This window comes from Sinohyriopsis cumingii, chromosome 11, assembly GCF_028554795.1.
Source record: "Sinohyriopsis cumingii isolate HCF-2022 chromosome 11, ASM2855479v2, whole genome shotgun sequence".
In the NCBI taxonomy this organism is placed as follows: domain Eukaryota; kingdom Metazoa; phylum Mollusca; class Bivalvia; order Unionida; family Unionidae; genus Sinohyriopsis; species Sinohyriopsis cumingii.
Genome location: NC_142971.1, coordinates 20230752 through 20291999, shown reverse-complemented (window position 1 = coordinate 20291999; position 61248 = coordinate 20230752). Strand labels below are relative to the sequence as shown.

General features: G+C 37.0%; 1 protein-coding gene across 6 annotated transcripts; it reads left to right on the top strand.

Moving 5' to 3' along the window:
* Nucleotides 1–1564: 1564 nt before the first annotated feature.
* On the top strand, nucleotides 1565–55278 carry LOC149787712 (uncharacterized). 6 transcript variants are annotated; one of them, XM_089973900.1, is made up of 8 exons: nucleotides 1565–1704; nucleotides 28689–28816; nucleotides 32743–33749; nucleotides 36314–36517; nucleotides 38955–39082; nucleotides 44574–44719; nucleotides 47847–47932; nucleotides 48881–55278. In XM_089973900.1, the coding sequence occupies exons 2-8, from the start codon at nucleotides 28705–28707 to the stop codon at nucleotides 49103–49105; spliced, it is 1908 nt and encodes a 635-aa protein (XP_089830026.1). In that variant the 5' UTR covers nucleotides 1565–1704; nucleotides 28689–28704; the 3' UTR covers nucleotides 49106–55278. The 6 variants fall into 6 exon arrangements, with proteins under 6 accessions (XP_089830026.1, XP_089830029.1, XP_089830031.1 ...); XM_089973903.1 differs by having other exon boundaries at nucleotides 1567–1704; nucleotides 28689–28731; XM_089973902.1 differs by lacking the exon at nucleotides 1565–1704 and adding an exon at nucleotides 5152–5275.
* Nucleotides 55279–61248: the final 5970 nt, after the last annotated feature.

Here is a 61248-nt window from a genome sequence, read left to right as displayed (position 1 = left end):
AATCAGGCTGAACGACTTCCATCACCCCTTATTTCACCCAAATTAAATGTTGAAGTTTGTGCTGAGCATATGAATTTCGTGTTCCCTTGAAGCGACGCTTTCTTTGGAATCGACAAACATTTTTTGTGAAATAAATAGATAAATAAATAAATTTGAAAAATAATAATCATAATGATAATAAACATAGGTATAATGAGGGTTTAAAACAGTTATTGAACATAGTGCTTATGTTTTATTGTAGATATTATACATGTATAACCTATCGAGCAAGTTAAATAAATTTCTTAACGATGCTTCCATACTACCTTTATAAAGAATCTATTTCACACAAGAATTAGCGAACTGCCAAACTATGAGATTCCGATAAAACGATTTCCATTTTTCACTTACTAGATAATTGACTATTCAATTTTAAACATTTTAGATAATTGACTATTCAATTTTAAACATTATAGATAATTAACTATTCAGTTTTAAACATTATAGATCATTGACTATTCACTTTTAAATATTAAAGATAATTGACTATACAGTTTTAAACATTATCGATAATGGACTATTCACTTTTAAACATTATAGATAATTGACTGTTCACTTTTGAACATTATAGATAATTAACTATTCACTTTTAAACATTATAGATAATTAACTATTCACTTTTAAACATTATATATAATTGACTATTCACTTTTTAACATTATAGATAATTAACTATTCACTTTTAAACATTATAGAACATTGGCTATTCAGTTTTAAACATTATATATAATTGATTGTTCACTTTTAAACATTATATATAATTGACTATTCACTTTAAAACATTATATATAATTGACTATTTACTTTTAAACATTATAGATAATTAACTATTCACTTTTAAACATTATAGATAATTGACTATTCACATGACATGTTTTAAATAGGTTTGACAGTTTCAAAGTTACAATTACACTGAATATTTCTTAATTTTAAAAACAAAATATCTGGTCAGTGGAATATAAATAATGCCAATATATCAATAAGTAAATATTCATACGAATGTACATTCAAACACAGTTCCTCTTAGCAAATAAGAACCTAAAATTCTGTATAAAGTGTTGGTAAATGTGACAAATAAATAAATGAATAAACTCTATGAGGAACATAAGGTTCAGACCAGCTAATATAGGTGTCAGATAAATGATTAAAACTGCAAGAAAAATACCTGTAATCTTTGCTAAGAAGTGCAACAAAGATAGAATTTTATTAGCCGTCTATCTTAAATTCATTTGCACACTACTTTTGTTAACTGTTTTGGCTTGCTTATTCGTGTTTTCATATATTTCCTATAGTTCAGTGTTGTTATTCATATTGTATAAAATTTGTAAGGTCATAAATTGATCTAAATGTTGGCCCATAAAAGCCTACAAAAGGATTCGGATATGCCGGATATGTCGGATCTACAAAAAGCCTGTGAGTGTATCCTGATTGTATAGATTATACGGTGAAGTAGTGCGTATCTTCTCAGAAAAAGTGTTGAGAACAAGATCTCATTTATCCACTAACTCATGTAGACACAAGATAACAAGTCTGATCTTTGAACCACTCGAGTGAATAAACCGGTAAACATATTTATTTGTTAATAGCACAGACTTGAAAACACTCGCCGTTCTGTGTCGCGTCGTGAAGACCGAATCTCTAGGGTGGTCAACCACAGCATTACAGGTAAGCAAAAGTTATATAGTACACATAAAACAATATTGTTTTTCCGCGGTTTTGTCCTTGACTGTGTGATGACAGTGATGTTTTATTCTGTATGTAATAGCAGCTGTACTATTGTGTTGTTGCTATTGCTGTTGTTTCTATAGCTGTCGCTTTTCTTAGTAATGTTGTCGATGTAACCCTCATAGCAGGAAATGTTAAGCAGAAGAACTGTGTTGTGGAACTGAAATGGTTGTTGTAGTAGTAATAGTAGCAGTTTCCACAAATTCAAGTTGTTTTAAATTCATATTTTCAAGAAAAATAAACTTGCACGAGTTTTACAACTGGACCTAGTGATTAATCTAAAATGATAATAATCTCAACTACTAATGAAAATAACAGTGGATAAAAGGAAAACATTCCTGAAAGAATCTGAAAGACCCAGGGCACTAGGCATCAAAAGAAGACAACGAGTTCCTGGCAGTCCTATACAAGGACAATCAATTTCACGTTATGGTAGTGCGTGGAGATATATTTGACAATACAATTCAAAATGTATAATACAGTTGGCTTTCAATAGTGGTACAACATTTAATTGTTAAACATATTTGTAGAAACAGGTCTAAATTTCCTACCGCTGGATGTGAGACATTTTCACTACCACATACATTGCATCATAAAGAATATTCCCTCGGCCATCGAATAATTACTAAAACTTGAAAATGCTTTGATATGACTGTTAATAGTAGGTTGAGAGTTTTAAATATTTTTGCCCACATCTGATCTCAATAGAACGGTCGATAAACATTTTTCATACACTCTCGCTGCTTTACGATTTACACGAAAGCAGTTCATTGCCAATCTCTTCTGCTACTACACTGGTCAACAGTGAAATCATTACTGACTTGAAAAGGCCCTAATCTGTAGTATTTTGGTGTGCCGAACACGAATATAACCGTGAAAAATTTGTATTGGCTCTCGTTTTGAAGATATTCATATACCTCATTTTCTATGTTTCACTGTGTAAATTTCTCCAGTAGGACTGCAGCAACATCCGGAATAATGATGTAACATTGCATAATACCATCATGCTCACATCATCCACAGTTGATTGCATCATTTTCTGATGCAATGCAATACTAATGCCATGCGGCTGCTGAAGTAAGTTGACGTCAGCAGTGTACTATACATGTGTAGGCCTATTATACTAATGCCAGGCGGCTGCTGAAGCTGACGTAAGCAGTGTACTATATAAAGCCCAATCAGATAGGTTCAGCATTTAAAATATTTTAGACGTTGTGCGAGACAGTTCAAGCTACTGTTACATAAAACTTATTATTTTATCCATTTACGTACAATAAAGAACAGTAATGCCTCGAAAGTGTGTTAATACCGCGGACAATTTTTGCTATATTTGTGGGGAAGTGACATTTGCCAACCAGAAGAAAAGTATCAATTCTCAAGTGAAGAAGGCATATCATCTTTACTTCGGCTGCAAGGTTGGTGACCAAGACAAGCCTTGGGCTCCGCATATATGCTGTGCTACATGTACAACACAGCTTTCACAGTGGTTGAATTGCAAAAGGTCATCAATGCCGTTTGCAGTCCCAATGGTGTGGAGAGAGCCAAGCAACCACCTAAATGACTGTTACTTCTGCTTGGTTCCTCCTCTTTCCGGCGGAATAACGAAGCGAAAGAAGTCGAGAATAGTCTACCCAAACATTCCGTCTGCATTGAGACCAGTTCCACATGGTGAGGGACTTCCTATTCCAGAACCTCCAGCAGAATATTCTCTTGATTCATCTGACGAAGACAAAGGTGAGTCGACCTGTTCTTCTCCTGGTCCATCAGCATGCAGTGATCCAGATTTTCACTGTGGTGCATCATCAACCCCACACAGAATAACACAGGAAGAACTAAATGACCTGATTCGTGATTTGGACTTATCAAAGAACAAGGCAGAATTGCTAGGATCAAGACTCCAACAATTGAATCTTCTAGAAGAAGATGTCACAATTACTGCATATCGAAAGCGCCACCAGCAATTGGAGCCTTTCTTCAGAAAGGAAAGTAATCTGATATTCTGTTCCGATATTGAGGGCCTCATGAATGCTTTAAAAATCACTCATGACCCACAAGAATGGAGACTATTTGTGGACTCTTCGAAACTGAGTCTCAAGGCTGTGCTTTTGCACAATGGAAACATTCTTCCATCTATTCCAGTAGCGTATGCTGTCCACATGAAAGAGACATACGATAACTTAAGGCAGCTACTGAATTCCATTGAGTATAACAAGTACAGCTGGCACCTCTGTGGTGATTTGAAGGTAGTTGCCCTTTTAATGGGACTGCAGCAAGGATATACAAAATACATGTGTTTCTTATGCGAGTGGGATAGCCGAGCAAGGGAAATGCACTACATGAGGAAGGAATGGACTCACAGGCAGAATGTAGCCATTGGAGAGAAGAATATCCAACACCCAGCTCTGGTTGAGGCTCAGAAAATCTTGCTACCACCCCTTCACATCAAACTAGGTTTGATGAAGAACTTCGTGAAAGCCATTGACCCGACTTTGCCAGCATTCCGATACCTGCATGAAAAATTCCCTCGACTCAGCGAAGCAAAGATTAAAGAGGGAGTTTTTGTGGGTCCTCAGATTCGAGAGCTTTTCAAAGATGACCGGTTCAACAACTTGCTGGAAGGTGACGCGAAACAAGCATGGAATGCTTTTCGCCTAGTTTCTACAAACTTCCTCGGAAATGTTAGGGCAGAAAACTATAAGGAACTAGTAGAAGACATGTTGATGAAGTATAAGAAACTTGGCTGCAATATGTCTCTAAAGATTCACTTCCTTCATTCCCATTTTAAATTTCTTTCCTAGCAACTGTGGTATTGTTAGTGATGAACACGGCGAACGTTTTCATCAAGATATCGCAACAATGGAACAAAGATACCAGGGAAAATGGTCCACTACAATGCTGGCTGACTACTGCTGGACACTCCTCAGAGATGCTCCCGAACAGCTGTACAAGAGACAGGCGAAGAAATCTAAGATGTAGTCAATGACTTGATTTTTTATAGGTAGGCTATTACAGTTGACCTTTTACTATTCGAATGCATTTCGTTATGTAAACATTAATTTCTTGCAGATTACAAAAAAACTAGAGCCAATTTTGCAATTTGACTGTCATATTCGTGTTCAGCACCTAAAAATTGATAAGAATTGACTAATTTTATTTCAGTAACATGACTTTTGTAAAAATTTGTTGTCCAGTGAGCTATCAGCTTTGAAAGAAAAATAATTAAAAACGCATATCTTATTATCATATGACTTCTATTTAAAATCAAAAGAGCACCCCAGTCTCAATCAATAATGCCATTTTTATTCTGAAAACATGTTCTTTAGTAGATGCTGAAGAAGTTATTGATTCTTCTGGAGCAATATTGGTATATATTGTAAGTCCATACCAGACTGCGCACTGTCAGTAACACATTACATAACCGATCAGGAATGGAGAAGCACTGGGAAAAGAGGAGAGGCAATCAAGCAAATATAGCATGGATGGGGCAAATTGAAGACCAGAAATAGGGGAGGTACCTGACTAGGTTTAACAATGTGTCACAATTATTTTTACATTCATTCTGGGTCGTGTAATCTTGGGATTAGGGTCACGCTCCTAGAAACTTGCCTTAAGGTTTTCTTATTGGTTTATAGGTATTAAACACAATGATGGACATTTTTCATTCTTTGTTGAAGCATTATTAGTCTAAGATAATTCATTCGGTGATCTGCTCACTCAACCATACAGGACCTTGGGGTCCAGAATAAACGACTTTGATCGTGTTTTCGACATAAATAAATGCTTACTTATATATATATATAGCAGCAGAGGGGGCGAATCCGACAACTTTTTCGACAAATTTCGATTAAGGCCTCAAAACGACAAATAGAGCCTTCCTTCGAAATCTCACTTTTCGAACAAAAAAAAAATAAAGTCTCCGTTTGGCAAATGGAGCCTTAGCGTTTTTTGCTCGAAAACGCTATATTTCGCCACAACATCTCGTTGGTGTTTTCCCGTGGTAATCATCGGGCGTCCCGCGTCGATGTCATCGCCCCCTCTGCTGCTAAGTGGTTATTTACAATGAAAATTATTTACAACTAACCGAATATTTGGTCAAGTCCGATACGATATCGTGTCCGAGGATCATGTAAATTTATCGTTATGAATCCATGTGGGGTCGACTGAGCATGACTAAAAAAGTTTTTAAAAACATTAAAGTCCATGTCACCGCCGCACCATGTCTGCCAAATATTTCGTAGCGTGTGTGTATCGACGCCGTTGAACACAGCAAGAATATTACAGTTGTCTCTGATTACTTTTGGAATCTGAGTGTATCGTTGAGTGACATATATCACGTCAGTGTTTTTATGCCTGCCTCTGGAAAATATCCTAGCTGGGTTTTTTTGATTGTCTAACATAACATCATCGTACACGACTAGATTGTTAACGTCGCCATCAATATCATCAATACCCGGTGCATCATTGATATCCGTAATAAACTCAATAACATTTTTTTTAGCGATCGCTGATGCATTCTCGTTGAAATCTTTCAACACCTCGTAGCATCGTTGATCATCCACGCTAGGAGCAACCAAATACAACTTATCCCACTTCATCCATCTCATTATTAAATTGAGTAACAATTGCGTCTTGCCGGATCCAGATGGTCCGATGATAATCATCCGGATCGAGTTTGGTAACGCTGCAACATGCTTAACTGGTTCTCTTGTTTTAGTCGCCGAAAAATCAATTATATTCATATCTCTATACATAAATTATGGATCTATATTGTGTGAAGTGTAGAGTGCGTACTGGCACAAATGATATGACAACCGCTACAACAAGAAATAACAGATCGGCGCTTACTGGTAAGTGTGTACAATGCGGTACAAAGAAATTTAGATTTATTTCTATTAGACCCGGAGATGTTTTAAAAAAAAGCGAGGAGGTGACATCGCAGCCAAATTGGCAAAACTCCCCGGAACACCGTGGGCAAAGTATCCAGGAGAAAAGCACCTCCCAGGATATAACTACTGTGGCCCCGGAACACGATTAGATATCAGACTCGATGATCAAAATCAGCCGCGACCCGGTGAGTATCCAATAAACGCTATCGATAAGGCGTGTCATGCTCATGATGTTGCTTACTACAAAAGTAGCGATCTGCAACAGCGTCATATCGCGGATGTAAAATTAATTCACGCGCTAAATGCTATTCCTGATAAATCCGTCAAAGAAAAATTGGCCTCATGGTTGGTAAAATCGGCTATGAAAGGTAAATTAATGATTGGAAGCGGAGCTTCTCGCGCTGGTAATTGAAAACGATAGCGTTTATAATAACAACATGGAATCCATCTATTATTCTCCGAGAGGATACTGGAAGGGGAAGGCCGCAATTGGTAAGCTTGCAAGCGCTGCAAAGGTAACAAAGGCCACTGCGGCTAATTGGTTATCCAAACAGGCTATATGGCAAATCTATCTACCACCGCCTAAACAAATCAACTTCTCGCGCTTTGATGTCAGCGTACCTAATGAAGTTCATCAGGCTGATATACTATTTCTGCCGCATGACAACGGTTACAAATACGCGCTAACCGTAGTTGATGTTGCGAGTCGATACAAACAAGCGGAGCCGTTAAAAACAAAGTCAGCAACTGAAGTAGCCGCTGCGTTTGAAAGAATTTATCGAAGAGGCCCTCTGCGCTGGCCAAATCTATTACAAGTTGATCCCGGTAGTGAATTTCGCGGCGCTGTTTTATCAACGCTGAAACATCATAGCGTCGCGATACGACGAGGTCATACTGCGCTACATCGTGATCAGGCAATTGTTGAACGATTCAATCGGACTCTCGCTGAACGGTTATTTGGATATCAATACGCGAAGGAATTCATCCAAGAAAAACGATCTCGTGAATGGGTTAAAAGGTTGCCAGGCGTAATTGCAGCGTTAAATAACGAGATTACCCGAGCAATCAACATGAAGCCCAGCGACGCGATTAAATACGAGTATATACCCGGAAAATCAAAAATAGATAGCGTTTCCAAGCCGATTCTCGGCGATGTCACCGTGAGATATCTGTATGAACCAGGAGAGCTTGAAGGCGGTAAAAAAAGGGCTACTGATCCTATTTGGAGTGTTACCACACATAACATATCAACGATAACACGATCAACTGGTAGATCACCGATCTATAGACTGGATTCAACTGCTCCTCAGCGCGGATTTACACGCGAGCAACTACAAGTGATACCTAACGATACTCAATTGCCACCACGTGGTCTTAACTAGCGCCGTTGCGTCTATTGCACTCAAGACAGGTCAACCTCACATTGTTTTTGACATGACCGAGACTGTTATCGATTCTGTCCACGGTAAATTGGCGAGTGTCTTTATCCGAATAACGCCAACTCATTATACAATTGCAACTCGCGCAGTGATTATTCTGTTGTTGTCGTAGCGAGATTATTAATTCGGCATCAATATCAAAACGCCGCTGTTTTTTTTTATCCTGTTGGCGGTAACCCGAGAGTTTTCTATCAATGACGCTTGCATCGATGGTGACTTTGTCGTCACTGACCTTGTCAGCGACTCCGTCAGTGACTCCGTCAATAACAATTCTTCGAAGCTGATTTATCCTTCGTACTCTGGACACTGCAAGATAGACTAGATTCGACCATTCGATGCGATTATCAACCATCCAAACAATTGTGTCCGTGATGGTTAGTCCCTGCGAGGAATGTATTGTTGTTGCGTATCCTAGCGTCCACGGGGATTTATTAGCACGTAGCGCGTCCTCGACGACGCTGATATCAACGAGCACAATATCATTCAGCACAAGAATTTGTTTTTTTGTCCCCGACGCTGTCGGGGCTGGAATTTCAACTTCAATGTTCTGCCGCCGTGTGTCCGCGGGTCTATAACACAACGGCACTGGACGCGTTGGAAACTTTTCCTTATGCAACGTAAACAACTTCCGCTGAAGTGTGTCTCTGACTATCTTTCTACTCGCTACAATCAAATCGTTTGGTCTCCATGTTTCCCAGAATTCATTTAACGGTGTTTCCGGAATCACCTCGCGGATTATTTCACACTGAATTCTATCCGGCTGTAATCTGATTAATTTTTTAACCCCGCGCAGTTGTTCATCAAGTGCTCGGTAATCAGTATCGGTTTCTTCATAATAGTCCACAAAACCCTTTAACCAATCATGTGGACCCTCGCCGACAAATGGTGGTGGTTGACCATGGTCGCCACACATGATCACCGCTGTATTCGCGAGCACCAACCAATCAAGAAACATTTGTAAAACATCTAACGAAACAGTACATATCTCATCCCAAATGATAACCCCAGGAATAAATTTTTCACCCATTCGATCAGGAGTCCACTCACCGCCGCTGTATCGAAAAAAGCTGTGATAAGTAACGGCGTCAACATTTCGTTGTTTTATCTCTCGCGCTAGTCTATGGGTCGGTGTAAGCACGATTATACTTGCCCGCGTTCGAAATAATTCAATTGCCCGAGTCGTCTTTCCTGACCCGCCACAGCCGCTTAAATAAACTGTTTTGTGTCTACAAATTGGATCAGAACACGATGGTGCATTAGACCATTCTGATAATTTATCACCGCGTAAGTAATTATTTTCAACGGTGACATCTGCTGACGGGGAATAATCGCGTCGTATTTCGTTTTTAATTCTCCATATACCCCAACTCTCGTCCGGACTAGTAAACTCGGCTAAGTTTCCCTTATACGCTACGTCTATATAAAACGAATCAACGGCTACTCTAACCGCGGTGTCGGGAAATCTATTTATCATCGAGAATAAATTGATAGCGGCGTAACCCAGCATAGACGCCCTCAAATGTGGATATGCCGGGCTGTCTCCATCGCTGTAGGTAACAACTGTACCCAACTTTGTTCCATTGGACAAGAAAGCTGTTTTGCAGTTCACGTATCTATTTTTTGCCACTGCGTCCTTGATTACGAAATCATATTCTGCGTCATCTATAATCAGCCGTGAGCAATATCGTTTGTAGTCGCAGTTTTTTCCACCTTGTGTGAACTTACCGATTATTCTTCTACCGAGATCTTTTGCCTCGCGGTTTCGTTGGTTGAATATCCTCCTGGACCATTCGATGATATATTCCTCGTCGGCATCAATGTGTTTTCTGGACTCGTCAATTATGCTATCTAGACGCTCCGGTTCTGGTAACCAGACTTCAGTCTGCGCCCGGTATGATATAATCGCGTCACTGACAATCAACGATACAAGCATGCTACAATCAATCATATACCGTAGCAGCGCTATTGGCAGCCACTTCTTTTCAGCCATGTGTCTACCGATCCAAATATAACAACAGCGATGGAGTCCTGCCGCGAATTCAAATGATACTATGCGAGCGAATCCGGTTAAATCAAAATCAGGCAGTGGTCCATTAATAGCAACACGAGTCATTTCATGTCTGGGGTGTCCAAATCGTTTGAAGTACACAGCGGCGGATCCATACCCGAGAAAACTCGCTGGATAACAGGCAACCATATCAACGGAAATCATAGCGTCGCGGTTGTATTCAGTGTTCCATAATCCACCGTGATAATACTCCAAACAACTGGATTGTACATCCGGCAGAAATTCCTTGCGCGTTGGTCTCCACGCATTTTTCCTTGCTGCAACATGAGCTACAACCGATGGAATCGTAAAACAATTTGTTAGCAGTTGTTCATCATGCTCTTCAAATTCCATGGCGGTTTTTTTCATCCTGTTGTGAAATGCTTCAGTGCGATATAATTCACCGTTTGGTCTTACAAACTGATCAAGGGTATCCGCATCGTTTTCAGCGCTGCGAAGTAACCACACTGATACAGGGTCGTTTTTACACAAGTAGGCAATAGCATCAAATAGTTTCCTCTCCGCGAGAAAACCGTTCTCTCCCAGGAATTCTTCGGGTATATACCTTACTGTTCTATCCCGTGGAAACACTGTGATCGCGGGCGTCCATGCGTGTTCGTTATGATCAATAATTTTGATTGGGGCCCCATTTGATTTGTACTTTGATTCGTATAATACTTCGCCGGTTATCGTTGTAACGGTTATTGGAAATCTCAGCGATGTTTCTAATCTCGCTATGTCGCTGATGGTTGCTCCACGCTCTTTTACGGTTAGTTCCCACTGGTTGATTTTGCTACGTCGTAAATCAGTCAATTTGTTTCCTTGACACGCATTTGTAAAATGCTCTATTATTCGTTCTGCTACACAATTTATCCCAGTTGACTGTTTCATCGGTTTCAGTTTTCCGATATCAGGTTTCTTATTTAACGGGTATATTCCATAAACAACTGCTGTTTCAGGATACGCTCGTTCATAGTATGGTCTGTCAATTCCGGTTAACAGCCCCGGCTTGGAGTCGCGGCTGACAATGACTGTTTTCTTGTCGCTGAGAACTGGTTCAAATTTATCACGTATGATCCAATTACCTGATTCCACCCGGACAATGAATTTTACTCTGAAGAAATACCTTTTACCGTCAAGTTGTGATATTATCGTTGCTGCGCGGTTGTCGTTCATGGTAGCATCAACAACGCCATCAATTCGAAATGTTGACCAACTATGAGATGCGCCATCACGCTTGAATTCATTGATACAATCGCGTATTTTATTCAACAGGGTTCTATCGTTTATTAACGCTTTTGGTGTGTCCTTGAGGACTCTATCGAGATTGAACTTAATATTTTTCCAGGGCTTAATTGCTGCTAATCTCTCGAACTCATCCATATAATTAAAACAAGTATTTAAATGAAAGAATATAGTATAATGAATCACTGCAAATGGTTGATGATTGGGTCGACAACCCCGTGCAATAAATCATGTAGAGGCGAATTCTGCGGGTATCATTTACAAAGCGTTCGTAATGGTTCTCTTGGCCCCCTCCCGTGCTTGGTTTGTCACGTCGGTGTAAGAGGAAAATCGCAGTTGTGTATCAATTGTGGCGGAAAGCGATACAGGGAACTAAAACGCTATTATGACAAGCGAATTAAAAACGCCGTCATTGACCCCACCGCAGACTTCGTCATCAAAACCCCCCAGGACTACGTTGAAAGATTCATAATTAAACCAAATAATAAATTAGACAAGTAGTATTATTATACAAATGGACCAAGAATTTCAGCCGCATCCTGTGCTCGTCAATTACGAGGCATCTCGCGACGGCATTGTTAGAAACCGCAAACTGAAGAAGCCGGTTGGTACCGTAAGTAATCAGGGGTATCTGATGTTTGGTGCCGGAAAGAAGAAGTACCATGTTCATAGGGCGGTATTTGAGGTATTCAACGGATTAATCGAAAATGGACTTGTGATTGATCATATTAATAATAATAAGACTGATAATTCTCTTATAAACTTGCAAGCTGTCTCGCAGAGTCAAAATACCAAAAAAGGCCAAACCGGTAAATACCCAAAGAAAGCAAAATCCGTAAAGTCATTTGATACAACAACTCACGAGGAAAAAATATTTCAGTCGATGAATGAAGCCAGTAGATACTTTGACATTTGTATCGCCTCAATACGAAAAGTAGCAGAACGAGTATATCAAACAGCAATCTCAAAAAAGACCGGGCATATAATTCGATTTTCATATATAGGGCGCCCATGGCGCTGACAATAAATTGTCCATTCCGGAAGAAAACGAATTATTAAACACCTTCGGAATTGATACGCGGGTTTTTCATTTTTTTTTTATTAATATTTTTGATATTAGAAACAAGATGTTCTATAAGAATAATGAATATCGAAGACATCAATAATATATTAGCCGAGATTTCAAAATTAAAAAATCAAGGAATTGAATTATCTGATGGTCTCGACAGTGAAAAAATATTATCCGATTATGAGATTATTAACGAACAGTCGAAACGGGGGCGTTTTACCCTGGCCCGCGAGTATTTTTTTGTAAAACGATTACAACATACGATTAATGAAAACTTGTACCACAATGACGCAAATGCATTCATTGGACTATTTACTGCCGTTGAAATAATACGAAAAAAACTCGGACGTGTTTATGAACGACGCCGGGAGATTTCTAGTAAGATCAAAAACATTAGAAGGATTATAGACGGAGCCTCCGTGGAGCTCCCCGATGGTACACTCGGCGGAAAATTAGAAAATTGCGGATCAATTTACAATAATGGTAGGCGAATCACTCACTACTCGGCTAGCCAGAGAGCGGCTAGCGGCGCTTAAAAAGTTCATACCGTTACGAGACAGGGTCCGAGAACAACTTCAAACGCGGCAGCAACTACAAACCGATTTTACTGTTGGAAGCGAACAACTGTTTGCCCCGGTAACTAAAGCGACTAAGGATGTTACAGCTGCAACAGAACGAGCAATATACGGGGATATTCCTAAGGAGGGCGAACGGAAAGAGGCGCCTCTTTTTCCTGTGCTTGAAAAGATAGCAGCAGAGACAGAACAAACACAGCAACGGATAAAACAACTTTCCAGTGATATAAAAACCCAACGAGAGTATGAACGATTAGCTGATATTGATGATTCTGAACAGGGTGATGTTGGTGAACTTCAAAAAATTTCCACTCAAAAAGGAGTCTCCTTTATAGATAAACTCACTGAAGAGGCTATAGCACAAATAAAACGACCTCAATTACTGAAAATCGACGATTATAGGGATTTTGGTAATTTTGCCGCTCAAAGCTATCATTCAAGAAAAGACTTTTTAAAAGACGAGTATAAAAACAGTAATATAAAACGAGATGACTGGGTTAATTGGTTGTATAAAACGAATAAAGGGTTTGATCGCTTGAATACAAAAGAATTGGGATATAAAGAATTTAGAAGGGGAATTGATGATTATGATATACAACAACAACAAGAAATACTACAACAGCAAAAAGAAGAAGTCCAAGAAAAACGTCAAAAAAAAGCTGGTTCTAAAAAAACAAGCGGAGAGGGGTATCCAAGTGGTAGTGGTCTAGTTGAAAACGCTAGTGTTACCTGTCCTGGTAGTGTTCTCAGTGATATATCACGGCTAGAGGTACTAATCGGAGGAAAACGAGCCGGAAATAACTCTACGGAAATAATCAATGAGGCCGCTGATATTTGCAAGCGGTTATTTGCAGGTGGTATCATAGACATTAATTCATATCGAACGCTCATAGACGAACTCGTGGATAATTGATCACTGGTGATCAATCACTAATTGGAAAACTGGTGTTTTTAATAAGGATGATCATACACTACAACCATGATAAACCAGTACTCGTCTACGTGGTAAACTCGCGATTGCCTGTTTACCGCGCGTACTATGGAGATGGTCTCGGTAGCACCATTGCGGGGTTATTTACAAGAATGGCTCCAAAAGTAGCGCCGTTAGCCAAACAATTAGGAATGAAGGCTATTGATGTTATTCGTGATAAGGGTATTAGTGCCATTGGAGATGTTGCCGGAAAGGCGCTTTCTGCAGCAAAGGACAAACTAATGTCGTTGGTGAAATCCAAAAGATTTTCAAGAAAAAAACAGAAACCACCGGTGATGCCATCAACGACGGTGATGCCTGCAAATGTCAGTAAAGTAATAAATAACGCCGTGGAAGAAAAACTAGAGTCGTTGGCGGCTCAGTCATCCACCAACGCGCCCATGAACACAATAGCGGGGGAGTGGTCTTAAACAGAATTCAAAGAAAATCGCAATTGAAAACATCAACATGATAAATAATAAAATGTTTGCGCGAACCGCTGATCCTGCGTTTGATATGGATGCCCCAGTGCGCAGGGATGATTCTGTCCGTGATTATCAATATTATTCTTATTATGCAGCGCAACCCGACCTACGATCGCGAATTGAACTTCAAGTCCAAGATACCAGTAGATACTTTCTGCCATGTGAAGCGTTTATCGAAATTGAGGGAGAACTCGTGACAAATGCCGCCGATAATGCACCATACGCAGATAACGATCGTGTTCGAGTTGGCTTCGTTAACAACGGTATCATGGCGTTATTTGAGAGCGCCAGATATCTTATTGACGGGCGAGAAATTGAATCAATAGAACGCGAGGTTGATGTTGCAACGACGATAATTGGGTTAGCGAGATACTCGGACGATTATACGAGATCGACGGGCCCATCTATGATGTTTGCGAAGGACACCACCGATAACGCTGATCATCTTCAATACGTTAACGTGCTGGTGGAAAGAGATACCGCAACTAACCCACAGGCTGAAGCAAATAACCCAGACCGCAGAGCAAGACCAGACGCTAATTTCACTGTTATAAAAAGTCTTAACGATAATTACAATATGGGATTCGCAGCACGAGTAACAATGTTGCAAAGACCACGCCGACAGTTTTCATGCGCGATTCCACTCCATCACATATTTGGATTCTGCAGAAATGTCAGGAGGGTTATCTATGGGGCTAAGCATACAATCGCGCTGACGCGAAGGGGCGATGATAACAATGCAATATGGCATGCTGCTGGCGTCGCTGCCGGTAAAGTCATTTTAACTAAAATGGCATTGTGGATGCCGGTGCTGACTCCATCAGTTACCACGGAAGCACGATTGTTAGCATTTATGGAACAGGGAGGAAAATCGTTGTTGAGTTGGCTAGCGGTAACAACTGATGCTAAAGAGGATAACGTCGCCGATACGTTTACATGGCACCTGGCATCAAAACAGGGTGTTTCAGCCCCGCGTCATATTTTTATAGCGCTACAGAATAGGGAACGATTGGGCAGTCAAGAACGCAGCCATATGATATTTGATAAATTAGGAGTCAGGGATGTTTCGCTGAGAATAAACGGACAACAGGAACCATCCGAGGATATACAGCTTAATTACGGCGACAACCATGTCGCACGTGTGTATCATCGATTGCTGTCATACATGGGTCGTGATCAAAACGTCGACACTGGTTTGCAAATATCACAACTTGATTTTAAAAACCTGTATCCGATTTATTACTTTTCGCTGGAACATCTTGATTTAACGAGACAGTCCGTCGTTGATATACACTTCCGAGCTCGTATAGACCCGGGTGGTGTTAATTACAGAGCGGTTGCTGTCATTCTCAGCGATAAATCAATGCTGTTGGAAGGTGTTGGTGGACGAATGAGAATCGTTGATGCACCAGTGGAAAACATGTAATTGAAAGCACAAACACGTTTACAATAAAATGTCGTATAGTGTCGTCAGTGTAGAGTTGACTGATGGTCAAGTCAAGAAATTACGATCAAAGTCGGCTAAACAGTGCGGGGCCACAATAACGCTGAAGCCGTCACAGATGGCAGGTGGTAATCATAAGATATCGTTGACGGCGCGTCAAATAAAACATTTCAATGATGCGATGAAGAATAAAAAGGGTGTTCAGGTAGATTTCTCGGCCGCAGCGATTAAAAACATGGAAAAGACCGGCGGGATATTTCCGTTGTTAGCTGCGATTCCAGCGTTGATTGCCGCGGCCGCACCAGCAGTGGCGAAGGCGGCGGCGTTAGGAGCCGTTGGTACCGCGGCGGGAATGGCATTGAAGAAGGCAACCGGGAAAGGCTATAAAAAAAAACGATCCGTGGCCGGAAAGGGTCTAAGACTACCGGGAACCCCGTATTCATGGTACTCGGGAAAGGGTCTAAGACTACCGGGAACCGTTTATTGACTCGGGGGTCAATGACTCCTGAGTCTATGACTCCAATGTCTAATTTTGATTTAATAGACGCCGCAAACGCGCTAGCGATAAAAAACTTCAGAGGTGTTTTTATGAGGGATCAATTACCGGCGGCACCAAGGAATATTGAAACAGGCATAATTAACCTCGATGGGTCCTCCGGAGCGGGAACTCATTGGGTTGCATACGCGATTGATCCGCGCGCGATCGTCTATTTTGATTCATACGGGTTAGCCCCGCCAAACGAGTTCATGCGGTATATCCGGGCGTGTTCAGCCCGGGCGTTTTATTCCACGTTGCCAACACAGCGATTAAGCGACCCGCCGATATGTGGCCGTGAGGTATTAAACGTACTTGCGGCGATTTCATCATCGCGAAAACCACCTCATGTAGTTGTAAACGAATACACTAGTGGGGTCGTAGAGGCCCGGCGGGTTAATTAGAAACGCCGTTTTTTTTTACAATAACGATGATTGATATTTGGGGACGACCGGTTTCGGCGCTGAAGGAATCCACGGAAACGCTCGCCACCGATGACATAAAAAAACTAATCGAGGATGAAATCGCCGATACGTTGAATTTAACCAGTGTTGACCCAGGTGAAATAGTCGTATTTCAAGACCGCCAGGGTAAATTGAAATCCAGTAATGTGTCCCTGGATGATGTTTTAACACGACAGCGTGATGCCGCCGAGGACACTATCGCGTTGTATACCGGCGACGGACGACTCAAACCGGGTGAACATATATCGGCGGTAACATTAGTCAAAGACGGTTTTATAAGGTTGGATAGATCGGTGACCGAACTCGACGCGCAGGTGAAAAAATCTGCCACCGATATACAACTCACTACCGCTAGTTTTTTCGGGACCCCGACGGTAACCGAACCGAATCTTGCAACAATAAAAAATACTATTTCGGAGTTTACAACGCTGTCGGGCCAATTTTACACGTTACGAAAAAATGTTAACAGGATCGATGACAACTTTGATAAATTCTTTGGTAAAAAAAATACCAAGCTGGATGAGATTACAACAACTATAAATGATATCACTGCGTATGGACAGGAAATAAAAACAATCAAAACTGATGTTGCAGCGAACAAAAGGAGTGTAGACGTGCATGAACGGGAAATAGAAATAATCAGCGCTAATGTTGCAACGATCATAAATAATGTAGACTCGCATGGACGGAAAATAGAAACAATCAAAACTGATATTGTAGCGAACAAAAAGGGTGTGGACGCGCATACACGGGAAATAGGAACGATCAAAACTGATGTTGCAACGAGCAAAAGAAATATAGACGTGTATGGACAGGAAATAAAAACAATCAAAACTGATGTTGCATCGAACAAAAGGAATATAGACGCGCATACAGGGGAAATAGAAACAATCGAACTTGATGTTGCAGCGAACAAAAGAAATATAGACGCGCATACAGGGGAAATAGAAACGATCAAAACTGATATTGTAGCGAATAAAAAAAGTACAGACGTGCATGAACAGAGAATAGGAACGATCAAAACTGATATTGTGGCGAACAAGAATAATATAGACGCGCATGAATGGAGAATAGAAACAGTCAAAACTGATGTTGCAGCGAACAAAAAAGATGTGGACGCGCATACACGGGAAATAGATACACTCATTACTAAGGTTGCAGCGAACAAAAAAGATGTGGACGCGCATACACGGGAAATAGATACACTCATTACTAAGGTTGCAGCGAACAAAAAAGATGTGGACACGCATATACAGGAAATAGATATACTCATTACTAAGGTTGCAGCGAACAAAAAAGATGTGGACACGCATATACAGGAAATAGATATACTCATTACTAAGGTTGCAGCGATTAAAGACGGACTACCGAGAGTAGCAGAGCAATTCGAAAAAATAAAAATCCCTCATGAGAACATCATCAACACAGTATACACAATTCGGCATGGATCAATCGATTGGACTCCTACACAGAATACAGTAAATACTACCGCAACTGTTAAGGGCATTTATCGATTGACACTGGTTTCAATGATGCAGTTTAATATATTATCGTCGAGTTCATCCGGGTTTAACAATACAATATCAACAATTATAGACAAGAACGCAACTGAACAGTTTACAATTTATGCCGTTGATGGAAATTTAGCCCGGGCAAACATCACATGGTATGTGGAATTTGTAGCGAATCTAAGTAATTAAAAACACTAGCTCTTTTAGAATAAAATGACCACCAGGGTAATTGAATCAGAGGTATCACCGACGTCACATCAATATCGATTCGATACCGCAAAAGAATTCTCCGCGAACTTAAAAACGCTTTCCGAACAATACCGCGCAAAAATAAAAAAATACCGTCGTAAAATAACCGCCATCGACGCGGTCGTGTACTCGGTGTCGGGTATAGTAGCTGGTGCCGGTGTTATTTTATCCACGGTGACCACGATAGCCCCGATCGCTGTTCCAATCGCTGTCTCCGCGATGACAACAGTTGCTGGAGTCGCCAACGCAATCACTAGAAAGATATCGTGTTTTCAGAAAAAACTCGACGAATATACAGTAAAACATCAAATAGTATCCGACGCATACTCGAAATTATCCGGGTTGATCTCATTATCGATTGATAATTTGTTCGTATCCGATGTTGAATTCTCCACGATGGTCCAGTTGTATAGCTCCGCGATGTCAAAAATCGAGGATTTTCAACTGGAAGCCGGAACCACCTGGTTGTTGAAATTAGACACTAAAGACAACGAATAATAATAATGTCGCTGAACCCCGAAGGGTTTCAGTTGCTTCAACGGATCGCGGAGAACACCACTCCGGTACAAACAAATATGATATCGATAACGTCAACGAAACCCGAATTCAGTGTGAACTTCCCGTCGCCGGTTCCAGTGAAGGAAATAGCGCTGGCAAAATTGCGAATATATCACAGTTGGCCTAATATTCGAGCGGACGCATTTAATGGACAACAACCTAATAACTCGCTGGTTTTTGCACGGACAAATAAACCCGATGGGACCCCAGACTGGGAGGAGGTTACAATACCAACTGGGTCATACCAAATAGAACAAATCAATAAGGAATTTCAACGCAGGATAAAATCGATCACAGGAAAAGAATCAAAAATCGCTATTACGGTTCATGAACCGACGTTATCGTCGACGATTGAAATAAGCACACCGGGGTATATGGTTGATATTTATAACAGTTCAATAAGAACCATACTAGGATGGCCTAAGAATCCACCCGCGGACGCCCCCCCATCAACTATCCTCAGATACGATAACGGAGATGGTGGTAGGCATATTGCTCCATACAACGTAAATATTGCATCGGTGATAGCGATTAATCTAGTGTGCGATGTTATCGAAGGGAGTTACCAGGTGGATACCAAGCAATCAAATCAAGCTCAACAGGGGTATATCCTTTATTCGTTTTCACCAACAGCCCCTCCGGGATTTTTGATCATTGAGAGTCCGATTAATCCGGTCTATATGCGATGCCATGATCGGTTTTTAACGAGAATTAATTTTAGAATTACCGATCAGTCAAATAACCTAATTGACCTACAAGAGGAGGAGTTAGTGATCACTCTGTTTGTAAGATCATAGCAGCAGAGGGGGCGATGACATCGACGCGGGACGCCCGATGATTACCACGGGAAAACACCAACGAGATGTTGTGGCGAAATATAGCGTTTTCGAGCAAAAAACGCTAAGGCTCCATTTGCCAAACGGAGACTTTATTTTTTTTTTGTTCGAAAAGTGAGATTTCGAAGGAAGGCTCTATTTGTCGTTTTGAGGCCTTAATCGAAATTTGTCGAAAAAGTTGTCGGATTCGCCCCCTCTGCTGCTTATATATATATATATATATATATATATATATATATATATATATATATATATATATATATATATACGCACAAATCCGACCTTTAGGCGACAGGATCTAAATTGCAACTTTTCGACGAAATCGTTGTATACTGAATATGTGTGAGTCATGATTGTGCCTATATAGTGAACACTGTATAGAATACTGAAAAGAATATGAAAATACACGAAAAAGTGGTAAAATAAAATAAATGACAAACATACATTTTTTGTCGCCCATTTACTGTCGCCGAAAGGTAAAACGATGTACTGTCATGCATAAAACCAACCTTTGGGCGACCGGTCGCCGAATGGTTCATGTGTCGCCCAAAGGTTTAGTATTTATCTCGCTTAGGTATAATTTATATATGTCACCTAACAGTATTATATACAGTGTATTTCGCCATTACGATTACCAGCGAGACGGAAATAAAGTGATCGCATGAGTTGGACGGTCTGAATATCGGGGTTTTGCTGTCGGCATCCATAAAATACTGGCTTATGTGATCACTTCTCATAATCATGCGACTGTTTTAGTATATTTATAAAACGTGACTGGAATAACTGGCCGTAATCCGGAATAGCGTAGTGGTTTTAATTCGGACTGTATAAAGTTTTAATCTTGAAGATAGGCGTGGTTATTTAGATATAGATCGATCTATCTTAAATTCATTTGCACACTATTTTTGTTAACTGTTTTGGCTTGCTTATTCGTGTTTTCATATATTTCCTATAGTTCAGTGTTGTTATTCATATTGTATAAAATTTGTAAGGTCATAAATTGATCTAAATATTGGCCCATGACAGCCTACAAAAGGATTCGGGTCTCCCGGATATGTCGGATCTACACAAAGCCTATGAGTGTATCCTGACTGTATAGATTATGCGGTGAAGTAGTGCGTATCCTCTCAGAAAAAGTGTTGAGAACACGATCTCATTTATCCACTAACTCATGTAGACACAATAACAAGTCGGATCTTTGAACCACTCGAGTAAATAAACCGGTAAACATATTTATGGGTAATAGCACAGATTTGAAAACACTCGCCGTTCAGTGTCGCGACGTGAAGACCGAATCTCTAATTCGAATTTAGGGTGATCAACCACAGCAGTACAGGTAAGCAAAAGTACCTAAAAAAAAATACATAAAAACAATATTGTTTTTCCTCGGTCTTGTCCTTGACTGTGTGTGATGACAGTGATGTTTTATTCTGTATGTAGTAGCAGCTGTGCTATTGTGCTGTTTCTATTGCTGTTGTTGCTGTAACTGTTGCTTTTCTTAGTAATGTTGTTGATGTAACCCTCATAGCAGGAAATGTTAAGCAGAAGAACTATGTTGTTGAACATAAATGGTTGTTGTTGTAGTAAAAGTAGCAGTTTTCACAAATTCAAGTTGTTTTAAATTCATATTTTCAAGAAAAATAAACTTGCACGATTTTTACCACTGGACTTAGTGATTAATCTAAAATGACAATAATCTCAACTACTAATGAAAATAGCTGTGGATAAAAAGAAAACATTCCTGAAAGAATCTGAAAGACCCAGTGCAATAGGCATAAAAAAGAAGACAATGAGTTCCTGACAGTCCTATACAAGGACAATCAATTTCACGTTATGGTAGTGCGAGGAGATATATTTGACAATACAATTTAACCAATTCAAAATGTATAATACAACTGGCTTTCAATAGTGGTACAACATTTAATTGTTCAACATATTTGTATTTCAACATATATACATTTCCTACCGCTGGCTGTGAGAAAATTTCACGACCACATACATTGCATCATAAATAAAGAATATTCCCTCCGTCCATCGAATAATTACTAAAACTTGAAAATGCTTTGATATGACTATTAATAGTAGGCTGAGAGTTTTAAATAGTTTTGCCCACATCTGATCTCAATAGAACGGTCGATAAACATTTTTCATACACTCTCGCTGCTTTACGATTTACACGAAAGCAGTTCATTGCCAATCTCTTCTGCTACTATCAGCTTTGAAAGAAAAACAATTAAAAATGCATATCTTAGTATCGTATGACTTCTATTTAAACTCAAAAGAGCACCCCAGTCTCAATCAATAATGCCATTTTTATTCTGAAAACATGTTCTTTAGTAGATGCTGAAGAAGTTATTGATTCTTCTGGAGCAATATTGGTATATATTGTAAGTCCATTCCAGACTGCGCACTGTCAGTAACATAACACAGTACATAACTGATCAGGAATGGAGAAGCACTGGGAAAAGGGGAGAGGCAATCAAGTAAATAAAGCATGGATGGGGCAAATTGAAGACCAGAAATAGGGGCGGTACCCGACTAGGTTTAACAATGTGTCACAATTATTTCTGCATTTACAAGCAACAGCATCAACATCAACATATAATAAGTTAGATCAGAACAAAAGTTAAACGTGTTGAGGCTAGCAGGGGTGGGGTAGGGTCAGGATGATGATTGTGCTAGATATTGAAGGGTTACACAGTAAGTTTAGATGACATAGTAACATTCGAACACAGTGAACAAGATCATATTGGAGAGGCGACGAAAATTATTAAGTTACGAGGACTGCGACGATGTTTGTGACGTTTCGTAAAGATAATGAGCATTCTTTGTGACGTATTTACAATTGTTCTTAATCTCTCTTTTTTGTGATATTACACCTTTCTGAAATAGCATTTTGGTTCGAGCCTACGTTAGAAATCGAGACATAGAGGTAACTTTCCCGGCTGCCTCGACATCAACACTTTGCTCAGGTTTTGGTTAATGTTTTTCATTTGCATATATTTTCTGATCGTATATGGAATCAAACATTGGATGCAGCATCAGTTCATTCTGCGACAAACATTCTCGCTCACGATCACTGATATACAAACTTTGCGTTTATATTCTGGACCCAGATTTTCATGTGGTTATATACTCTGACCTCTAGATGGATTTGGTCATACTAGAATATCATCATTATGAAGCTAGAGCAATTCATTCTGTGTCGTGTAATCTTGGGATTAGGGTCACGCTCATAGAAACTTGCCTTAAGGTTTTCTTATTGGCCTATAGGTTTTAAACACACTGATGGACTTTGTTCATTCTTTGATGAAGCATTATTAGTCTAAGATAATTCATTCTGCGATCTGCTCACTCAACCGTACAGGACCTTGGGGACCAGAATAAACGTTTTAGAGCTCTAATTCGATCGTGTTTTCGACATAACTAAGTGTGTGTGTATATATTAAAACTTCTAACCACTTTACATCCAGAGGATTGGAAACGTTCATCTTTCCATCCTTGAGAAATAGTATAAAGATTATGATGACTATCTTTTAATTGAGGCATATATATTTCAGGGCTAACATTTTGACTTACGCACAGACACAATGAGGAACGGATATGACCGATCATCGCTCTCTTTTCTTTCCAAGTTGGTGGTGATATTACAGAATGCTTGAAATAAACCTATCATGCGCATTGTTCTCGACAAGGCGTGGGTGATATATTGAATGCATATTTGCACATGTACAGACTGAATTGTTGATATTGTCTATAAATTCATTGAGCCTAGACACCTGTCGTAAAATCTAATGCAAGATTGAATGTGACGGATCGCTTGCAGATAGGACATTGGAAGTGTGATTTCAAGGGTGACATTAAACTTAAAGGGTATTCTTTTTACATTTGAAACTGCGTTTAATTCGAGGTAGGTAAGATTCTTCACATATGCTGGATCTCAGACATTATTATACACTTAAAGACATATAAAGTTTATTCAAATAATATTGTACAGGTAAAAAAAAAAAGAAAAAAAGCACAAACAACATGGACGTGTTCTTTTCTCATAAACGATACGTTACGATATTAGCAAATCAGAAGCGCGCTACTGGGCTTATATTCCTTAAGTTATCAATGAATTTATTATGGACAGTTCTCTTGGAATGTAAAAAATGAATGCAACAATTTCATTGTAGCGTTGAATATAATGTATCTTTCTGAGTTCTGGGTTGAGTCGAACATCTATTAATGTTTTACTTGAGAGATGTAGAACTAAAAAATTTGGATGAAAGTGGAAGTTGACTATATATATCACTCAAGGTTTTGAACGTTCAACATAGTATGATTTTAAGCTGAATATCATGCCTGATTACATGATGTATTCATTTATTTTGTCCCGCTTGCATGTGAGTTCCGTTATATTGATATATTTTTGTTGCCAATCATACTAGGCTATTCATCATTTAATAGTATGTGTACTGTTATAATTGAAAGTATGGCTGATATATTTTATGTAGATTGATATGGAATTATATTTGACAAAACAGTTTCATCATATGAACTTCACGTTAGAGTTATGCTAGTTTATTTTTTTTTCTTCAATTTTCCAAATAGGTTTTTAAGTTAAGCTAGGGACGCGCTTAAGTTTAATTGCTTATCTTTGATTTGTGCATTATTTAAAATAAGATTGGTAAAGTTGTTATTATTCCTATTAAATATATTGCTATTTTGCCCGTTATTTTGTTTTACGTGAAGTTTTAGTGTAAATGCAAATATTATTAACAATCGAAAACATCTTTTAAATAATATTATCTACCAAACATAATAATAATAATGAAAAAGGTGACAAGTCTAACAACTATTGCAATAATATTTTCTAACTGCTATATATCTTTTCGCCGTGTTTTAACCTAACTTTCATTTTTTCCGGATTATTCAGGGAGACATTTGCCTCAATCTGTTTTAAACTTTTAGAGAACAAAGAAACAAAGACTTCCACTTCAGATCATATCAAATCATCAAACGACACCTTGCTGTCTTGTTGCGAGTAAATTGAAGTAATTAAACGGAAATCCGTCAAAAGTTCAAACCTATTGTAAAGCTGGCGATTTGGCAAGACTGTCGGTTTAGTTTAGGTTGATACGCTAACTTTTTGATTTCGCTTTTGAATTCAAGCAAACATAGAACATTTGAGTATAGCTTGGAGCAACAAACAAAACCCAGTTAATATGAGAGAATTGACAATGGCTGAATGTTGCCGATTAGAGTAGAGCCATTTGAAAATGTGGCATACGAATAGAACTTGGAGGTTACACAAAGTACATCTGACCTGATGATTCCTGATATACCGCTAATACAATACCATGCGGATACTCATAACTCAGCATAATCTGAAAATTGAAGAATACTGTACCAGGCGTTAGTTTCGTTTTTTTTTCTCATGCTGTTATCATAAATTTCTATGTTATTTGAAGAGAGGTGTTGTACTACCCTGGCGTTGGCGTCCGAGCATGTAAAAGTATATACCTATGTAAAGCTGTACTGCATCTCAACAAATCTTTCTTCTTGGTCTGCTCCTTTTGTAACAATTTCAGGTGGATTTCATCTTGTCAATATTTTAGAGAGGGGACTAAGGCGCCTAATATCTTAAATACACGAGCATTGATTTAATACAGTCTTTGTTTAGTCTTTGCATTTAGCCAAAGTAATTTAACTTGCATTTAGCTAAGGCTTTTGTACTTGCATTTAAACTGTTGTACGTGGAATACCACAATTTGTTTAAAGAATGCATCTTGATGAGTATTGCGCGCTCATCACAAAGATAAGTCATTATGAACTATTGTTTACCCTTTACTGTTTTAGGTTAAATTTTGCTTTACGGTTATTTCTCAGAATCTATTTATACAAGAACCATCAAACAAAAAGACTATCTGCATCTCTACTACCATACCTTACAACGAAAGAAGGTCACTGTTATCTACATTTTATACTTAACAGGTGTAGATTACTGTTTTCCGTTTAGCTCATGATCGATTAGGTATTGGACAATATTTATAAATTCTGATATAAAACAAATCCTGAAATTTGATGAGGAAAATCACATGTACATTCGTTACTGTGACCCATATATTCACTTACATGGTTTCAGTTTTGTTTTTAATGTTTCGTTTTCAAGCACTGTTTAAGCTAAAGGTATGCGGATGGGAGACGGTCTCGTTACTTGCGCATGAATTGAATTTTTAGTGCGGTACAGTTGAGCAGAGTCACCCCTACTCTCGAGATCACTGGCAAAACAACATCGTGAAGTCTCGGGACGAATCCGGATGCAGTGGATGGCAATCAGATCATACTGTCCCTGATCTGATTCCCTGCGCTATCCATACATATGTTGCCATCTACTTGCACAGTTAAGGCGAAGTTTACAGTTAATTACATTATCAGGCGTAGCCTGACTTGACCTCCGATGGTGGATCTATTGACATATTAAACAACTTCTTTGTAAAATATGATGATATTATCTAAACAGAAAACTTGAGTACTGTGTGGTAAATATAGATAAAATATTTATTTATGTCGAAATTGGCTGTATGTAAAGTGCATATTATTTTACCTGAAAATATAAAATCGTCTCTGGGTTCGGGTTGTAAGATACATACATGGTCTTTTCTTATTAGAGTTTGTGCGTGATTGCAGTTTAAGATGTGTTGGTTTTCTATAGACATTGGATATCGTAGTCTCTAACATTATGTATCGTACAAGTTTTGTTATTTCAGTAGCTTTGAACGGGCGATGAAAGTAACCTAAAACAGCCACACCATAATTTATAACATAACAGAGAAATGTGAATTTGTCTCATTTCCTTAACGTACTGTCCCGTATTCTAATGATACTTGGCAAATCTCATTATGGGTCTAAGAAATCAATTATGTAACACGTGCACTCTCTCCATGATCTTGAGATAAAAGCCAATCATAGAACATTTGCGTTTAAGGGTTTTCTTAATACAGAGCTTTCAGCATTATCATAAAAGGACTAGTCCAGTTGAGGAAATGAGAGCCCAGCTTAGGAAATTCAATGATTTGTTCATGAATGAAATATCTAAGCTGTCAAAGCCATTTTCAAATTCAGCAAAACAGAGGAGAGCATGAGAATAGGTCTTTTCTGCATGATTACTAACATCATAAAGCGATATAATTTCTTGACAAATATATCTTTTTTTTAGTGAAACCTGTCTGGAGTTTATGATCAACCCTTAGGAGAATGTTTTTTGTTCTGGTGGCAATGACTTTACTGGCAATTCGATAGTTTCTGTTCGGTAAACAGACAAGTCTCTAACTGGATAAACCAGTCAAATCCTTTTCCCGTTTCGGGAATAAAACTATTCCGTAAACGGTACAGCTTTCTTTGTTGAAAACTTCAGTTAAAGGCATCTGTGAAATAATTCTTCAAGTCGTGACAAAAGATTTTATAAATCTTGAATAAATGCCATCAGGGCCTGAATTTTATTGCTATGTATACTATTCAAAGTTGTAATGCATTCTCTAAGTGATAAGATACTTCATCTCATCCTCAGTGATTAATGGAAAGAAATCATAATTTTTTGGATAGATTGGTTGATTGCAATATATAATTTTGTATCACTCCTGTTCTTTTATCCAAAAAGGTACTTTGCTCATATATTTGTTTACTTTAATTTTCAATGTTCTTCTGACTTTGCTTTCAAAATTCTATTTCGATATCATGGTGATGTATTTACTGGATTTTCTCCCCGTTTTCTTGCTTTGCATCTTTGTGTTTGTTTTCTTCATCAAATAGGAGATTAATATTCAATTTACAGTAACAACAGCCGAATCTATCTTCAAGAAACTCCAAGTGAAATATAACTTCCGAGAGGTCAGAATAGATAGATAGTATAATTTTGCTTCCGAAAACACTATTCATTAGCCTATCGGATACAATAAAGTAATCAAGTCTACCGAATGTAGGAGGATCATTATTGAAGTGCGTTGTACTTTGAATTTCCTTTAGATGTAAATTACGCCATATATCGACAAGGCAATATTTATCTGTTAATTTGCTTAACAAGTTTCTTGTCTTTGGCTTTGGGTTTTGGGTTCATATTACCCCCCCCACACACACTTTCTGATGCACAGAAAGATTGATTCCTGTTTAAAAATCTCACCAGTAATAAATATTTCGGCACTATTTTCCCCATTAGTGTCTTTAAATCCTCATCAGTTATACATATTTCGGCACTATTTTCCCCAATGGCATGGTATATATTTTCAGAAAAGTATGTTTCTAGATCATATATGGTAAATAATGTAACAATGGGACACACACACACACACACACACACACACACACACACATATATATATATATATATATATATATATATATATATATATATATATATATATATATATATATATATATATATATATATATATATATATATATATATATATATATATAATTTCATCATATATGTTGTGGGGTCTTATCGTATAAAGAATGTATTCTTTAATCACTAGTTCTGTTTCTTACTTTACATTCGTCTGCCTGTCTGTATGTCTGTCTGTATGTATGTATGTTGCTGAGCTGTACCTCTTCTTTATACTTGAAGCGAAAAAAGAAGTACCATGCTGTCCAAAGAGAGACAGTTCCTAGTGAGTTCCTTTCTTTTTTGTACGTGTGGCGTGTTGATCCTGATCAGACGCATTTGTTGTACGGAAAGCATGCGTTTGACATCAGGTAAGTGCAAAACCACCCCAAAAATAATAGTGACACTAATGAGAGGCGGATTCAGATCTTTGTTTGACTTCAAAAGGACTATGTTCCAGGTTATGAGGGTAGGAGCTCAAACCTCCATACCTTGAGATGAAGATTAAAATGGCTGGATTAGGCTGAGGTGATCAGCTAGTTAAGCGAGAGATCTCTTACCCCACACCCCAACCAACCCCTTGTAAATCAACAAATGCTGAGTCTTGTTTTGATGTGATATTAAGAAATGTATTTATTTTGACAGAATTTGGTTTGTAAGACAGAGATTTGATTATAATAAGAAGAATATATTTTCTTCTCTCACCCATGCGACAGAAAAATCTAGCTGTTTTGCTAACCTTACTTTTCTTTTCTCGCCCATGCGACAGAGCAATCTAGCTGTTTTGCTAACCTTACTTTTCTTATCTGAGTCTAGTCATATCAGACCACCAATGTCAGTCAAGGTGTCCACGCGCTCAGAACTACTTTTAGAAAAAGAAACCCTTGTTGTCTTCTGCTGTGCCTGACGTAGTTGTTCTAAAATCAAACAACAACAACAACAACGAATATATAACAAAATCATAGTAATTTAAGGTCATTCCAACTGTGAAAACACACCATACAAAAAACATTTCGAGAGAGACAAAAACACACGCATACGATGTCGAGCACTTTGGTATTATGTTGATTCGTTCCACATAGCATTGTCAATTTTATCTTATATGCAGACCCAGCTCAGTAGATTTTCAGGTCAGCATCATTAAATGTAGCCAAAGCTACCTAACTAGTTTTAAATACTTCGTGTGAAACAAATTATATAATGTTAGCTACATTTAATGACGCTGACCTTAAAATTGACTGTGCTTCAGATAGGATAAAATTCTCAATAGTGTGTGAAAAGAACTATGACAGAAAACACTGGTCCATGCACATAGACTATAGACCTATACACTTCATAGCCTCCCAGCTCTCTTAACAACTATAGAAAACTTAGTAACAGCCAAAAATGTGTTATGTCAAACATGCTTTATTCTACTTTTGTTAAGCGTCCCCATTGTGCCTCAGTTGAGTTACAAATATACCTACAATATTTAATGAAAAATAATGCACTTGCCAGCCAGAAGGAATAATTTATTCGTCAACACATTAATCCATAAGTGAATTTCACTGTAGCATATGCCATATTTCCAAAATAGAATATTTTTCTCCAAAGAATACGTGAACTTGAAACTTTAGCACATGGTTATCCGCTAGGGTCCGTATTAGGAGGGTCTTTTATGCACGAGGGTAATTTTTCATTCAATATTAAGGACAATACATGTATGTCACAAACAGTTTGATCTCCTCCAAAGAAAAGGAGAGTTATATACTATAGTGACACAGATCACTAATTACCGTGAATAACCCAAGCATGGACACTCATGCTACATGTAACTTTTCATTATAATAATAGACTATACTACTACAACAGAGGTGTGGGCCCAGTACCGTTCCATTATTTACAATATAATTTTCTAAATTGGGACTGATGAAAATGAAACGTTTCCTTGTAATAAATATTAGCTATTTATTGTTAACATCATATAGCATCCATATATTAAACGTAATAAGACATCAATACTATGCGACTGTTTATGTTGTTACTTTTTTTGGCTTACGCACACAAATGTGTAATTCGTATGACACAGTCACGCCATAGTCCTCATTAACATATTTGTATTAATGCACCACAAGTAAATATTTGCACGTGAAATATATTGCACAAGTGAGAAGTTCTTTTTTACTTTAAAGGAAATTATTAGGTGAGAAAAAGAATCTACGTTGGGTTTTGAACCGAGGCAAGAAAATCCCAGTCGCTGGGTACATTATATGTCTCCCTCCTCGGCAAGCATTGTGAGACAAATAATGTAACCCCGCGACTCTAATTTCCTTGTTTCGGTCAAAAACCCAACATAGATTCAATATTAAACTACTTTAATACCGGATATATTTAATTGTGTTTTGTATGTGTATGTACATCGACGTGAGCGAGTGGTAGGACTGGGATCGGTTAAACTGTTACAGTAAATTAGATTTGAATGAGCACAAATCAAATCGTATTCAACAGTGCATCATACCGGTTTTTATCATTGTTGGCATGGTAGTAAAGTGAATCGCTGAAAATAACACATTTGTTTGTACTTGTTCGAGCTCACAGTGATTGTTTTCTTGTTATTGGTATACATTTTATAGAAACAATCAAACGTCACATGTCAGATTGGAAATCATACTTTTTCACCTGTGAAGACATCATGATATATTTCTCAGATGTGAAAAAAGGAATGACAAACAAACATGAAAATTATTTCACAAATTATTTTTTGATATGTTACAATCAAGTATATAATAATATTAATAATTTTAACAATGATGAAAGAAAGAGGGTGGGTGGGTGTGAATGAAATTGAAAACAATTCAAACTTGATAATATAGACCGCATATTGCAAATACTGGAATGAATTTTTGACATTTACAACTTTTGTGAACCTGGGAAAAATTACCAATAATGTAATTTTTTCGACATGACGATTAACATTTTCTGGTCTAATAAGAAACCAAAATAAAAACAGCGGGAGGTCGTGGATTCGATCCCCGGCCGAGTCATACAAAAGACTTATAATAATGGCACTAGCAGCTGCCTCGGTTAGCGCTCATCTTTAGGAGGTTAGTGTTAGAACTGTTCGTCCTAGTGTCAGGACAATGTGACTGGGTTGGACATGATGATACGTCTCTGACATGATGCCCAATGCTAGACATCGCTATAAACTGTCACACTACAGACATAGTAGCGATATATCTGAAAAGTGTTAAAACTACATTATAAATCTCTCTCACACACACACACACACACACACACACACACAGAGCAACAACTATTACACACTACATTAACCACTTTTACAAAAACAACAACACGTGCTATTAAAAAAAAGCAACAGCTACTGCCTCTGTTACTACAACAATGACACAGTTCAACTGTCTAGCATTGGAATGAGGTCACTTAGTTGATCTTATGAATCTGTGTTCAGTGCGCATATTTTTCTTACTAAAGTTTACTACTACAAGTCTCGTCAGCACGTCAGAACTTCAGTAGAAAAATATGATACAGCTTTGGTGATGTATTTGTAGCTTTCGACTCTTTAGTATGCATTTTCAGTCTCACCGAATCGAACTGACCCCCATCATTTAGATGTGGTGCAGAAATCTAGGTCAAATTGATTCACTAAGTATCCGTACAGATGCGTACTTGTTAGATTAAGTATACTGCTTGGGAATATTTGCCTGCGCCTGTAGGTCCTTCCGTGCTTATATCCATGCATCAGTATGTTCGTTAGTCTATACGTCCGCCAGAGGAAGCTATTGTGCAAGGTTGTGCGGAAAAAGATTCGACAAAGACAAATGAAATTTGATAAATTTGTTACTGTGCATAAACAGACAATCTGATTAGTTTGCCATTTTCTAGCATTTATTGTAAAATAACGTTCTGAACTATTTAGACTTGTACAATTTTAACTGCAATGGAGATATACGTGTTATACTAATACAAATTTAACTGGGTGTTTCCTTTGTTGTTTGCAAAATGCACAATACAGTAAAAGATATGTACATGCTTACTGCTATATCTACTGTACTTGGTTATTTTCTTAAATTTCGACGTTTTGCTTTATTGTTATCGGCCTTGGAGTATAAATCACAGTTGCAAATCATAAAGACCCAATGTCATCCAATTCTTTATATTTTATTATTCATTTATGCCCACATCTTTCAATCATCAAACTTGTACATTTTTTTCTTTTCTGACCCCTTTTGATAAATTGATTTCCCATTATTATCCAATTGTTTTTTATTTTTATCGATTTGGTCTTCCTATCTTGCAGATATTGTCATCGGCGGATTCTTCCTTCTTTCCGTCATAACATACGATATATCTCGCCTGTCACCTGCAGAAAGCCATACATATGCGTCGATCTGTTCTCAGTACGTCTGCTACAGGGTTATGGACTTAGCAGGGATATTCGTGCTTTGGCGTTTCAAACGTAACAACGCAGACAGCAAAGCATATCAGGCTTCTCTTCTCATGAACATTATCAATCAAAATAAAGACACGAAAATGGGAAAATATTTACGTTTAAGTGACATGAAGCATGTGGATGAATACCTCTCAAAAGTAGGATTGACTGATTACTCATTTTATGAAAGATTTTGTGAGCTTATTATCGATAATGGTGAACCAGACGTCCTATTTCCAGGCAAAACAGATTACATAGCAATGACTTCCGGTTCCACAAGCGGGAAGAGTAAAATGTTCCCGAAAAAGAGACGTTTGGCCATGAAGTTTGGATTGTATCTGACGCTATTGCAATATTTTCTCCAAAATACAAAAGGAAACAAAAATCTGAGAAGGATACAATCTGTACGTGTATACCCTACTTTTACTTATTCAAAACACAATGTCACTATCGGACCTATATCAGGTCTTACGGCAGATCGGTCACTGCGCTTTTTTCTGACTCCATTAAGAGGTGGGAAAGTAACTACAGAGACTGAAGCCTTCTATATTTCCTTGCTCTTTTCTCTGGCAGAGGAGGAATTGGGAAATATTATATTCTCCAATTCTTCAATGGCATTGAGATATTTCAAATTACTGGAGAAGAGATGGGAAGAACTACTTTCAGATCTGGAGAATCGGAATATATCAGAAAGTATACAAATACCCGAGGATATTAGATCAACATTTATTACCAGTCTTTATAGAAGAGTACGTTCTGAGAGGATGCACCAGCTGAGGAAAGAGTTCAGGAGAGGTTTCCAGAACATTATTCCGAGAATTTGGCCATCTTGCGCAAGTATATCTTGTATTTCAACAGGTGCATACAAAGTCCAGGTATGTTGCATAGAGCGTCATATTGGTTTTTGTTTCATAATGCATGACTATTTTGAAAGAGAACATACTTTTGCAAATTCATTTAAACTCTAATATTTATAACTAATATTACCTCTTTTATCACGATGCTTGCAAAAAAGTACTTGTAATTAATCAATCAAATCCACTATGTGCAGTGTAAATTGAATGCATATACAATGCAGTTGCCCCAGAGCAATGCAACATAAATTACATGTTTATTCTTTAAAATAAAGAGTGATGGTCTTAATTAAATTCACGAAAAGGCGAAATAGAAGCAGTCCTCTTTGTTATTGTTACTTGTATGTGTATGCTGCCCTTTTAGTCGCTTGCTTTAATTTAGTTCTGATAAATGATTTACAGGTTAAGATTGATATAAGTAATAAAGGTTGATATAAGTAATACAGTTTGATATAAGTAATACAGTTTGATATAAGTAATAAAGGTTGATATAAGTAATACAGTTTGATATAAGTAATAAAGGTTGATATAAGTAATACAGGTTGATATAAGTAATACAGGTTGGTATAAGTAATAAAGTTTGATATAAGTAATAAAGGTTGATATAAGTAATACAGGTTGATATAAGTAATAAAGGTTGATATAAGTAATACATGTTGATATAAGTAATACAGGTTGATATAAGTAATAAAGGTTGATTTATGTAATACAGGTTGATATAAGTAATAAAGGTTGATATAAGTAATACAAGTTGATATAAGTAATAAAGGTTGATATAAGTAATAAAGGTTGATATAAGTAATAAAGATAGAGATAAGTAATACAGATTGATATAAGTAATAAAGGTCGATATAGGTAATAAAGGTTGATATAAGTAATAAAAGTTGATATAAGCAATAAAGGAATCAAAGTTGATATAAGTAAGAAAGGTTTATATCAGTAATAAAGGTAAAAGATTGATAGTTCAACCACTTTAAAAAATGTAGAAACGACAGCTTCTTAAGGATGATCGATGCTGTTAGCACGTATACTGCACAACTCAACACGAACTGATCGTTTCCTTACCACGTCGTAGTCACGAGAATATTAGAGGATGTTACCTAGGGTTGTAGCAACATTAATAAGCATGGGTAAGATCCAACGTAAGGTAATTTAATTTCAGCTTCTGTCTGTTATCAGACAACGAAAAAACAAAAAAAAATCTTTCTCTCGATAAATTTGATAAGAATCTTCGACGATCATCAACCGGTGCATCTTTGCGGATTATTTGTCTACTCATTCGGAGATAATTGTATGGACGTTAAGTGAGGTTGTAGTGCTTCCTTTTCTATGAAAGTGCTCTCATTTTGGGACATAAATTTAACTTAGTATAGTGCGTTATTATACACGCCAGCATATACTTGTTTTGTCGGTTTTTTGTTGTTGTTGCTTAGACCGCTAATAATATAGAAATATCATTTCTTTTAATAGTGAAATACTCAAATAATTCACCAGCGGTCATCAAATACCGTCAAGACATAAAAAAACCAATCCCCTACACACACACACACACACACACACACACACACACACACGCGCGCAAACAACAAGAAAAAAAAACAATAATCAACTGATGTAAATATCGGATGTAACTGAAAATAGTATGATGGGAAGTAAATTACGTTTTCGTCCATGTGATTTGTTTTCAATCGCTTATATTCCCATAGCTCATATATAACGAGGAAATAATTATTACTACTTAATGTAAGGAACAGTTCGACTCAGTTCCTCTTAGTGCATTATCAGTGAAGTATTTCCTTCAGGTTGAGTTATCTCGCGTTACCAACTAGTGGCTCGCGTTACGATCTAGTACCCTCGCGTTACAAACTAGTGCATCGCGTTATGAACTAGTGCTTCGCGTTACGAACTAGTGCCCTCGCGTTACAAACTGGTGCTTCGCGTTACGAACTAGTGCCCTCGCGTTACAAACTGGTGCTTCGCGTTACGAACTAATGCCCTGCATGATATGTCTCTTCAAGGCGTGTAAAATTAAATAGATATACCATGACGTCAGTTAGTTCTGCTTAAATAACGTAACAGTACTCTCGAGGAAACAAATATTTCCACATTTTTATCTGACTGAATCAGGTATTGTAAAATATAGTAAGGTCTAGAGCATATTGTGATAGAGTCAACTGTCGGTGCTCGAGTGCGTGACTGTGAAATTTGAATTAGGCACTAATGTCCTGCGCTATACGCTCTACCAATGGTCTCCAAATCTGTCCACACTCACACACACTTGGTCCAATAAGTATAGCTGTTGCTGTCGGTATTAGTCCCTATATGTACGGTAGTATGATAATATACAAAATTATACCTAAGTCATTAGACTAGGGACATCACTCCATACCACTTTTCAACAGTGATAATTACTAGATGCGGCTATCAAGTTTTATCGTTTGATGGAAACTATTTCCCCTATTTCAAGGCTGACTTTTTGAAATTACAAGGACCGTTCTTTTATCATAATGAGCAAGTATGAATGTAACATCTCATAAAGAGTCCATGTTTAAGTTGATGAAATGGATATTATTATTCTTAAACAGACAGATATAATAAAAGAACGTTACCTGGGCGATGTTCCTGTGCTGTGTTTTGGACATATTGCAACGGAGACAATATATGGTCTGAATTTTGCCATGGACAGTTCCGAGGACGAATACGTCTGCATGACTCCGATTAACTTTTACGAGTTCATACATTTGGAAGACATTGAACAAGATCATCCCAGAACCTATCTAACCCACCAGGTATGCCAGATATGTTGAACTTTTCATAAGTTTTTAATGAAAAATAATGTCTGCACTCCTTGTAACTCTATATATTTACCTACGAACACATACATTTAGAAAGTGCAACATGTGACAAGGATTACAACCGGAAATACGTGTGTATTTATAAAGTTAATGGTACAGTAGCACAGTCCTGGGTAAATAGTGCCCAGAAAGTTGATATCTCCAAAAGACAAACTAATAAAGATAACGTAAGAAAGGTATCATCCTCAAATTACAAGATATTATTTTACAAATACAAATCGCACCTTTTTAAAATTCAAATACCTTCTCAGTGGATACATTATCATATATTGCATCCAGGGCAAAAACGTTTGCCTCCATTTGTAGCTTCTTACGAACTGCAGAAGGACCCTATTCAGCTTCCAAGACACCCGCAGAGGGCATTGATCAACACCAAATGCATGTCCGTCTGTATGTACGTATATATGTGTGTACTTATACATGTCTTTTGTTCATTGATACAATTGTTGACCTTGCGTATAATAATGACCTTATCCATGAGAATATGTTTATTCTTACAAATGCAATGACCAATCGTCACTCAGAGAACTCTGAACGAAGAAATTTGTCTTTTTATGTATTTGATTCCATTTTCTAATTGTAAAGCTTGCTTATAACCGCTAATGGACGATGTTAAGTTCAGGATAGCTGCCTGAGCAAAGTTTAATTCCCACATCTGTATTGGTTAGCCTTATATATATATATATATATATATATATATATATATATATATATATATATATATATATATATATATATGCACACACACACACACACACACACATATATATATATATATATATATATATATATATATATATATATATATATATATATATATATATATATATATATATATATATATATATATATATATATATATATATATATATTACTTTGTGGATGGAATTTTATTTAATAAAAATGTATTTTTTTGTTACAAAGTATGGATGAATGATCGAATATGGGGCACGAATGAAGGAATACTTTTATTTGTTTTGTTAGTACTTAAGTTCTTTTTTCTAAATGTTAAAGGATACACAGACAGAGGTTTACTTTTGGTCGTGCCTTTATAAGAATTAATTGTGATTACTTTAGTGCTTGGATTGAATAAGCATGCTCAGTGTTATGGTTCATTCAAATATAATTTTTATTGGAGAACAGCATAACACCAGCCCCGGATTAGGGCCTTCCAGGGCTCTAAGCACTGAACATATTATGGTACCTCCCCCTCCTCTAGAAAATGTGAAACGGAACAAAAATCAGTATTAAAAGTTAAAAAGGTAGAAAAATACCAGTGTTACCATCATTCCAAATAAAAAAATCGAAATAGTAATATATAATTCATTAAATTTTATCATCAACGATTAATTTGAATTTTGCCTGCTGCCCTGCTGGGCTGGTGCCCTAAGCACATGCCTAGTGTGCTAAATGGGTAATATGGCACTGACCATACTGCATCAGGAGTGGGATCAGATGCGGTTCGGGAAATAAAGTGTCTAGCGATAACTATCACGTCTGGGATGACTTTTTCAAGAAATTTTGGACAACTGTGAAACCAACTCCTCCAATACGCCTGAACACAATAGTTTTATTTGCATACTTGTAGTGTAAATATATTAAATCTTGGTAATTCTAATTCGACATTGGATTAGTCAATATTAGTAACATCAGTTAATCACAACAAAAACAACCATCAAGATGACCATCATGGTCATCATCATCACATGATGATAACGATGATTGTGATTATATATATATATATATATATATATATATATATATATATATATATATATATATATATATATATATATATATATATATATATATATATATATATATATATATATATATATATATGTATGTGTGTGTGTGTGTGTGTGTGTGTGTGTGTGTGTGTGCTAAATATCAAATTGAAAACAGTTCTTACATCATTCCAAATAGTATCTCAGAACGAAGTGTTTTGAAAAATTAATAATTATTTGCATTGGACTACCTCACGCATATTTGTCGCTTGCGTTGATACAAACATTGTATCCCTAGAAGACACTATTGTGTTAAAATAGATCACAGTAAGGAAAACAATGACCGATACGATCTAAAATGCGTCATAAGGAATTTGTTGGACAGGGTCTTCCGGTTGCGCTAGCTTGTAGATTCAGGGGGAGTAACTGACTTTGATCTCCCATTCATTGTTTAGATAATGTACATATCTGATCTTATTTAGATATTAATAAGGTATTTTGTCATTAATAAATAAATCCATTGATAACTAAGTATATTAATTTCATGTTTCGAACCCGGTGAGAGGAAAAGGTGTTTCTAGGGATTCAATAAGTACGTAATTGATTATGCATTATTTCTTAAAAATTGAAATAATTATGTTCAGGTGGAGAAGGGAAAACTTTACGAGATGGTAGTTACCACGTGGGACGGACTGTATAGGTACCGGTCTCAGGACGTCGTACAAATAACAGGCTTCTATGGAACAACGCCCATGTACAAATTTGTACAGAGGTTAGTAGTGGAGAATTACTGCGTCTTTTTCAAATTCATAACACCCTAATTCAATTAGATTTTTCATATTTTTGCAACTACATGTATTTGGCTGATTATACATTAACTGATACAGAAGTTGAAATCTCTTACCCCAGCGTCTTCCAGAATTCCAATTACGAGTATCAACGCTTTTGGTTTTTCAAGAATGTTGCGAAATGTCTTACAAAAGATCGATCTACATTTGCAGTCACCTTTCTACCAATTTATTTCATCTTTTCAATTACCTTTGAGGTTACCTTTCTGATTTATTTCATTATCCCAATTACTTTTGCAGTTACCTCATTTATTTCATTATCCCAATTACTTTTGCAGTTACCTCATTTATTTCGTTATTCCAATTACCTTTGCAGTTACTTTATTTATTTCATTATTCCAATTACTTCTGCAGTTACCTCATTTATTTCATTATCCCAATTACTTTTGCAGTTACCTCATTTATTTCATTATCCCAATTACTTTTGCAGTTACCTCATTTATTTTATTATCCCAATTACTTTTGCAGTTACCTCATTTATTTCGTTATTCCAATTACCTTTGCAGTTACTTTATTTATTTCATTATTCCAATTACTTCTGCAGTTAACTTATTTATTTCATTATTCCAAACACGTTGCAGTTATCTGTCTGGTTTATTTCATTCTTCCAATTACTATGTGCAGGAATCATTCAGACCTATTTCTAAATGAAAATAGCAAGCTATTTTAGCTCAAGATTACGCCATGTTAGTGATGAGCCCCATCTCACGGGTTAAACACCACACTGTCGTTGGGACGTTGATAGGATCCGATGAACCCTGGTAAAGATAGCTGTTTCTCTCATTCTTATATATGTGTGACACATTTTGTCTATATGATGAAGTTATGTGATATGTGCCCTTATTATGAATGTATCATTTTGTTTTCTTGTATAGAACGATGATAGGAAATCTATCTTCATCTCTCCGCTTCCTCTCTCTCCTACTTAGCTTAAACAAATTTTATTTGCTAAATTGTACAAGAGGGGTCGTGCTACAAGTTCTCAGAAAACGAGATAAGCGCTTCTCAATACAAATACAGTGGTCCAATTTAATCAAGCACGACAAGCAGCTGAATAAAACAAAAAGCCCCCCCCCCCAACAAATTAGGTGTGCTGATAATTAAAGGATAAAGCTTCGTTAAAATGAAGGAAAAAAAAGAGAGAGTGAGATCCAAAGCAAGTAAACAATGATGTTATCAAACTTCGGAAGGAACTGCATTTATTATGTAATGCACCTATCAATTGGTCATTATACAGTCGGAGGAAGAGTGGTATTAATAATAACAAGATTCCCGTTATATTTATAATCAAACGAAGAAACATTAGTTAAAACGCCTCGTACCCTCAATGTACTTTTCAATCAACTTTAAACATATTCAAATCTGGCTCATTTGCAAGTTCCTGTGTGCCAAATAAAAGAGTGTTGCGATCGGGACTGGTATTTCGTTAAGACTAACTATTCCCAGTGGCGTCACTCGGGTTGGTGTCACCCAGTGCGGTAGCTCATGGTGTCACCCCCATGGTCCTCCTTCCGTAACAGACCATACAGAATCCTTAGTAATGTCATTTTGGTGTCACCCCTCTGATGGTGTCACCCGGTGCAGTCCGCACCCCCGCATCCCCCTAGCGACGCCACTGCTGTGCCTGCTAGTCATGTATTTAACTATGATCGGTTATCCGCTTATGAAATCCGACTAGACCGAGCAGTGTTTGCTCTGTAAAATTTGCAATTTTTCATTTTGGTGTCACCCCTCTGAGATGGTGTCACCCGGTGCGGTCCGCACCCCCCGCACCCCCACCCCCCCCCCCCCAGCGACGCCACTGACTATTCCATTATCCCTTGAATTGTGTTTTAAGTGTTTATGAAAATAAAGCGATATTTGTTGTCTGCTTCTAACCCACACTGCCATAAGGGACTGTCTATCCGGTGATTCTCGTGCTGATCTTTTAGAAGGTCGCTGCCTTGGTTTCTGACCCAAGTGTGAATAAAAAAGTATATGCGATCACCAAAAAGATAAGGAGAAGGAACGCTATTGTTTAACAGGGTAATATTTTTTAAATTTGAAGAAATCGATTTCAAATTAAAATTTTCAGGTAGGTATTCCATACACTAGTAGAAGAGTTAAGGAAAATGTTTTGTTGTTTCAAGTCTTGCATTTCATATTGTAAAGTTTTGTCGATTACGTAAATTGTATCTTGACATTTCTCCCACCAAAGGAGAAAGCCGTTCATTTAAAAAACCTTGTGAATAATTATAAATAATTGTGTGAAAAGTGCAAAGTTTGTGAGATTTTCTTGTTTCTGAGGGTGACGGGGCAGCCGCTTTCCTCATAAATATTGCGTCTCGGGCACTTCTTGCTAGACCTGTGACTATCCTAGCAGCCTCTCTCTGGAATGAGGAATTGTAAAATATTTAGCAACGTATGCGATCTTATAAGTATAATTTCAGTATGTAGACTCACACTGCATTCATTACTAAGTGTGAAGCCCAACTTTTTGCGATTGGCAACAAATTCAAGTGACTCCGGTTTTCCTGGGTTGAAACTTATCAACCATTGATTTAATCAGTCTTGTAAAGTTTCTAAGTTGGCATTGCGTATATATTACTGGATATCTTGCATACTTCGATCGATCGATCGAGAGGAGTTTGACTCGGTAGTCATCAATGCCGTTGATACATTCAAGAAATAATAACGGTCTTTGAACTGAGCCCTGCAGCACTCCAGATGAAACAGACTGAATTGAAGATTATGCGGTTTTTAGAGCAACAGTTTGTATTCTATCGGACATAATAGTTAATGAACTAATTAATCAGATCGGTCTACGTACAATAGCTTAAGTTTGTGGATAAGTTCTTTATTTTAAGATCTGTGGAATTTCTTTTGATATCAAAATATTACACACGATCGAGTGCTTCACAAATATTATGGTACATATTTATCATTTGTTACACGGTTGAGTGATTTTGGAAGAAAGCCCGATTTACATTTTGTAAATCAGATCATTTTCATGTAAATAATTGTATGCCTGTATGAAAATGTCCCTTTCCATGATTTTGCTTAATCAAGTAAGTAAAGAAATGGGTCTGTAACTAAAGGATCATTTTTGCTATCTTTTTTGTGTATTGCTAATACTGCATCCTTCCCCCCCCCCCGAGAACTGGAGTAAATTTTCTTTTCCAGAGATTTGTTGAATAAAATACATGCAAGTCTTATAATTGACAGTGTTACACACTTTAGAAAATTGTGACTGGTCTTATCAGAGCCACAAGCTTCATTTAGAAGAATTGTTCTTATCACGTCTAGAATTTCCTCTTCACTTACTATGACCATTGCCAATTTGTTAATTGTGCGAAATGGTAATTCTGGGAGAGTTACATTTGTATCGTTGACTTTAGAGAGATAAATGAAAAACGAATTTAAATACTCGGCCTTTTCTAAATCGGGGAATGCAGTGTTCAATGTGCCATGATTTTCATTGAATAGTAGTGGTGGTTTATTATAGGATAATTTTTGTTTGACTAAGTGTCGGTGAGCCTCCAAAAGTCTTTTGAGTTGGTTCTGAGAGCATTAAATTTTTCATAACATTTAAATTAATTTTCATTGAAATTATTTTTGATTTTTACTTTATTCTGAACTTTTTATATTTAGCACAGTTTCTTCGGTTGTTTGTTCTGATCACTTTTTTCTCAGCCAGTCTCTGTTTCTAGTCTTCTTTCGTAAAATTCTATCATACCAAACCTTATAGGAAGGCATCTGTCCGCCATATCTAGTAAAGTGGATGTAAATAGATTGTTGCATCGTTGAATTCGGGCACTGGCTAAAACTTTATATCCAGTAAAAGTTTATTATTAAAGTATGAATCCTCCGAAACTGAGCATATTTATAAAGCCATAACATCCTTCTAAAGCAAGAATTTGATTTTCATATAGGCTGGTTATTAAAAAAGTATCTCGGTGGACACTTATTAACATATCAGTAGAAATATATCAAGAAGTTAAATTTCTATATTAAATGATACAATAACAGGGTTGAACAGGGATGCTCAATGACTAATTACTCTGTTAGGCTCATTTATCAAAATTTTGAATAAATTGTTTCCTCCTCGGTAGTTTAGATAGGAATTTAGGAAGTTCTCATTTAGGCCACCAAAAATGATTAGGTTTTAGGAAATATCGAGGGCTCGTCAGCGTTTTTACAAGGATGCTTTAGTTGGAAAGATTAAAATGCCTTTGAATAATTTCAACAATATACTGAAATTCGAAGAAAAAAAACCGAAACAAAACTTATCAGCTCCAGAGACTATTACTGACATAATCACTGGGATGGAAGAGAAAAGAAAGGAGAGGAGTTAGAAGTGGTTCAGGACATACGGTACTAATTATACGGAAGAACTGTGAACCAGTCTAGAAATGGGTGAACAAATAATAGAGTATTTACGGGTTTGGTGGTCCATAATTGGTTAATAATGAAAATTAAAATTTTAGTAAAAAGATCTTTTGAGAGCTTATCCTATATGTAATTTTAAAAAAATATAGACAAATTTCTATTGATGCAATTTTAGCATTCTTACAGGCTTGACTCAGGAGTACTCAATAATGAAAGTAGCACCTGATTCATTTTGTGCAGAATCATAACATGTGTTTCATGCACATGTATGTAAACAAAATGCCGCCGGTCATATGGTGTTCTCCACACATAAGCTTGCACCAAGGTTAGATGTGCATGGAGAATTATAGGTCTCATCATCAGCACTCAGAAATTTTAAGTTATCGAATTTTGAATATGATGGTGTTGCCATATGTTTACTATTGGAGTTGAATTACTACAGTGTGTCCTATAGATTCCTCTGGTCAATCATCTTTTCAACCCAGTCTCTAACACACATCTGAGATAAATACACACGTTAAGCTAAGACTTACACAATGTTTATGTGGCAATCTTGAGCATCTACACAGAGTCTGCACTGGGTATGTTTGAGCTTGACTTCTCGTAAAGTGAACATGTGCGTGGTTTGGTGGTTTTAAGATTGTTTATAAATCAATTCAGAACAAAGGTTAACTGAATTTTAATCTCATTGTTGTATCTCTCACCTTTTGATATCGTTTCCCTCGATAAATTGTTAGTACAGAGTTAGCACAGACATCGGTTTTTCCCCTTTGCTAAAACCGTTTAATTTTTCTTCTTTTTCTTTTGAAAAGTTCGCATAAACTTTAAGGTGCTTGTGAGGGTTGTGCTTGCGGTATTTTTTTGTAGTAACTGGAAGGCTATTTCATCCCATGACACACAGATTCTGAACCTTTGGATGTTTTCGAGACTTTTCGGTAAAGCTTATGTATTGAGGAGAATGTGGTACCTCAGATGACGAGTATTCATTAGGTTTATATTGGTAATTTGCATAATCGTGTTCATTTATTGACATCATTTGTTTTACAGGACTGGAGAAATACTATCATTGGATGTTGTTAAAGTCCACGTGCACAAAATAGCCTCTGCTATAAATGAAATATCCCGGAAGTGGACCGATAAACCCCTATACGAATACACAACAGTAGAGAACTGTTACACGGAAAATATAGAAGGTATTCATGACAGTAGATGCTTATAAGTTAAGCTCATTTGGATGTAGGGCAAATTAAACGTATGGCATGCATATTTTGGCATATTGCTTTATACATCTTGCATCCCTCAAGATTTGCTATTTTGTCATTATTTGAAATTAAAAGGACACCCTCGAAGTTATGCCCCTTGAGCTGGTATCATCCAGGGTATCTTAAGATATATCCACAGACTGGTTGTGATAAAATCCGTTCACATTTGTTGCATTGAAAAGTCTATTATAAATATAAGCCGAGTCAAGCTATTTGATCTTGTACTCAATAAAAGGGTTGTTGACTATCGACTTGTTTATTTAATGGATCCAAATACAAAATCGAAAGTTATTTGCTTATGCAGAAGTTCATAAAATCAGTGAAGCACACAAATGCAAGAATTTACCATTGTATTGATCACAATACCATTCTCATCTGATTTGTACAATCAATCATTTGCATCTGTGCAGCCATACTGACAGCCAGATTTGCATCATTTTTATTCAGGATCAGATGTATACTGAAAGAAGTGATTTAGTTAAAACCTCGTGTTGGTGTGGCTGTTTATTGCAGAGAGGTAGTGACAAGATTTCTAAAATAAAGCCATGAAAGACTGACAGGTAGTTTCTATCCCCATATGGCCTGCATGTATTCTGTCACGCAACTTCAGATTAAAACCTTCTCCAGATCTTATACCGACCCCTTTTCAGACAGCGAGAAAATAAAATATTCCTATCGCTGCCTCAATCATAGTTTTCATTGCGAGTGTGTTTCCTCTCACATCATGGGTACAGTTTTTGCCTTTGAGAAGAAACTTTGCAGTGTTTTTTTCCAAAGACACCAGCTTCTATAAAAGGATCTTACAGTCAGGCATCATAGTATCTTTTGAGTCCTCTCGCGCTGATATCATCACCACCTGATCACTAACTTTCCGTTGTCTTGAAATATATAGCATGATTAGATACAGTTTGAAGTCTTTTTTCTGACTGTTACATTTGTTATTTTTATGACTTGTTTTCATGACTGTAAGAAAAACGTATTATCTGGCCAATGCATTGATCAAAAGACAATCCCCGATGTTTGCAATAAGGTCCATAACAGCAGAAACATTTGTGGTGCAGCTATTCGAGGATGGAATGGTCTCGTCGTTCAGATAATTACACCTATAAAATCATGGTTGGCAGAACTCAAGGCTCATGGCATATCTAAGTCGTTGACTGATTCATCTACCACATCATTCTAGGTTGCCTTCTGTTTTGTTTGTTTGCCGAACAACATAATTCCTGGATACCCTCGTCGATAAGATTCCAGGGGGACGGTGATGGCCCAAAGTGCCAGAATACGAGGCTAGAAGGGCCGAAGCGCGGGGAGAGTTCCAACCAGCTAGAACATTTAGGGATAGCTTTCAAAATTCAGTTGCTAAATTACATCTATAAGTACACTTAAGAGGATTGCATTTCGCTATGATTCACTACGCAGAAAAAGAAAAAGAACTAAACAAGGCACACACACGCATATATGCGTTAATTGGGTCAGTTACAAAATATCCACTTTCTTGCGTGTCGCCGAAGTGACAGAAGTATCAAACTGGTCTATAAGTCATTAAAGCACACCAATATTTTTGTACAAGTTTTTGTATTTGTCTATGCTTTTGTACCTATCACAAGTTTTTCTGTTAGATCAGACAGTTCATTTTACTGAATTCTTAAATCATTTTCTTTTAAAGGTTTAATTTTTTTATCACTTAAATAAAGAGTTGATACAAAATCGTAGGTTGTTGTCATAGACCTATTAATGCTTTCATTAACATTAACCTTTCCATAAAATTCACTATCTGTCTGTTGACTTGTTCTATGTACTTCATCTATAATTGTGACAGACTATGGATAACATATATCAGTATATCTTCCAACGTTTTCAGACCAGCTTAAAATGATAATAAATGATTTAGTCTCTTCATCATATTCTTTCTTATCATCATTTAAATTCTTTCAACAACTAAGTTGTAATTGCGATGTCTAACAGATTTCTAGAGAGAGAATAAATTTTAAATGATATAAACAAATTACATACTGTTTTCAAAGATGAAAATAAGCTGAAAAGATGAAGTTGATCTAGAAAGATATACGACCATAAGAGAAAATGATTATATATTGCTAACTGATCGTGAAGCAAGAGAATAAAAATATATGTGACTGTTATTAATGCAAATTCAAACGTATTATCAGCGTAAACAGAACCTGATCTAAAACAGTACAATATATAAAGAATTTTTTAAAAGAAATATTGTTAAAGAACGTGATCCAGCTAAAAAATATATAGATTATTTGCAATGAATAAAGTAACAATGGAATACATTTATGCATATAAGCATCCATACGCAATAATCTGAGTGTTTTGTAATAAGCCTAGGATATGTGTTATTTTTATTTACGTATTCATTTATAGCTTATTTAGATTTTAGGAAGCTTTTCTTTGACTATGGGGAGTCGGACACTGGCCGCTCTAGGTCAAGAACACCTATCTATCTATCTATCTATCCATCTATCCATCTATCTATCTAGACAGCCGTTTGTATGTAACTACTACTGATGTCCAGCATACTTAGAAGCTTGGTCAGCAAGCAATATGTAGCTGACTTACCCGAAACAGTTTAGTGAGGAATAATGTGTCCATTTATCGGACGTTTCTGAAACCTCAGGAAGCTGTAAATGTATTCAAGCAATTATTTCCACAAGGTTATTAAATAGACGCAACAAATGAGAATTTTGATTGACCGACTTTATTTTCTTGCACAGATGCTGTTTTTCTTTTCATTTTGTTAGTATTGTACTGCAATTTTCTTGGCTTTAAGTGTTATACCTTTTCCAAAAAATGCATAAAACCATACAAAAACAAAACAAATTAAAAAATAAACACAACAAAAACCCAAACAAGAAACAAGAAACAAAACCCAACAACAAAACAGAAACAAATAAAAACAAACATGATTTTCGAGAATATTGTTCAAAGAATATCATACAATATTCTTGGACCAGAAAAAATCAAATATCAATCATAAATATACACATTATTGCAGTTCTTGATTGGATTTAAATTATCTATTCTCTTTTTACAGGTGGATTATCTGGAGAGGTGTTCTTTGTTATTTTTGTGGAACTTCAGCCATCCAGTTCAGTCGTGACCAAAGAGGATATAAGTGAGGTGAGATGAGTAAATGATGGATGGCTGGATGAATGAAAGATATAATGACAGATGATTGATGAATGCCTTGAAGAAATTATATCGTCTTTTATTAAGTATAGTTGGATCAATATTCATTTCCTTTTATATATTAGATCCAGCAACGTTTGAAAGCTAAAGCCGCAAGATCTTCTTGGACGCTTCCTAAATGTTCCTAACTGTTTAAACTGCGTACACCGAAGTTTGTTTGTTGTTTTAGCTCACATTAAGACAAGCAGGCTGTATTTTATTAAGGCACATGGAGTAAGGTACTTCGCGAATGTGCACAACAAGGCAGCAAACCAGCGGCTGAATGAACAGGAGAATTCATACACTTTCAATCGCGAGACAGGCTCGCTAACAACTGAACCACGGTGGCTTCTCTCGTACAAATAGTACAGCGCACAAACATTTGGGGATATGTCTTTGGGTTTTGTGTGTGCATTTGTGTGTGTGTGTGTGTGTGTGTGTGTGTGTGTGTGTATGAGAGAGAGAGAGAGAGAGAGAGATAGAGAAAGAGAAAGAGAGTCTTTCGCCGTGCTCACTTTGCTAAACGTAAAACTGTTTAGATTCCCTCCTTACCCACATCACACACATTGCACACCAAATATGGTTATACTTAATTTGGTTTTGCGGATAAACTTATAAGGTACATCAGTGCACATATTTCATGCCTGACACTTTTCATACTGTGGAAATGTCCATCATTACTTCCAGAAGTGAAATCTCTTTATATTTTCTCTATTTTTAAGAATACATTTTATCTCTTACGAATTCTTTCCTCGTACTTGTAGTCTTCTCTTGACGCTTGCATGGATTAATTTTTTTTTGTTGTTGTTGTTTTCTGCTCTTTTTGTTGTCATAGCTAAAGTTCAGTTTTATCTATCTCCTCTTTCATAATGTGTGGTTATTCTCTCTTGAATACTTCAGCTGGATTCCCTTTTAATGGCGGCTGAGGATCTGTACGGATCAGCAAGGCGAAGAGGATCTGTTCAGCCTTGTCAAGTGTGGCAGGTCAGCCAGGGAACGTTTGACGCCGTAATGGATATCATACTAGCAACGAACCCGGAAGCCACCGCCATGCAATTTAAACCGCCCAAGATCACGCGAAGGCCAGACATTCTGAAGCATCTCTTGAGCAGAAGGATAAACTGATACAAAAACAACAAATAAAATAAGAAGAAAAATGTTACAAGTTGCCACATATCTGGGACAATCTGTTAAAATCGCTAACCATTCCATCGAGTGATGTTAACAGTCAGTAGAAATTAAATCAGTCTGCTGATGAAGCCCTTAGCTTGAGGACGAAAACTTCATGTTAGCTTTCTCTATGGTTTGTGCATGCAGTAAAAAAGTTTAAACAATGTCAAATAAGAAAAACAATATATATATATATATATATATATATATATATATATATATATATATATATATATATATATATATATATATATATATATATATATATATATATATATAAATTTTACAATGTACAGAACCGCACCGGTGGCCTAGTGGTTAGAGCGTCCGCCTCGGATGCGAGAAGTCATGGGTTCGATCCTCGGCCGAGTCATACCAAAGACTTAGAAAAATGGTACTTGCTTGGCACTCAGCATTAAGAGGTCAGTGTTAGGATTGGTCGGCCTGACGGATAATGTGACTGGGTGGGACATCATGCTACATGTCTGCGGCATGATGCCTCAGTACTAGACATTACTATAAACTGTCACACTGCAGACATCGTAGCGATATAACTGAAACGTTTTTAAAGCTAAATAAAAAATCCAAATCTCTCTCTCTATATCTCTCTCTCTCTCTCTCACACCCACCCACCCACCTACCCACCCACCCACCCCCACACACATTTCATGTACAGCGTTTTGTGTGTTTGCTCATTTAGCCCACCCGTGAACCATTAGAATATTAATGAATTAGAACGGGAAAAACTACTAAGCATTCAAGCAAAATGAAATAGGCACAGCTTGAAAAAAGCGCATCTTCTGTCATGCGTGTACTAACTGACATACTCTTGTATACTACTTCGGTATATTCTCAATATAGTACACGACAACAACATAAATAATATTGCGTGATGTCATGGAAATGTTTTAGAAAGGACAGGTGCGTATTTTGGATTTTTATTTCTTTGGATTTTAAATTTTTTGGATTTGGATTCTTTTTTAACGTAGCTTTAACAATTTTTTCAGTCATATCGCTACGATGTCTGCAGTGTGGCAGTTTATAGTGATGTCTAGTACTGGGGCATCCTGCCGCAGACATGTAGCATGATGTCCCACCCTGTCACATTATCCTGACAGCAGGCCGACAAGTCCTTACATCAACCTCTAAATGCTGAGTGACAAGCGAAGCAGCTGTTATTACCATTTTTGTAAGTCTTTGGTAAGACTCGGCCGGAGATAGAACTCACGACCTACCGCATCCGAGGCGAACGCTCTAACCACTAGTCCAGTGCGTATGATGCTTCTTTGAGGAAGGTATATATATATATATATGTCTTTGGGTTTTGTGTGTGCATTTGTGTGTGTGTGTGTGTGTGTGTGTGTGTGTGTGTGTGTGTATGATATATGTGTGTGTATATATATATATATATTTGACGTCATGAATTTGAATTTGTTCTAGGAAGAGTTAATCTTCTCTGTATTCGTTATTGTACTGAATTTTGCATTCTCTGTTTGCCTGTTCGATTTCCAATCTTCTCTTATATGAGATAAGATCTAACACTGGTAAAACACGGCATCTAAATCAAACACTTCACTAGAACGCAATGTTACCAAATGGCAAGCGTGACTGCCAAATCATTTTGACAATAGTGATGATGGTAAAAGGTGTAGAAAGTAACAGTCTGTATGCGCAATCGTACCAAAAATTTGCAATTTGGTTTTTGTGTAGCTTTGGAAAGTGAAGTCTTCCAGTGCAACATGCATTGGATGAGTCTTAGGCTTTAGGCGAAAGAATGTCCAAGTCTTCCAACTCTGTTAAACTATGTGTATGCCATATTTCTTCAGTCTTTTGTAGATTTTTAGTTAGGCTTTCTTGCTACTCCAGTCCCCCCCCCCACCTAGGGCAGGTTAAAAGTGAAAATACATAACAGTTCTTTCTTGTTAATTATGCTTTTTATTTTCATTTTGTATAGATCGTAAATAAAAATATGCTATGCATACAGTGTGTTGTTCGCTACCAGATCGATTGCAATTAAATCTAAGTATTTCAAGCCTTTTAAAACAGAAAAAAATTGTTTGTAATATGAAATGCAAACACCTAGAAGGTTACTTCCCCGAGATGAGGGTTAGCTGTAAGTTTGCAAACTTTAAATGAGATCCCAGCCTGTCCCTACTCCCATCCCTAATCTTTAAAAGCCTCGGAGCAGATTTAAACAGTTATATATATATATATATATATATATATATATATATATATATATATATATATATATATATATATATATATATATATATATATATATATATATATATATATATATATATATATATGTGTGTGTGTGTGTGTGTGTGTGTGTGTGTGTGTGTCTGTGTGTCTGTGTCTGTGTGTGTGTGTGGTTCTATTTTCTTTAGTAATGTTTTTCTTCAAGTTCATTTATAAAAGATAACAGCAATGTTAGGCCTGATGTTATAACGCCTGTTTGGGTTGGGTCACAAATACCTTGAAGCATGGGTCAAAGGGGAAAAGAAAGAAAAAATAACAAACAATAGGACACCATCAAAGCATATTATTATAGGTGTGAAATTAAAGGTCATTGGCAACACTTTAGCGCAGAAAGAATTCGAATCTAAAAATAGGAAAACTAGCGAAAAGCAGGAATTTAGAAGATTTAAAGAGAGTGTTAGGGTTAAGGACGGAATCGTATCAGGGAGGTATGTCATATATGTGATAAATATTTTATTCTGGCCACTTGGTAACTGGCTAGGGTAGGTTGAAACAGAGGTATCATGGGGTTGGTGGAGGTATTATAAAAGGGGCGTTGTGATGCCGCGTCTCAACGTATGACTACTTTCAATTTCATTCAATCTGAACGGGACTCCATGAATAAAAAGAATTTTCTTTAGGTATTATTATTATTACAGCTCTTTCTTCTGTGATTCAAATTAATTTATATCTTTTTCCTCGTAGTATGGATGTAAAATATGTAGCAGCACAGAGTTAATATAAATTAAGTGCTTTTGAGACATAGGAAAAACTCATGTAAAATACAAAAGTAAAGAAAACAATGAACTAAAAAAAACACAAAAAATGAAATGAAAAATCCTTCATAATTCGGTTTCTTCCAACAACAATAGAGAAAAGCTAAATTTTAGATGAATGGGAAAATAAGTCCCAATTCTCTTAGCAACATTTTTCAACGCTCTCGATATTGAGCACTAAAGAAATAACCAAAGGCATACCTTGATAATGAAAGCTCTCCTAGGCATACCTTGATCCTGAAAGCCTGACCAAAGGCATAACTTAATCCTGAAAACCTGACCCAAGGCATACCTTGATCCTGAAAGTCTGACCCAAGGCGTACCTTGATCATGAAAGTCTGACCCAAGGCGTACTTTGATCATGAAAGCCTGACCCAAGGCATACCTTGATCGTGAAAGCCTGTCTAGAAGCATACCTTGATCGTGAAAGCCTGTCCAGAGGCGTGCTTTGATCCTGAAAGCCTGACCCAAGGCATACCTTGATCCTGAAAGCCTGACCCAAGGCATACCTTGATCGTGAAAGCCTGTCCAGAGGCACACCTTGATCATGAAAGCCTAACCAAAGGCATACCTTGATAGTGAAAGCCTGTCTAGAGGCATATATTGAGAGGCATACCTTGATCATGAAAGCCTGTCCAGAGGCATACCTTGATCCTGAAAGCCTGTCCAGAGGCATACATTGATCCTGAAAGCCTCTGCAGAGGCATACCTTGATCCTGAAATCCTGTCCAAAAACACACCTTGATCATGAAAGCCTGTCCAAAGGCATACCTTGATCCTGAAAGCCTGTCCAAAGGCATAAATTGATCCTGAAAGCCAGACCAAAGGCATACATTGATCCTGAAAGCCTGACCAAAGGCATACCTTGATCCTGAAAGCCTGTCCAGAGGCATACTTTGATCCTGGAAGCCTGTCCAAAGGCACATCTTGATCCTGAAAGCCTGACCAAAGGCATAGATTGATCCCGAAAGCCTGACCAAAGGCATACCTTGATCCTGAAAGCTTGACCAAAGATACACGTGGGTCTAGAAATCCCGACTAAAACAATACGTAAAGCCTCGACCTAGTTTATTGTACCATGTCTGTATTAAATGCTGTCAGTTTTGTTTAGTGGGGTATGTTTGCTAATAAGCTCTTTTTCCAAATATCAGCACTTAATAGATTCAAGGCCGAAGGTTTTGAAATGGATGAGTAAGGTCAAACAGATCAAATATCTTATATGTTTCTATTTTTGCTGGACATTTCAAATAAATTCACATTTATTATTTGGATCAGTAATTTTCAAATTATTGAAATTAATATGGACAGTATGAAAGTAGTTGCTCGTTGAAAACAAGCTGCATTAACGATCCTCAAATCTGCAATACGATATTCAACTAAGGCTACTTATAGGTGTTGTTCTTTGCCTCTCACTCTATCGTCTTTCTCATTCTTCCTTTTGGTTTCATATTTTGCATTTCATGTTACCTAAAAGAAGGTAAAAGTCGAAATCGAACGTATCGCGAGATCCAAGAAATGTGGGCATTATTCACTATCCATGTTCAACGTCCAGGTTGTGGAGTGTGGTGTGTCACTTTTTCACTGACTCTCTGTGGCACTTGGTCTGTAGTTATATCACATTTCTCTCTACCTTATAAACGTTTCGCGTCTTCAAAGTAGTCTTATACAAATATCTGTATCTCCTCTGTCTAAGTTAATCGTTATTTCAAGACCTTCATTTTCTGATGAATTTGAGGGCAAATCCATAGTATTGTAGTCAGCACAACCCAACGGTTGCCTTTTTTAAAGTACGAGACCCAAGCGTAGTAACATTTATTATGGCCTCCAATGTTGTGATTCGCGATTCTTCGACTGACTTAAGAGAAATAACGAGCAATACAAAAGCCATATCAGAAATGAGGTGGCTCCCAACACAAAACTGGGCAACCATTTAATCTCAGCTGGATATTCGTTTCGGTTCTCGAAATGTTGCCCACTAAGTTGAATCTTAGATTTACAAACATTTCATTTTGTAACCAGTCTAGGGTTTCACTTTTACAGATTAAAAGGAATGATTGTCGAGCTGGACCCGGCGTCTGTGTGTGTCCATACGGCCAGCTGCATCTTAGATAAAGGTTTATGTTACAGAAATTTTTGCATTCAACTTTTGTTAAATAGATTTATCTTTTAGTTACTAAAAACGATTGAATCGACCAAAGAGGAGTGTTTTTCTCTTGATCATGCTAATTTATATTAATGGACATGCCATGTATTCTTGCAATACGTGCCGGCTTCAGTTAGTAGGTTTATCAAGTAATTTAGCAATGATCTATATTTTCTAGGTTTTGTCTATCGTCTACCAGTAACATCAAACATAGATACTAAATGCAGTTTTTTGTGTTGTATCACATGATCATGTCCACAAGACGTATTTAGTGCATAGTCCTTATTCTCCCTTGTTATGTCATAGTACGGTTAAAATAGTCTCGTTGACGTCTTGTACCATCGTTATATTCCCTTGTTATGTCATAGTACGGTTAAAATAGTCTCGTTGACGTCTTGTACCATCGTTATATTCCCTTGTTATGTCATAGTACGGTTAAAATAGTCTCGTTGACGTCTTGTACCATCGTTATATTCCCTTGTTATGTCATAGTACGGTTAAAATAGTCTCGTTGACGTCTTGTACCATCGTTATATTCCCTTGTTATGTCATAGTACGGTTAAAATAGTCTCGTTGACGTCTTGCACCATCGTTGTTTTAGTGAGTCCGCAGATTGCATCAAAACACTAGCAGTTTGTGTACATTGTTTCTATAACTTCTGTAAGTGTTCCCAGTGTTCCGTCTATGTTTGGTTTGAATCAAACAATTCTCTCCCTTTTGAATTACATTCCAATTATTTTCAGAGATTATTTTGCATGTATTTCTGCGTTCTTTCGCTGTTTGCTGATACAGTTGTCATAGGACAGAAATAAAGTCCAAAGGCGGTGATAAAGAAATGGGCATACTTGACAGACATGTTTTTATTAATGTTGACATATTGCTATGGAACTGTTCTATGTGTTTTTCCAAGTATTGGTTGGTCTAGTAAAGAAATCATTATTGTCTTTCTATGGAAAATAAGACAATAAAGATTGTAGATTAACTCGCTGCTGGTCCAGTCTTTAAATAATATTTGTTTTCGGTAAATGTTTCTTAATCAATATCAACTAGCCAGCCAATCCTCTATGAATACAGTTCACTGACATTTAGATGACTCTGAAGTACGTTGCAACTTAAAACTAGGCTGAAGATATTAAAATCACGAGCGTATATTGGATACTTTTGATTTGAATGGAGAACATGGTAGTGTTCATAGACAACGGTTGAAAACAAAAATGACGGAAAGAATCCAGCAGGATATCGCCTGGTTTGTTATTAAGACTTATTTTTGTGGAATTGAAATATGTTTGACAACAACACTCACAAAAAATCCAACGATAAGGTTAGTAATGTTAAGCAGGAGCATGAAAAAGCCATCAGATTAACAGTGAGATAAACAAAAACAAAAGTAGCTCTCATCATCGTTACACTTTGAGTTCCATATCTGTTATGTCGTAACATCTGTATTCTGCTTCAAAGAGCTTCTAGTTTGGGGCCCCGAGTGGCCGAGTGGTCTAAAGCGCTCTTCGTTACGGATAACTGCCATCTCATCTCTGTATGTGGGGGTTCGAGTCTAAGATTCAGCCAATGTGGGTATGTGAGAAAGCTTGCCAGTAGCTTCTCGTGGGTCGGTGCTTTTTTCCGGGGTTTTCTCTGTTTCTTCCGCCACCATTAATACTGGCCGCCATGTATAGCCTATCATGTGCTGCAAAATGGCGTTAAACCCCACAACAACAACAACAAAAAAGCTTCTGGTTTCAGGTACATTCCATTTGCGGGCTTGGTTAATTCCCTCTTTTGTAGTTTTGGTGGAATCTGAAATTACCCAAATAAGCAATGTCATTAATTTCATGATGTTAGCTCACAATGTACATTCAGTAGAACTTGGGGTAAATGTGTGTGTGTGTGTGTGTGTGTGTGTGTGTGTGTGTGTGTGTGTGTGTGTGTGTGTGATTTGGATTTTTAACGTAGCTTTAACAATTTTCAGTCATATCGCTACGATGTCTGTAGTGTGGAAGTTTATAATGATATCTAGCACTGGAGCATCATGCCGCAGACATGTAGCATTATGTACCACTCAGTCACATTATCCTAACACCAGGCCGACCAGTCCTAACACTAACCTCTTAATGCTGAGCGTCTAGTACCATTTTTGTAAGTCTTCGGTATGACTCGGCCGGAGTTCGATCCCGCGACCTCTCGCATCCGAGGCGGACTATCTAACCACTAGGTCACCGGAGCTGTCGAACTTGGGGTAACTGGTGTGGTCCATTACATATCTTTCTCGTGGAAAAAAGTCCTAAATTGTTTTATCTTTATAAAGAATTTACTTCATAAGGGACACCACTATTTTAACCTCCCAAAATCAATATAAGATACCAGATTATCTATTGCTTCATAGTGTTTCCTTACTAGTTATTTAGATTTAAACAAGTTACTCTCAGTCATACATTCTCTTAGGATATAAGATCGTTTGTTTCATGGACAGTATGAATAAATGAATATTATTAGGTACTCCATTTGAAAAGTAGTAACAAGTTACAGTACGATGACTAAGACTTTACAAATGCAGCAGACGACAGTAATCTGATTCTCCCATATCCAAAATATACTATTTTAATATTGGGTATACATACAGCTGATGCTTCCTTAATTCCTTTATATTATGTAAGCAAGCCTACAACACATTATAAATAAATAAATAAAAATATATGGAAAATCATACTTCTGTATCTGGTGTTGTGACAAACCGGAGGTTGCGCACCATGTCAACGATAGCCATCTTTACTTCCGTTAAAGCCAGTCTCTTCCAAGTACAGTTTCTTGGCCAGGCTCCAAATGGAAGAAACGTGAATGGTTTAATCTTGTCCTTGTTCTAAGGCGAAAACCTGCAAAAGTAATAGAGGTATATTTAAAAAATACATTATATCAAACTTATTGTCTAAATATCAGTGCTCACATATATTAGAAGAATTCGTTATTCATAGCTATGCATATATGCATTACGTTTTGAAGAAGACGTGAAATATACTCGGCAAGCCTCATTTCCTTTTAATGAAAAATGTATACATCTCGTGATATATCACTGATACAACGTACATATTATACATATTCTCTCTCTCTCTCTCTCTTTATATATATATATATATATATATATATATATATATATATATATATATATATATATATATATATATATATATATATATATATATATATATATATATATATAGACAAATAGAACAGTTGAGTAGTTTTCAACGAGCCATATCTTCCGACATTTAATACAGTTAGAAAGAAGGAACAGTGTGGAAAACATCAATTTAAAAGTGAAAGAAACTATAATTACAAGAGAAACGTAAGGAACATTTCAGAAAAGGATATAACAATATCACTTTTTACAGCGATTATATTGTCAGTGTTCTCTGCCAAAGTTCCTACAGATAGAGCATCTATCGCGAACTTGGTGAGAAGAACTGTTTCCCCACTCCACACGATCCTCCTTCCTCAACTCCACTTACTGCAGACTAATCAGTTTTTTGAATGAACAGGTAGAGTTAGAATAATTTTGCCGAATATTTGATTGATTTTTTTCAAACGAGAAATAATTGCATTACCAGGAATTATTATCATTATGATAGAATGGATATTGAATTTTGCTGGAAAACCCGGCTTTGTTCCTTTCTAAACACTTTATATTATTTATCTTGTCACAATGAATTTGTTATTTTCATCACATTCAAATGCATAAGCAAGGCAGTTAAAGGACATCAAGATTTGTATCCTATTTCAAAATATAAACCATATCAGCTCCAACAACTGTGGGAACAACATACATGACTAATTGTTGATTTCATAGTCGATGTTGTTTTTTTTTCTTTGGCTTTTGCAAACACAAGTGCTGATCGCCCTTGCCTCAGAACGTCCGATTATTATACTTCTTTTGAACATAGGTTAATACGATATAAATAGAGGATGTGCTATGCATGCCATCATCATCAGACTGCCTCTTCTGTACTTGACTGATATAAACATTTTATTTTGTCTTCATAAATATGACGGGTAGTTGATCAGGATTTTGAATACCTTTGTTTATTCTGTGTTGATGGCAGAGTGCAACCCCTGTAGCAGCAGAGGAGGAGAACAGACCACTTGTTGGAAGGTCCGATTTTGAAAACTAAGGCTTTCTACGAAAAATGAAAAAAGGGTGAAGATTTTACTGTTGGAAGGTCTATTTTTTAAAACTAAGACTTCCTACGAAAACGAAAGTCAATAACGTCAAAACTGTCTTTTACACTTCTGGACACTTATTTGAGTTCGCGCCTCCTCTACTGTTGTAATTATCAACCAAATATTTTATCAAGGCCTATACGATATCGCGATCGAGAATCATGCAAATTTATTGTTATAAATCCGTGTGGGGTAGCTTGTGCTGTTGAAAATAATTTTTTAAAATCTAATTATATCCATATCTCCGCTGTACCAAGTCTGATGAATATTTCGCAGAGTATGTGTATCAACTCCGTTAAATACAACTAAAATATTGCAGTTATCTTTGATCACTTTTGATATTTGTGTATATCGTTGAGTGAGATAAATTATATCAGTAATTTTACGTCTGCCTCGAGAAAATATTCTAGCTGGATTTCATTGCTTGTCCAGCATTACATCATCGTATACATCTAAATTATTAATAAATCCATCAACCCTCGGCTCTTCATCAATATCTGTTATAAAATTAATAATATCATCGCCATCTTCATTTAACAATTTGCATTTTCATTAAAATCTTTAAGTACTTCGCAGCATCTCTGATCATCAACTGATGGTGCAACTAAATACAACTTGTCCCGCTTTGGCCATCTCATTATCAAATTAAGCAGTAATTGTGTCTTTCCACTTCTAGACGGGCCTATTAAAATCATTCTGATGGATTTCGGTAATGCTGAAATATGTTTTACTGGCTCTTGCTTTCGTGTCGCTGAGAAATCAATTACATCCATATTATAAATATATATGAATCTATATTGTTTACGTTGTAGAGCTAAAACTACAACCACTGATTTACTCACGGTTACAACCAACAACAAAAAAATTTTTAAAAAATGTTTTTCGTTTTTGCCTAAAATTCAACGTAAAGACGGTGGTGATATTACTTCATTAATGTCAAAATTTCCAGGAAATCCATGGACGCAGCTAAAATCTGGAGAGTATCCTATAAATGATATTGATAAAGCATGTTACGCTCATGATCTAGCTTATAAAAGTAAAAAAAATACAAGATATACATATTGCAGACGTGAAGTTGATTCATTCGTTAAATTCCATAAAAAATAAAAATATCAGAGAATCATTTGCTGTTTGGTTGTTAAGATCTTTGATGAAAGGTAAAATAGCATTAGAAGCTAGTAATTAATCAACTTATTGTTAAAATAATGGAATTAATTTATGATTGTCCAAGGGGACACTGGAGAGGTAGAGCAGCAATTAGTACACTTGCTGACGCAGCTGGTGTCGAACGTTCTGCCGCCGCAAATTGGTTAGCACGACAGGCAATATGGCAAGTTTACCTACCACATAAACGAATTCAGCATGCACGTTTTGATGTCAGAGCTCCTAATGAAGTTCATCAATCAGATATTTTGTTTTTACCACATGATTCTATTAAAACTGGTAGACGTCAAATAACATACAAATACGCATTGACTGTCGTTGATGTTGCAAGTAGGTTTTAAGAAGCAGATCCACTATCAGTTAAAACAGCTGCTGAGGTTATAACTGCTTTTGAACGAATTTATCAACGAGGACCATTGCGATGTCCACAACTATTACAAGTTGATCCTGGCAAGGAATTTCTAGGTGCAGTATCATCGCTGATGAAAAAACATGATGTCGAAATCAGACAAGGACATACCGCAATTCATCGTGATTGGGCAATTGTTGAACGACTTAATCGAATACTTGCTGAGCGGTTATTTGGATATCAGTATGCGATGGAAATCATTCAAGACAAAAGATCTCGCGAGTCGGTTACACGATTACCAAATGTGATAGCTGCACTAAATAATGAAATTACTCGAACAACCTCTATGAAACCTATGATGCAATTACAAAAAATATATACCAATAAAACGACACGATGTTTCAAAACAGCCTGTATTAGGTAATGTTACTCTCAGGTATTTATATGAACCCAGTGAACTTGAAGGCGGTAAAAAAGAGTGACTGATCTTGTTTGGAGTATAACGACACATTACATATCTAGCGTGGTATGAACTACTGGTAGACATGCAATCTACAGGCTAGATTCAAATGCTCCTCAACGTGGATTTGTACGCGAGCAATTACAAGTAATTCCTGAAGACACACAATTACCACCGCATTCACTTAACTAGCACCTCGACGTCGATTACATTCAGGAAAGGTCAGCATTACATTTTCTGCCGTCGCGTATCAACCGGTCGATAACATAATGGTACGGGTAGAATCAAAATATTTCCGTTATGTTTTTGAAGCGTACCACGAACTATCTTTCTACTTGCAACTATCAGATCATCTGGTCTCCACAAATTCCAAGATTTGCTCATAGGAGTTTCTGGAATTATCTCGCACATTATTCCACACTGAAGTTTATTCGGTTGTAGTCTGATTAATTTTGAAACTCTTAATTCGGAATCAAGTCTTCTATGATATTCAAATATTTCTTCATAATAATCTACACGATTCCTCAGCGATTCGTGTGGAGACAATCCAACAAAAGCTGTGATAAGTACATGATTTAATATTTCTTTCTCTCATTTCTCTTGCAACTCTGTGTGTAGGGGTTAAAACGATCATATCAGAATTCCGAAATAGTTCAATCACGCGAGTTGTTTTGCCAGACCCTCCATCTCCATTATAATAAACTGTTTTATGTCTAGTTACGGGATCATACACTGACGGTGCAGATGATAGCA

Coding starts and splice junctions, on each gene's coding strand:
- LOC149787712 (XM_089973900.1), top strand. CDS start 28,705: ATGCTGTCCAAAGAGAGACAGTTCCTAGTGAGTTCCTTTCTTTTTTGT. Junction 36,518..38,954: donor GAACCTATCTAACCCACCAG/GTATGCCAGATA, acceptor AATTATGTTCAG/GTGGAGAAGGGAAAACTTTA. Junction 39,083..44,573: donor ATGTACAAATTTGTACAGAG/GTTAGTAGTGGA, acceptor TTTGTTTTACAG/GACTGGAGAAATACTATCAT.